The 72,089-nt window shown below is 36.3% G+C and overlaps 5 protein-coding genes across 7 annotated transcripts in view; 2 read left to right on the top strand and 3 right to left on the bottom strand.

The window, feature by feature from the left end:
- Positions 1-511: 511 nt before the first annotated feature.
- EX2 (UvrB/UvrC domain protein (DUF3506)) lies at positions 512-5,530 on the bottom strand. Its single transcript, XM_089628828.1, has 11 exons — positions 4,954-5,530; positions 4,584-4,700; positions 4,411-4,476; positions 4,008-4,114; positions 3,837-3,918; positions 2,827-3,477; positions 1,981-2,107; positions 1,708-1,874; positions 1,272-1,346; positions 1,074-1,166; positions 512-930 (listed from the first exon to the last, which is right to left on the bottom strand). The coding sequence occupies exons 1-11, from the start codon at positions 5,314-5,316 to the stop codon at positions 829-831; spliced, it is 1,950 nt and encodes a 649-aa protein (XP_089484954.1). The 5' UTR covers positions 5,317-5,530; the 3' UTR covers positions 512-828.
- A 4,423-nt stretch (positions 5,531-9,953) lies between these two features.
- On the bottom strand, positions 9,954-13,991 carry SIS3 (SUGAR-INSENSITIVE 3). 3 transcript variants are annotated; one of them, XM_089629536.1, is made up of 11 exons: positions 13,817-13,991; positions 13,638-13,721; positions 13,495-13,533; positions 13,255-13,321; positions 13,081-13,154; positions 12,389-12,527; positions 12,204-12,314; positions 11,939-12,004; positions 11,472-11,591; positions 10,952-11,065; positions 9,954-10,714 (listed from the first exon to the last, which is right to left on the bottom strand). In XM_089629536.1, exons 2-11 carry the CDS (start codon positions 13,664-13,666, stop codon positions 10,343-10,345), a joined length of 1,131 nt encoding a protein of 376 aa, XP_089485662.1. In that variant the 5' UTR covers positions 13,667-13,721; positions 13,817-13,991; the 3' UTR covers positions 9,954-10,342. The 3 variants fall into 3 exon arrangements, with proteins under 3 accessions (XP_089485662.1, XP_089485661.1, XP_089485663.1); XM_089629535.1 differs by having other exon boundaries at positions 13,638-13,991; XM_089629537.1 differs by having other exon boundaries at positions 9,956-10,714; positions 12,204-12,296; positions 13,638-13,988.
- Positions 13,992-15,698: 1,707 nt separating this feature from the next.
- Positions 15,699-17,983, bottom strand: LOC149383645 (Phosphoglycerate mutase family protein). The gene is made up of 5 exons (XM_089629040.1): positions 17,693-17,983; positions 17,016-17,261; positions 16,611-16,692; positions 16,305-16,519; positions 15,699-16,013 (listed from the first exon to the last, which is right to left on the bottom strand). Exons 1-5 carry the CDS (start codon positions 17,908-17,910, stop codon positions 15,887-15,889), a joined length of 888 nt encoding a protein of 295 aa, XP_089485166.1. The 5' UTR covers positions 17,911-17,983; the 3' UTR covers positions 15,699-15,886.
- Positions 17,984-28,361: 10,378 nt separating this feature from the next.
- Positions 28,362-28,883, top strand: LOC149383646 (uncharacterized). The gene has a single exon (XM_089627863.1). It carries the CDS (start codon positions 28,362-28,364, stop codon positions 28,881-28,883), a length of 522 nt encoding a protein of 173 aa, XP_089483989.1.
- Positions 28,884-70,995: 42,112 nt separating this feature from the next.
- The window catches only part of LOC149383647 (polygalacturonase non-catalytic subunit AroGP3-like), a 2,258-nt gene continuing 1,164 nt past the window's right edge, over positions 70,996-72,089 (top strand). Inside the window, exons 1-2 of the mRNA XM_089629618.1 lie at positions 70,996-71,105; positions 71,260-72,089. The exon at positions 71,260-72,089 is cut by the window's right edge and continues 1,164 nt beyond it. Coding sequence (XP_089485744.1) covers positions 71,058-71,105; positions 71,260-72,089 — 878 coding nt within the window. The 5' untranslated portion in view covers positions 70,996-71,057. The remainder of the gene's footprint in view (positions 71,106-71,259) is intronic.

A 72,089-nucleotide genomic window follows, 5' to 3' on the forward strand; every position in this document is an offset into this window, starting at 1 on the left:
ATTCCAATATTCTACATTCAACTACATGCTTAGTGTCCTGGCCAATATTGTCTTTAGCAAGGACCCACATTTTTATTTTTTATTTATAATTTATACTTGTAAAACGCTAGGCCCTTGATCAAGGCTTTAATTTAACACACACATTTAAAAAGTGAAACTACCCTTTAGCATTTTAATTCTCTACTAGTCTCACAAGTCTAGAACAGTATATACCAAAAGGAGCAAGAAAAGCATTTAAACATTTTAATCTTAATTATTTTATACATGTATGTTTCGTAATGACTTTTTAAGTTTTTAGCTTTAGACAAGTAGTCGACAACCTTGGTTTATTAATAAGGTTGATATCTTGAATTAAGTTAAGAATTATTCATCAAATAGTTGAAAGAAATAACATAGTTGCTATCATATTTTACATTTAACTTTTAGAATGCAAAATACCTTTCATATTTTCAAAATCAATAAACACTAAAGAAAGTTTATATTGTTATCATATCAAATCTTAAGAACGAAAAACAAAAAAAATTACATCGAGAGATGTTTCATTCATCACAAGATCACTAGAGACAGATACAAAATGCATATTTCTTTTTTACTCCTATGATAATAAATCTAATTGCAAACAAACCCAAATAAAAAAAATAACTCTATCAAGGTTTATTATTACTCGAGTATAGATCAATATGGTTGATAGGTCTTCTCAGTCAGCAAAACTCGTATGTCTAGATATGATCAAAATGGACAAACAAAACTGCCTTTTTGTTAAGTTCTTTTTTAGTTCTTATTTTACATGGATATGAGTCATTCTCTTTCTCATTCTCATTCTCAGTCTCACTGTGGCAGTTTCAAACGGTTGAAGAGAACAAGAAAGCTTTGCTCAGGGACAACATACAGGAATCCCAAATCAGCACCTTTCACATATGGTCCCATTCCCTGCACATTTATTCAAATTCCATCAACATTATATAATAATAATAATAATAATTAAAAATTTAATAAAAATATCAAAACACAATATATATATATATATATATATATATATATATATATATATTCAAACGCAATATCTTGAATACCTTGCCATTGAGCTGTAGAAGTTCTCCTTCTACCCATTTCGGGTTCTTAAACCCGAATTCGGCTATTCTTCCTTGACCCTTGTAACTTGCCGACTGTAGAAAATAATAATTAAGACATGGATTTTAGATTTGACAACCAATATAGCCCTTTTTCAGTGCTCTTTAAGCAATTACAGAAATGAGGACAATAATACTTACCACTCCTAATTCATCTGGGTACATCCCACGGTTGGAATCGCGATTCCCTCGCCCGATTTTAGCACGGAATGTCACCTGAGTACCCCCCGAGAGGATAGTCATATAAGAATACATATATATATAGCCTGATAAAAAATTTCTCCCAATAGGCTAAACCTCAAATCCTATTAACAACGCTTATTAATACTGATTCCAACCCTAAACAATTTACTAATTATTTCATTGCCTGAACTCCTACCAGTCTCTCATTTTACATATATTACACTATTCTACTACTGAGAAAAATTAAACAATAAACTTGACAACTCTTTTCCAAACCCTAATGACTTATTTACACTAAAATATAATTTAAATAAACAAAAACGAAATCAAATAAATCAACGACTAATTTATCCTTCCGGGTCTAACACACTAAATAGAATGGCTGTATGATTACCTTGCCCGCGGGAACATTGAGATCACCGGTTAGCTTCACAGCCTCGACGTATTCGAAAAACTCCACGTTTGAAGAATCGTCTTTGGCGTCCGAATTCCAGTGACCGAATTTACGCCTGAGCTGTACCACCTCAGTGCCATATGGGCCAAAAGCACCAACATAGAGACCTGTTTTTCAGTCGGCGGGAATTCCACGAAGGACATAAGGAAACATAAGTTATCGATGGGCTAAGAAAAAACGACGGGCTGAAGAACAGAGAATGGTGTGACTCACCTTCGAACGGATCTAGATCACCATTAGAAGTGGTGATCCGATTAAAATTGGTGTACTCTGATAGTCCATTCTTTTTGTGTGCTTGACTCACTGCAAGTTTGAGTATATCACGTACGTTTCTTGAAACCTGCAAAGTCAGATAATTTATCAAAACACACTGTAAGTATGTAGGCTTTTTAGCTTAAATGGTCACTGAACTATTTCCCAGGTGTATCTTGGTCCGCAAACTAATTTAAGAAACAAAATACCCTGAAACTATTATTATTATTATTATTATTATTATTATTATTATTATTATTATTATTATTATTTAAGCAGTTTTAGTTTTTTCATAACAAGATATTACATTTTAATGGAATCTATCAATTAAAAAAATATATATGACTTGCTCGCCTTATAGAAGAAACTGGTTGAATCATAACCTGGCCCTAATTTTTTTTTTTTTTTTTTGATAACCGTGGTGTCCGGGTGAGACCCGACTAATATCCACGAGGCCCTGGCATTATCGACCGGGAGACTACCCCAGTGGCCCCAATTGTTGCGTCCAGGGGGAATCCAACCGGGGATGTGCAAGATCCCAAGAATCGCCCTTACCACTAGACCAACCCCTTGGGGTTATAACCTGGCCCTAATATTACTAAATAAACAAAACTGACTTCGTCTCTAGGATGAGAAAAACAAGTTCTTCATCTTTAAGCTTTTAAATATTTGTTCAGTTGTTTGTAAAAAGGCTACAAAGTCGATGTTTTAAGGGTATTTTTCCTAAAACACTATTTAAAGGATGAAAATGCAACTCTGACAACAACTCAAGGGCTATTTGGACCCATCATATTTTAAAGCGCTCACCTTTGAAGAAACCTTGTCGGGTCTCCAAAACTCCTTGACCATGTAGGGGGGCATGAACTCAGAAGCAGCTTGCGCGGCCAATTCCGACACTTCGACGTTAGATATTTTGATATTTCTCGCCTCTTGATTGTCGTCGCTTATTCCAGGAATATACAATGCAAATGAGTCCTTGCTCATATCTTTGATTTCAGCCGGGTGACGAATATAGTCATCCTTGGAGGGCGGCGTTTCTTCGTTGTTATGTACGACTCCACCAAGAAAAAGCTTCATAGCCGATTCTTCCCCCAAAGCGACCTCGTTTTCCGGTTCGACCTCGTCAAAATCGCTGTCTTCGTCCTCGGTGCTCTCGTCGGAATCGTCGTTCTCTTGCATCAACTGCTTCAGGGCATCGGCGTCATCTATCACTCCTTCCTCGGAGATGTTCACGTTCGTGACTTTGACTTTAAGTCCCGGGAGTTTTTCCTTGAGGAAGTTTATCACGCTCTTTATGCCCTCCTCAGTTTCCTCTTCGATGATTGTTCCCTTATCATCGTTCTTTTCCGACTCGTCTTCGGTATCCTCAAGTTCAGAAGCTGGTTCGGTTTCTTCTGGTTTATACGGTGATTTTTTGTTGTTCTTCAGCTTTTTTTTGGGTCGTTCCAAGTAAACAACCTGTCAATAGAAATGAGTTTTGGTCAGAGATTTTTTCTTTTATGTTTTTTTTACCGTCGATCTTGGGACTTCTACAATCTAGATGATTGACTTGAAACTGCTTCTTATAAATTTCAGCAAATATTTCTAATATAGATCTATATCAGTGAATTTCAACAAGTTTGCCTATGCTTATCACATACTTAAAAGGTCGTAGCTTTTCTTCACTCTTTGGACAAACCTCAAAACAAAAGTATGTTTCTGTAAGAAAGAATTGCCCTGAATATACCAATCTTTTTACTATCACTATTATAACTATTATTATAAAGTTTAACAGTACACAAAATATAAAATCACCAATCAAAACGATGCTCACATACCTGCATAACATACGTTTCGTCGGGATTTTTCACCACAAAAATTTCAAAAAGCGGAGTTCCAGGAGAGGCAGTGACCAACTGTCTGCATAAACAATACCAAAGCAAACCGAATCAAACACTTCCCAGCAAGCTGTTGATATAATAAACACGACGAAGAAAATAATGACTCACTTTGGACTATAACTTTTACCAACGAATCGGCCCATGCTCGGAGTGATTTGAATAAACCGACCAAAAGGGTCTTTGGAGTCCTTCGAGTAGCCGACCCACCAGCCCACCTGTTGTTAGATAGTGTTGTTAAACCTCGGAAGGATAAATTAGAAATCGTTTAATTAATATATTTTAGTATTAAATAAATCATTAGGGTCACGAGAAGAGTTGTCAATTGATTATTTTGGTTTCCTTAGTGGCAGAGTAGCGTAATAGAAAAGTATTGGCAGTGAACCGAGTTTATCTATGAAATTGCTGTCTGTGTTTCTTAATTATCCTGGGTAGTATCAGCGAGACAAACACTAGCTTGAATTTATTTTTCTTCTTAAAACCAATTCATTAGAATTCCAAAATAAGGACTTACCAGTCCGCTTCCTGTGTGTTTGCACAACTTTGAAGCGTCGTGGTATTGCTCTTGTTCAATTGCGATCTGAGACGAAAATTACAATCCCAGTTAAATGATTTCGGGCAATCGAACAAAGTTTTTATGTACTTATTTACTACTCGGAATGTTCAAATATCAGCTTAACGACGAACCTTCAACTGATTCATGATCTCGGCAACAGTGTCCTTCGACGTGGCTTCTTCTATAGCCATTTTCAGCTTCACTGCTTCTTGAAAGTCTTCTTTCTCGATAGCGTCCTCGAGTTGAAACTGTCAAACCGTAAGAATAGATTCATTCATTCTTTACATTCCATGGTCAGACTCTAAGAAACTCCTATTTTTAGATGCTAAATTCAACTCCCTGAACATCTCATACTTTAACGCTCTTCTTGAGCTGAATTCAATCCATGTATCAATTCAATTCAACTCCAATCGAAAAACTGTGGGCATTAAACACGCTCCACCGAAACAACAGAGGCTGAGTTCTGAATCTTTTTTCGAGTGGGTACATATATATTAGTACCTTTAGAATAGACGCAAAGCTCTCAGCTTGTTCAATCTGAGAGAAATAGCGAGTCCACGTGTCCCAATTCCAATCCAAAGAAGAAGAAGTCGATAAAGAGGAAGTAGAACCATCGGTACTGCACTCGTTTCGGCTGCAACGGCAATGGCTCGAATTGTTGGAGCTTCTGCGATTAGAGCCGCTCAAACAAGACGAAGACGACGAAGAAGAATGAATTCGGGGCTTGGAAGAGCAATTGAAGCCCGGAAAGAGAGCGAGACGATTGTTGAAGTTGATTGACTTCTTTGGAGAGAGCGAGTCGGAGCAGCAAAACGGTCGGACCAGCATGGCTTGGCCTATTCCCCATGAATTTGTTACAGCCATTTCTCTCTCTCTCTCTCTCTCTCTCTCTCTCTCTCTCTCTCTAGAAAGAAGAAAAAGAAGAAGAAGAAGAAGAAGCGATTGTATTTATGTGCGGTTTTGGTGAGGAAGTTATGAGTGTGTGTGGTGGTTCTTGTGTGGAAAGCTTGGAAGAGTGAATGTGAATTGCGAAGGTGATAATGATAAAATGGGAGCGATGATGGCGATGCTCTTTCTACGGATAAATATTAATTAGATATTTTTATATTTCTTCTCCTTCTTTGGAAAATAATACGCATGATGTCTACGAAATGTTTTCTTCCCTGTTAAAATTAACCTAAAACATGCGCATTACTTTTTATATTTCACTCATATTTTCAAAATATACGATTAACAACCGTTTTTTAGACAAAAATACTCTCATGTTTCAAAAATTTAATCAACAATTATTGAAATTTGATCAACAATGATTGAAATCTGGTCAACAACTATTAAAATCATATTAACTGTTATTGAAATCTAGTTTATGAAAATTAGAAAGTTCAACAGCTAATATAAAAAAAAGTTACGAAAATAGTTATTTTCTACCATTTTCACATTTAAATACAAAATAATTAAATAAATGAACTACTTCATAAAACTAATAAAGTATGAAATATAATTACGTGAAAAAAAATCAGATAAATCTTGATCCTCATGAACAAAGCATAGGAGGATACTCGGATGATTTTCTTAAAACTTTTTATCGCCCTCTTACATGTGTCGGAATATTTGATCGAAAGTATCTCATAATACAATGATAACAAGACAGACGATACACCACAATGTACGACTCCGTCGAACTAGAACTAACGCTAAAAACTACCACCTAGACTACAAAGAAAACAATACCATAATTTATAAAGGAGATAAAATATTTTCGAAGTTGAACTTCATAATGTCCAAAATGAGAAATTTAGGTTCCTTCATATACACACAACTACCACAATTACAACTCGTAATCATCAATGTACGAGATGTGGCTCCTAGAGCACGAGAACCCGATGTTGACCCCAAAACAAATATGAAAGTTTGGAATCTGCTCAAAACAGGGGAAAGAGAGTGGGACGATGATGTTGTGTCGGCTCTTATTTGCGACTGAGATAAGGATATAATTATGGTTATTCCCCTACACAGCGAGGCCGAGAAGGACGGATGGTACTAGGAACTGGAGCTGAATGGTGTGTACTCTGTAAAAAGTGTGTATAAGCTCCTTTAAGTCTAGCATGATAGGTGGAATTGTGAATGCTTTTTTTCCCATTCTGGACGGGATTGTGGAGCCTAAATGTTCCCCTTAAGATGAAGAACTTAATGTGGCGAGTTGAATTCGAGTGTCTCCCAACATTATCGCAGCTTAGATCGAGGTATGTCAATGTGGATAACAGTTGTACAGTGTATGAGGTTGGGCCAGAGACCATCACTCATGCTCTTGTAGCTTGCACGATCGCTCAAGAGTGTTGGCAGAAAGAGGGACTGAGGGAGTGGGGACGGGGACTGAAAGCCTAGACTTTTGACCGAGTTGATGGTGTTTTCAACAACAAATGCGTGACTAGAAGAAAAATGATGACGACTATTTGTTAGGGATTATGGAAAGCGAAGAATGACTAAAAGAAAAAGGGGGACAGAAATACTATTCCCTTTAGATTAAATAAGTAAATGAATAATTACCACAAATCAATCACTTAATTAATAATAAATCCTCTTTATCACTAAATTTTCAACATATGTAACCAAAACAAAAATGTAAATATATTGTAACTATATATGTATATATAATGTTATTTTAATGTTAAATTTGTTTCTTGATGGTTGTATACCACAACATTTCTTTAAACTAATTGTGATATATTCGATAAAAAAAAATTAAAAAAAAAAACCTATTTCTCTTATATAATATTCATTAGTTTCCTTACTATTTAAGCATTTGAATTTCGATGAGGCCTCAAACTCATGCTTGCAAATTGGGTGCTTGACCACTAACCTGTAAGCCATTAGTAAATTTAGGAGAACATTCTGCACGTGAGTTATAAAAGATTAAATATATATATATATATATTGATTATTTTCGTAGTAATAAAAGCCGTAATAAAAAAAGAAAAAAAAAGCAACAAGTATCCTAACACGTAGTTCATAAGATTTTAAAGAGCCAAGTTATAAAATGTCTGATATATAAGAAGTCCTGATTGTATTATTTATTTATTTATTTTTCTGAACGAATCCAAATTGCATATAGTAATTGGAATATTTTGAAGGATGATTTTTTTTCGGTATACCCATTGATTTTACGGATATTGATTATAATTTTCTTTCTCAAAATACAAAGTTTTAAATTGAAATTGTAATAAATGAAATAGTAAAAAAATTAACAAAATTATTAATAGTAACAAAAATTTGTTACAATTAGTCATTCCATTAACTCCTTTCAATATCCTAACTAAAATTTCATTTCATCATAAAAATAGTCTATCATGCCCGTAATAAATTAATTAATTAAAAAGTAATTAATTTACTTTTTAATTAATTAATATGTTGTGGATTTGTTGAACTATTTTTTTTTTAATAAAATGAAATTTAGATTATTTTTAATTAAAAGAAAGATGAATTATTGTCCAAAAAAAGTCAAAGGTAAAGACTGTAAATATGAAAAATATGTCGAATAGAATTGGAACGTGAATATTAATTGTAAACAGTTGGTAGTTTATCATGAATCATAGGATTAATATATTTTTTTATATGTTTGAAAAATTGTTTGAAAAGTAATTACTGATGGGAATATCTTCAAAAAGAACTAATTTGGTACTGAATTTGTGTAAAGTTCCGAGGCCAAGTGTACGAAATTATAAAAATACTTGTGAAATAATTTGGGATTTATTTGTCAATTTCCCGATGCCAACTAATTAAATATTTTTCTTTGTGCGTCGGAAAATCATAAATGAGCTGTCATCTCTAGGATTATTGTGGTATTATATCGATAATACCCAATACGGTGTCTGTATATCTGGTACGGTTGATAGAGTAGTGCTCCGCTTTTATCACAAATCAGTCAAATAATTGGATTAGACCGGCTAAACAATTAAGACAAATTAAAAATAGGATTAGACCAATTATGTAAAGGGTTGTTCAAAACCGAACCGAAAATCGGATAAAACCGATATCCAAACCGAACAGAAACCGAAATTTAGAGCCACGTCAGCTAACCGAAATTCGGATTCGGATAACCGATCCGGTTTACAAAACTGGACCGGATATCGGATTTGATTTTGAGAAAATCTGGATATCGGTTATTTAACCGATTTTTTTAATTAAAAATAAATATATATTAAAACAAATTTATGTCATTATTATTAACACATGATGGTCAAGTTGTCATAGAAGAACAAACTTCTCATATATCAACTCCTACTGCTACTATAACTTGATTATGTGATCTATAAAGGTAACATACAAATTCAATTGTTGTATGGTTTATTATGATCATTAGGGTTGTAATTTTAATTTTATATTATGATATTTACATGTGCAGGTAGTTGGAAACAAGTGTCCTTTTGAATTTTATTTTTTTTACTCAATTTTAGATTATGTATTGTCATTTTGGAGCTTTATAAGAGTCGTTTGTACTCGTTTTTTGAATTTTTACAAACCGGATTTGGATTTTAGAAACTGGATATCCATTTTATAAAACTGGATATTAAACTGGATCTGAAATTTTACAAACTGGATAACCGAATTTTAAAAATTGGATACTGGACTGGATACTGGATTTAAGAAATCAGATAACCGAATATTCGGATAACCGAATTTCGGTTTTAGACTAAATTGGACCGGATACTGGACCGAGTTTTTAAAAACCGAAAATTGGGATTCGGATACTAAAAATGTCAAAAACCGAACCGAACCGATCCAGTTTCACCCCCAGTCCGGACAATATCAAAATGAATTTGGAAGGTGTGATCCAATTTGATCCTAGTATAAACTAATCTAATATATAAATGTCCTAAAAAATTATTAATGAAATTAAACTTAATTCTCTTCTACTTTATGGCATGCCATATAAAACTTGCATATACCTTTTTTCTAAAAGTAATCTAAAAACCTTTAGTCTACTATAAAACTTATTTTTATCGGATAACACCTTAGTACCACGAAGAGTTACTCGGTTCCATGACCCTTCAAAATAAATATAATTCCATTTTCATTTTGAAGAAATTTTCTTATTGTTTGATGATGATACTCTTTTCTCCACATCATTAGTAATGCTCTCATTTATTAATTTAGATACTTGGTATCCACTCTGAAACTTTTTCAATCCGTACATCGCATGCATTAAAGCCCACAAGGGGGAATATATTAGTACTAATCAAATCGGGAAAAACTTTCCCAAATCAGGTTCAGACAAATTAGTAACCTTTGAATCATCCAAAGTTTTTGAGCTCCAAATTGATCTTTGGAGATCCTCTCTGATTGACAATTCCATAAAATAAAATACTCTTATAATTAATTTGGAATTTTTTTTTAGGTAACCAAGAACCCAACATATATGATACAGATAATGGAAAAAAAAAAAAAAAAAAAAAAACAAACAAACAAACCCACCAATGTAAACCAAACTTGATAATCAGCTGTGCTTTTTATTTGGTGATTTGCAAATCTCATTAACTTTAACCACTCCTCAACACAATTATTTAATTTCAACAGAAAATTAGCTCAAGAAAAAATAAAATAAAAATAACAATGAAGTTATTGTACTCTCATTCTCATAAATCCTGCCAACTAGAGCATGCACTGAAGCAATTTCCTTCATTACAATTTACAAAAAAAAAAGAGTTATTTTTTCTTTTCTTTCCTTTTCTTTCTTTTGGAGTTCAATCGTATGCAGTGCCCACCAAGAAAGATAGCCACTTTACAACAACATTGGGCTTTTTTTTTTCCCCGGGTTTTCTCGGCCAAAAGGGGTTAGAAAATGTAGTTAAAAAATTCCATGGAAAAAAAAAAGAGTCCACGAAACACTATATTACCGCTGCGCCGGAGTGGGCTGTGTGCTTGAAACCACAAGCTCGACGGTCGAGATGTTGCCACGAGAAGCCCCGTTCTCCATAGTTCCCAAACTGACAGCGGACGGGTCTGAATTTTCCATACGGACGGGTCGGAGCAGACCCTGCAATCTCAAGAGGTAGCTTTGGCTCTGAGGCTGGTCTTGGACGTAGCGATCGGCCGTGAGGACATTCATCGACGAGCGTTCGGACTCGGGCCGTAGATTGGACAGAGCACTGAGGTCGAGATTTGGGAAGACCGAGCATCGGCACCGAGGGCATTTCACGTTCAGCCTCAGCCACTCGTCGATGCATTCCACGTGGAAGTTGTGGGCGCACGGGAGGCCTCGGACCTGAGGAGGATCATTGGATTTGAGTAAAATTTGGGATCCACCTTAAAAATTATTTTTTTTTCTTCGTTTCTTATTTGAAAAAAATAATAATTTATTTTGCATGTAAATTTTACTTTTTAGCTCCCCTAAGAATTGTTTTTCAATTAGATTTGCCCGAGAAAAAGGAAATAAATCCGAAATTAAAACTGATGACCAAAGGACGATCGAACGATTTGTATCTATGTGTATGAGCTGTACCTCGTTTCCGACACGGAATTCTTCTAAGCAGATAGGGCATTCGCTGCAATCAGTCGGAACTGCCTTCAGGCAAAACTTCGGTAGTTCCTGAATGAGCGCTTCCACTGCTTCTTTCTGAATTGAAATGAATATATAAAAATGAGGGATATTGCCAGGCGTGGGCCCGGAATTATAAGGGTCGTTGCAGTTAGGCCCCTAAACTCTAATTGTGGTCAATTTAAGTCCCTCTTGTAAGCAATTCATAATTTTCGGACAACAATAGACATGTGATTAAGGACATGAACTGTACTTTAAATGATACTAACTGTGGGCTTGTAAACAATACATATATATTTTTTTACGGCAATTAACATGTGATTAGAGACCTGAAATGTGCTTATCTCGTGTTACTTTTCGCTGAAAGATTAAAATTTCCAGCGAAAAATTAATTTGTAGAAATGTTTGAAAGCCAAAAAGGGAATAGAATTTACGTAAGAACAGCTTAAATATTTTCACTGCTCTAGGGTGATTAATAATTTACCTGAGCAGGAGTCAAGTAGAGACCGGGCTGGTAGGCGGCAGCGTCTTGGCCCATGCCTCGTGTTTCTTGTCCGGCCGCTTCGAAGGCCCAATCAGGGACACGGATCATATCAACTAAGACCTGCGACACCAAAGCATTTCATGTAAAAAACGAACACTATATATTCAATTTTTGAAGACTACGGATCCCAGAAAAGAGCTACATATAAACATCTCAGGGCGTCAACAGATGAACTTAAATATGAAATGGAATGGAATCCTTTTTCTTGAATGGAGACATGCTTTGGATAAAAGTATTCCAAGACATATCTTAGCTGATCATACCAAAAAAAAAATATATATATATATTAAGAGTAAAACTCTTCATTTTCATATTTTGGGATCCAAAGCTCAGGCATATCCAACGACCAAAAAGAAAAAACACCCTGTACATCTGTAGTTCTCAGGTGACAAAGATATCGCACTCACCCCATATTCTGATACTGGAATGCCCTGTTGTGCCCGAATCAAGTGAGCCTTTCTTCGCGCCAGCCACTAAGAGGTATACAGTACAAAAGTGAAGGATAAGAAGACTGTTACTGCTTATTGAAAAAGGAAAGTACATGACGGAAGTATTGGAACCCGAGGCCTAAATAATAATGGAATGGTAAGTGCAAAACAAAAACAAAGAAAAAACGAAAACGATTGCAAAATGAACTCAGAGAAGTGATGATCACGAGAGCAAACAGCTAACCTTACTGAAGGACATAAAGGCAATACAGAGAAGTGCACAGTAGCTAAAAAGTAACCAAATCAGAAATCCCCATTTCTGGCCTTGTTCGGGTAACTGTGACGAGCGAACAAACTATAAGGAAGAAATAAAGACGAGATTCACGGGAAATGGTAAGAACTCGAAATACAAAGACCACAATAACTTACACATTCTCTTGAGTTTTTGAACCACAGGGTACCAATTACTGTCCAGGCCCAGAGAAAAGGATAGAGAAGCAGAGAGAGAATTGAAAGTACCACTAGTCTTCCACAAAAACGGGCATACCTCTGTTGCCAACCAAAATCCCTATAAGAGTAGAGGAAAGGAAACAGAATTAAGTGTGTTTAAAAGCACCAATTTAATGCCCGGGACCTTGAAGGAAAAGAAAAGCACAGAGCTATTAATAACCATAGAAAAAACAGTTCAATGTGGTGAGAAGAAAAATGAAGCCAAGAGAATCATGTATTCAAGTGCCATGTAACATACGAACTATACTAAATGCTAATGAATGGGAAACTTGTTTCCGGGTTTCTCTAAATTCATAAGCATAACATGTTTTTCTTCTCAATTCTCGTCTTCCGGACTTCAACCAAAGCTAATCACCATTATCACATCATTGAGCAGCCTCAAGCCCTACTCTATTTTTTTCACATCCGATATCATATCTATTCATAGCAAATTTCACATGGCTATTAGGTTCCCCTATTTAATCCCAACAGACATGTTGTTAAAGGTAACATCCCGTGCATAACTTTTTCTAAAGTATCTTAGCAATCAAAATAGGGTAACCTTCGTGGCACTCGCACAGCTTAAACAAGATTGTATATCACCTCAAAAGCTCAAAGAAAGATGATCTTACAAACCCATTCCTGAAGCGAGTCCATTGTCGACGAACATGAAGAGGCGAAAAGCAAACACTACGGTATAATCAACCTGAAGAAACGAAGATGCAAGCCCAAATCACAAACTCGGGAGCTTGGAAAAGGAAAACATAAATAACACACATAAAAAATAATGAAAAATGAAAACTCACCACAATCCATATGTTCAGTGGGTGTGTACATTTGTCATAACGATTCCAATTAATAGCGACAATAACTCTACAATTGAAAGAAACTGTTAAGGAGAAACACAACCAAAAAAAGTTCATAAGCAAGAATCTGTGTAGAAACTAGATTTTAGAATGTTCAAAGTAATCATCATAAACTGATAAGTGAAGCCAAATCCTTGAATTTGATACTAATTAAAAATAACAATAAATTCGAAAGGATACACACTTGTTGCGAGCATAGACAAGAAAAACCCATCGTACCTGAAGAAGAAAAAAAATCACAAAAACAAAATTTGACATCAAAATAAAAGTATTTGCTCAATTGCTTATAAACATAATTACGTATCTGTAATACGAATACGAACCACTTGAAATCGACACCTCTAATGGCCATGAAAGAACGATTTGCGAAGGAACTCTTAGGAAGAAGAAGCGAAAGGTTCGATTATCTACATCAATGGTTGAAACTGGTGATACATATATCTATGTAAGCACGGAGAGAGAGAGAGAGAATAATCGCGAATCTAGTTCCACGGGAAAATACTTTCTTATCTGGTCGAATCCATTTTCATTTCTCAACTGTGTTTTTAGAGAGAGAAGTGAAAGCGCAGTACTGAGAGAATGAGAGAGCGAGAGAGAGAAGAGAAGAGTCCTGTGCAAGACGGACCGATGACGGTGTTACTATTAACACTTCCGTTACTTCACGGCGTGATAAGAGAGAGAGAGAGAGAGAGAGGTTTTATTTATTGCTCATTTTTTTTTCCAGTTTTATTGCTCAGTTTTAGAAGTGATGAAATATATCTTCAAATTCAAAATTCAGAAGAACGTTTACCTACAAATATATTTAAATTATTTAAAAAAAATAAATTAATTGGTTAATTTTAGGTGACCTAAATTGAAATTATTTTGCCTAAAACTAAATATATTTAAATTATATTGTTCCAAAGCTGAAAAGTTCTATTTACCTCAAGTAATTAGCGAACTTCAGTCTATACGAAATGTAAATAAAATAATAATTATTTATAATTTATGCTTACATGTCTAATGTTAATTGGATATTTATTAATATGTAACGTGAATCGAACAAATTATAAAAAAAAAATGCTTAAAAATAAGTAAGACTAAGATGTAAAAACTAGAGAGGGCAAAATCATAGCAACATGATATAACAAGCCAAATAAAACTAAAATGTGGGGCTTTATATATTTGAAAACTCATTTTGGTGAAGAGACGGCAAATCGTGAATTAAAGTCATCACCACTAAAGTGTACCTAAAAATGGTCCAACCACCACAAACTTTTTAAGTGCTAGAGAAGAAACATAATTTTGTATGAACGTATTATAAAAATGTAAGCATTGTGAAGAAGACATCGAAAGGCCATTACAAAGTGTACTATTTTCTTAAGATATGACGGTTTGTTTTCTATCATTTTCTTTGTAATAGTTCATATTTTTTAGAATTTTTATGTGCGAAAAGATCTAAACATACGCTAGTGAAATAAATAAATAAATAAAATCAAGGATATGACGATCTAGTGTTAGGTATATTACTTTGTGATAGGACCACTATATTTTTGTTTGGAAATAGCATACAAATAAATATATTTCCAAAAAAGCATGCTTACATAATGGTATTTGTATGAGGTAACAAGGAATCTATTTAGCACAACTGCAAATTACCGTTTAGGTTATATGGATGAGAGAAAAGGATATACCCTCTTATTGTCGTTTATACCTAAAACTTATCACATTTTAATTTGCAGTTGTTTCCTATTTTTACTTTTATTTTTTTTAGCATACTCCTTTGTATAACAAGTAACAACTACATTTACTTATGAAAGTGATATGCCAAATTATTATTATTATTTTTTTTAAATTAAAAGGAAACACATGGTAAGTGACAAAAGAATAAAAACCAAAATGGGATAGATTCCACTAATTTGAGATGTTGGTTCTAGTCAAAACTCGCATAAAATCCCCTTCTAAAATTATAATGAAGAAAATGACTGTTCTATTTTACTTTCTAGATATGAAACAAAGTCGTTAATGGTATTGCTATGTTCCTTTACCATTGATGTTTAGTTTCACGTATGACATAAACAAATGCGTGCTTATTCTTGGAAATTTCAAATAAAATACAATTTTTTTTTCACCTGTGTTAAAATTAGGCAAAATTGTTAATGAATTTATAGTGTAGTATGAAATCAATTATGAAATACTCGTAACTTAAGAAATTGAATAGTATAAAAAGTAAGAATCGACAAAATGAAAAAAAAATATATATATATATACATATATATATATACATATATATATATATATATATATATGTGTGTGGCTTGTATGAATTTCAAAAATACATGTCGGTTATAGGTAGTTTCTCTATCGTTTGTTTGAAAGACAAGGTAAAAATAAAAAGTTAGCTCTGCATCTCCATGACCATGAACCATGCAAGCTAATCATATTTCTAATTTCAATTTTCACAAAGCGAAACCAAACTTATATTTTTTTTTATATACATATACACATCCACTAGATCTCATGTCTTACAAGCTTGACAATATACACTAAAATCAACAACGAGAGCCTCAACCGAACCACGTCTATTTCAAAATCAATTTTCGGTACAACTTGGTGGATTTAAACACTTATACACAGCGGAACGTGGTTGCTTGTAAGTTGGAACGCTCTTTGCGTCCACGAATCGGACTTCTCCGGGAGCAAAAGAAAGATCTCTGTGCCTAAAAAGAAAAGAGAAAATGCTTTGAATAGTCCCTGGTAAGAGAATTAGCAATAGAAAGATTAACTAGACCAAAAGAGATATTTGAGATTCAAAAAAGACCCATCTTTGAGACCCGATCAGGCCATAAGTCTGGTTGTTCAAAAAAGGGTCGAGCCGAGACTGACCCATCTTTTACAGTTATTAAAAAACATATATAGTGTATAAGAAAATTATGAAACGAGGCAGGTCAAAATTGGGTCATTTTTCACTAAAACAGGATTACCTAAAAAAAAGGATCAAAATGTTTTACCTTCGTAAATCAAGGCCAATTATACCGGCTTGTAGGACGGTCAAGTTATCGGAATCCGGCGATACAATGATCACAGTTTCGCCGGAGTATTGAGTCTCGAGGACTGACATGAGCTGCGTGACCCTGACAAACACATCGGCCACGCTCTCGTTGGGCGTCCCGTCGTCGATCGGAGGCGGTTTCGTTCTTGGAGATATACCGTCCGATTCATATATCTGTGTCACACGTTTAATATTCAATTTAAATTTAGTGTTCACATCCACATGTCACACATTCAAGCGTGAAAGAGAGAGAGAGAGCGTTTACTTCCGAGACATATTCGAGGCTCTTTCCTTCGTAAGAGCCTAATCCCCGGGCATCGAGAAAGCTATACTCGGGCACGATATAGCTACAACAACGAAGAAACACGATTAAGTTAGTAGGTCTTTACTTTGATTTGATCTAATAAGAAGTAATTAACCGCATGTTTTATTCAACAATTAGCCCTAAGTTCAAGGATCCAAAGAAAGCAAAATACTTGCAAGACAAAACACTATACAAGAACTGAACACAAGAGAAGCAAAACACCCCAAAAAAAAAAACAAACAAACAAACAAACATATCGTCCGAATCTAGTTTAGAGCCCTTGTTTGATTTGTAAAGTATTAAAAGGGTAATAAGCCAAAAAAAAAAAAAAGAATACTAGCAACAAGAACATGTTAGTCAATAGACCTTCGAGTGACCCCATTAATGGCAGCGATGATCTCGGCGGTCTGATAAGCTCTCTGAGTGATGGAAGGCCAAATCCAACAGCCGTTATCACAAGCGCCCATTTCCTTGAGATCGAAAGCCGCTCTCAAGCTCTGCCTTTTTCCTTTCTCGGATAGCCCATTGTCTATCGAGGTCTTTGCCACCGGATTCGTGTTTATTATCCCGATTCTCTCGTATTCGGATTCCCCGGCTCTCACCAGAAAGTACCTTTCAAAATGGACCTAAAATCATTCGCCAAAAATTACAAAGCCAGCATTCATGTTCAATTACAAGCTAGACCAACATATTCTCTTGTTGATCATGTTCAACATCCAGTGAAAGAAAATCATGACTGTAAATAGAAACAAAATAATTATGACTTGTGACTTCAAGCATTTTCTTTACTGTACTTCGAACAGTTTTGGTATCACTAAAAGCAAAGCTTTAAAAAAAAAAAATTAAAGCTTTTACAGTGAAGTGATCAACAGCTGTTAAGTATAAAAAAGACAAGGCAAGAATGTTGATTTCAGATTAAAAAAAAAATTAAAAAAAAAATCCCAAAGATAAAGCTTATGACTCCCAGCAGCTTTGCCATCATTTCCAAAAACAAAAATTAAATTGCTGTGGGTTTGGGTGGCGGTGAGTTAGGGTAATGTTACCGGTTGGTGAGCCTAGCGGGAGGCATCTGAAAGAGGCCGCGAGCGGAAGCGGACAAGGGAGCCAAATTCAGGGCGGTGGCTGCCGAGAGAGCGGCGAGGAGGTCGCGGCGGTGGAGATTGACGGCCAAGATTGGAGCTTGGAGGGTCGCCATGGACGGTGGCGATGGGTTCTGTTGGACGACATGAGGAGATTGAGAGGTGCACAAGATTGCTGGCATGTTACACAAGATTGGAATTGGATTGTGACTCCTAGACTTTAGACTCTGTCTTGAGTGTCTTGAATGAATTTGATAACCGTTTTTTTTTTTTTTTTTTTTTTTTATTAAACGCGGACGGTATTACGAGAAGAATATTAAAATCTTCACTTAAACGGGGGTAAATGTCATTTTCGATGCCGTTTCGAGCATTCTGATTTACGGAAAATCGACACGTCGACGAAAAACCGAACGAAAATATGGAAAATAAAAAGTGAAATGCTGTTTTCAAATACTATTTTTGATGGAAAATCGACAAGGAGAAAAATGTCGTTTTCGTTATCGTTTCGAACCTCTTGATTTACGGAAAATCGTCATGCCGATGGAAAATCGAACAGAAAAAATGTGGAAAAGGGCAAATGAAATGCCGTTTTCGATGGAAAATCGATGTGCCGACGGAAAACCGAACAGAAATAATGTGGCGAAACAAAAGAATACATATATATATATATATATATATATATATATTTGTAAATATAGTCCAAAATTAAAGCACTTCAAATCATACATATCTAACAATTTCAACTCAAACTCTAACGATCTCATTTCAATTCAATATGTCAACAAAATTCTACTTCAACATGTCAATAAATTCCAACAATTTCATATCAACATTTTAATTAATTTCATACAATCACAACTCCAACATTTCTATATCAATATTTCAATTCATTTCACACAAAAACAGAAACTAACTTGAAAAAACAGAAAACACAAAAAAAAAAAAAAAAAAAAAAATGTCGCCGGAAAAAATGGTGTTTCGTCGGAAAATATGTGGCTCGCCGGAAGTTTCAGTGGTTCACTAGAAGTGTCATAAAATTTTGAAAAAAATATATATCGTAGATCACAACATTTCAAACAACTTTAATGAAAGACATTATATTAAAAAAAATCAATTTGTACACCAAATTTACGTTTTACTAAAAAATAAATATATATTATGAAAGTCCCGATTTTTGTTTTTTTTGCCGTTTTCTTCGATTCTCTGTAAATTTCGTGGATAATATGACGAGTTTGGTCTGTAAGCACAACGAAAATGACCGATCATTTTATGTCGAAATGACGCGTCGTTTTCGGCGAATTTCGAACGACAAAAAGAGGAAAACGGCTTTACCGGCGAATGTCGGAGAATTTCGCCGGCATTTAAAACCATGATTAAAATGCCATTTTTGATGCCGTTTTGAGCATTTTGATTTACGTAAAATCGACACGTCGACGAAAAACCGAACGAAAAATACGGAAAATAGAAAGTGAAGTGTTGTTTTCAAATACTGTTTTCGATGGAAAACCGACGTGCCGATGAAAAACCGAACGAAAATAATGTTGCATAATATATATTTAAAATATATACATATATGTTGATGTTGGACTTTGTCCTCAAGATAACAAGACATGGATCCAGCCCAACACAAGGAAGTTGGGCCCAAGCCCATGAATTTGTGATAGCAGGTCCAGAAAAAAAACGCCAGTCCGATGGAAGATTCAAATATCAGTTCGAGGTAACCGTTCCCCGAAGACTCGCAGGAACAGAGCCAGTCAGCCCGAACAATCCGCAATCGCTCCCCATACAAATTAATCTTTGAACGACAGATGTCCCAGAACAAAGTAGTGAACTCCAACCGACACACGACATGTCACCAGTCAACTCGGAGCTTGCAACCTCAACTCTAGCATTATAAATATAAGACAATATAGTCTATGAGAGACACGTTACTTTTGATTCTCCTCTCCTCAACTCCGTGATCCCCGAATTCAAATCGTTGTATTATTTTCAATGATCATAAACAGCCCCGAGCTCACTTTGCGTTTAGTTCTTTCTTTTAGTTAATTTCTACCATACATAACATTCGCCCGATTTTTCTATGTGGTCTTGCGATGGAGATTTGAGACCCAGTTCTAAATCTAAATCAACACGTTTATTTGTTCAAGTTGTCGTGACTGCTTTGGTATGATTTCTCACATCAATCGTTTGGCGTCGTCTGTGGGAACATCATCTCTCCTTACACTTCAAGCTCAAATTCTTACAACACCACTTTTCTCATCTTTCTAATCTCATAGTATCATCGTCTCCAACAACCACCGCGTCCGGCTTGGAACTGATCCCGAAACTGAAGTCAATGTTGTAGGCTCTAATCGAGAGGACCGCAGTACAGGAACAATCATACCAGACCGTAATGCGAGAAGTTTCCACGGTGTCTTCTAGGCATCAAGCGTTGGAATCCCGCTGCGACACATTAGGTCTATCGTCGGCGGGATCCAACCCGAACGCTGTCGGATCTAGCAAGCCGAGAAAGAATTTGCCACTTGGATTTCAGTTGGATTTCTCGAGAATCGAAATGACTCCTAACCCTAACCAGGGGGAACTCCAATGAACTTCCACCACCGTCTCGAGAAATCCCGCCGCACGTGAGAACCTATGAACGCTTTATGAGTCGACCCAACTCACCTATGAACGCGGGTTGCCAAATCCCGTCTAATCGAGTCAAGGCAGTTCGAAACCCGTTTTGGCCTGACCAGGCAGACGTCTAGCCTTTCAGAGCTCACAAACCAACCCCGCTCAAGACCCGGTACGATCGTGACAAAATTGCTTTGTTACGTCGGACCTTGGCCGAAACTAACGCAGGGCTGCGGGCCGTGAGAACACGAGTTCACAACGCCACAAGTGTCGTGTTGTCAATGGTGTCCACAAGAAGAGTAATAGTCTTTCTTTATTTATGTACATTTAATGTAATAAAGTCTCACAAAGACTCTTGCTTGTAACTGCTGAATCATTAATAAAGGTAGAAACGTTCATTCATTCTTCCTTGTCTGTTTGAAGCTTTATGATAAACTATTGTCTTTAGTCCTTAAACAAACCTAACAACAAATAAAGAGTCAAATATAGATTTGCATGAACAAACTTCATGGTTCTCTTAAAACTATATATTTGCAATCTAAGGGGCTATTGATCCCAATATGATTGTTAGGAAAATCTATGATGTCTGGTTATGGGACATTGAGAGTTGGAGACTCTATATTTCTTCTAGGTATCTTCCGAAGGTACTGAATTGACCAGTGCACTTCTAGAGACAGAATAAGAACACACCATTTAACATCTTATGTCTCGAAGTCACTACTTATGAATTGCATCATGCTTACCTCAATTCTGAAATGAGACATGTCATTTCATAGCTTATGTATTCTCATTTGAGAAAGTCAGAGTTCTAGATTCACTATTTGATATAGACAGGACCTATTGGTGAAGTACTAAGTTATGAAGATGTCATGAGTAACTTTGTGAAGATCTCATAGATATGGAATTCATGTACAAGATTGCTGAAATGCAATGTATATCACATCATGCTTTGTTCCTTGGAATGTGAATAAATGAACTGGTCAATGTCCAAATTGAGTCATGACTCTTTTTGATGAATCAATGTGACTTATAAGCTCCTCGTCAATACATTGTTTCTAATTTATTCACAAGCGCCAAAGGAGTTGAGGAAATAACAGCTAGAAGGGTAAAATGGTAATTTTGTAAATCTCATCTAGTTGATGATATTCATGAAGGGTAAACATAGATAATATTCAGTGGATCTACTCATCACAATTAAGTTGGATTCTTGAGTAGAAAATAAGTTCATTTGAACCGAGAGATTCTCAGTGTCAACTCTTTAGTGGAGTCAGTTGACATTAAGCTAAACTTGGAAAAGGTTTGTGAACTTTTGAGTCCAAGTATGTTAGCTCAAGCTTTGTTCATTTAAATCCATGAGGTTACTGTCACAAGTCATTTCGAGTAGGATTAGTTAAACTAGAAGCTAAGTCAAAACAAGAACTAGACAAGTTTTACGAAAATTGTCTAAAGGGTATTTTTGTCTTTTTGGACATAGGATGGAATGAATGTATAACACACTTATATATCTACATTATCTTTATAACAATTATTTTATTTATTAATTTATTATTATTAATTAATAGGCAGAGAGTATGTAATTATGTGTGTGAACAAATCTTTTTTTTTTTTCTGATGCTTGTCCCTCGTATTGCACAAATCTGACGCGTGAAGACTTTTTTTTTACAATATAATTTGTCAAAATTCGGTGATGATCAGCGTGATATACGGTTGCTTGTGTATATACTATATATGTGCAAACCATCCAAATTTTTCAAGACACACTCACTACACAAAAAGAAAAAAAAATACCAATCAGTGGTTTTTGTTCTTTTGCTCTTAGTGCTCTTTTAGGTGAAATACTATCATCACTTATCTATTTAATATTTTGTTTTTCGTTTGATTACGTACATATTTATACACTATCAGTTAGTGATCATATATAGGATTATCAAGTTTATTCTTATACATATAATGAGTTTGTTTTATTATTTACGTATAACACACACACATATATATATATATATATATTCTACCTTAAACTTAGTGCCATACACTTTACGTACTATTAATTTATATTATACTTCATATAAGTAATAATTTGTTTCTTCTTCTAAGTACTAACATTAAACATTAAGATTCTTTAATAATAGTAGTAGTAATAATGATAATAGAAAAAAAGGGGGAACTTTTATCTAAGATCATACTTATACGGTACTATATTGAATTTAATATTCTCAAGTATATTTCACTACTAATATCATACACACATACATATATTTATAAACTTATTTGTTTGTACCATTAATTTTATAATTACCACTACTGACTTTATTATTTAAACTTCTACCTTACTGAAGAGATCATAACAGCCTAGATTACAGTTTAATATATACATATACAGTTTAAATATATATACATATCATAGATCAAGTATATATGCATCACCTTAATATTCGTGTTACAGGAATAACCATAAAGTCTTTTGGAAACCTCCTCGTAACCATAATTATACGTTTCATATTATTAATCTTTACTTTAACAAATACAGTAAAATTATCGGAGGCAACTTCGTCGTGAACGGTCGAGTTTCAATTCTCTTAGTCTTAGACATCTTTTTGAGTTTTTCAGGTAAGTAAACCTTACTTACTTGCATTAGTTAATAGGTTTAATTTATGTATGATTATGTGTTTGTGTGAATTATCTATTATATGCTTGATTGATTGATATATGTCATGATAGAATATTACATATGAAACTTAGGTCTCAAGCATAGCATATCATGATAAAGTGTTCAAAACTCATGAATCCAAAGTTTTTAAAGAGTAAAGGAATAAAACACTCATAATGATATGAAAATGATTTTTTGTAAAAGGTGTGTGTTTATGTCTGGAGGGCGCAATGGCAAGGGGCGCGGAGGACCGGCGTACCTACCGACTGAAAATGTTTTTAATGAAATGAATGACTATGCTAGGGAAGGTCCCTTATTTTCCTATTCATGATGGGGACGATGAGCCCGTTTCGGCGGGAGTATTGAGTGGTGTACGATTCCATGGTTTAATTCGTACTCTTCTCCCTCTAGCATAGAATAATGGATCCGATAAAGGTTTAACAGGTTCTTTAACCACGGTCCATTGGTACCAAAAGCGTAGGCACACACCGAGTGCTCGAATCAAAGAGAAAGATTTAAATAAACGAAATACAAAATAATTTAGAGATATAAGTTTCATCATCATCATTCACGTGCATGAGGTTTACTTACTGAGCTTTATAGCTCACCCTTTTTTCCCAAACTCTTTTTCAGGAGACGAATAGTTGGTTACCGAACGAAGACGATGAGACGACTTGCGACGTGGCTAGTGGCAAATATATAATTAGTTATCTATTTTAGTACTAATTATGACCTTCTAATCTAAGTCTATGTTTTAAATTTCCGCACTCACTCTACTATGTTTGAGGATGTATAATTATTGTCCTTTTATTTTGTAGACTTCTAATAGTTGAATATTGGCATTTTGAAATAAAAAGAAAGTATTATTTTTTTATATAAAAAAAATTATGATTTTGAATTTTAAACGGTATTTTAAGTTTTATTAAACTATTAAATAAAAGTACGCACTACAGTTTTTGGTATCAGAGCTCAATGTTTTTAAATTTGGTTATGTAGACTTATTTGCCCACTACGTCACATCGCGGAGAAGTCAAATCGGAATCGTTCGGTAAGATAGAATATAAATAATGCTAATTTTAGTTACTATGACTATGATAGTTCAAGTTATATTTTATAGATAATTGAAACTATTATTTTTATTGTATTATGTAAAGAATGGTTGTGACTCGAGGCAACAGAACTGGAGAAAATCACTGTGGAAGTCAGAATGGCCGTCAAGGTGAACCCCTTACAATGGAGGCCTTCTTGCAAGCAATGACCGCTCTAGGCCAAGCTCAAGCTCGTGAAGCTCCTCGTCGTGATGCACCGCCACACAACACCATCTTCGAATTCAAGAAGTTGTCTCCTCCTGCTCTTGGTGGAACCACTGACCCATTAGAAGCTGAAAAATGGTTGACTGAGATTGAGAAGACCTTTATGGTGTTGCCTTGCACTGAAGAGGAAAAAGTGTCGCGTGCTGCGTACATGCTTCAAGGAAGTGCTCATGATTAGTGGCTTATGGTGCAACGTCAACATGAAGATGATGGTCTCCTCACTTGGAATGGATTTCGGGATGCATTTTACGACAAGTATTTCCCCGCAAGTGTCCGTAGACAGAAGGAGGACGAGTTTATAAAGCTGCAACAGCGTAGCAAGACGGTAAACGAATATGAAGCTGACTTTACTCGGCTGTCAAAGTTTGCTCCTTCTTTGGTGGCCACAGATCTGAGTAGAGCTCGTCGGTTTGAAAGCGGATTAAGGCCTCGTATCAAGGAGGCTATTATTCCTTTTGAGCTAACTGAGTATAGCAAAGTGGTGAGCAAAGCACTTTTGATTGAGAGAACCCAGATGACAACTCATGAAGAGATCAAGACTCAGCATGGCCAGTGACGGAGCCAGTATAGGCCCAGCAGGGGCTTAAGCCCCCCCTAAAAAAAAATTTTGCACTTTTTGCCCATTTTAAAAAAAATTACATTTTTTTCCCTTGAAAATTTATACTTTTGGCCCAATTTTTATAAATTTTTTACAATCAAGCCCCCCCTGAATTTTTTTTTTCAAATTAGCCCCCCTGATGGGCTTTTCTGGCTCCGTCACTGAGCATGACAGTTCCAGTGGAGGTGGATCAAAAGGGAAGTCATGGGGGAATCAAGGAAATAATCAAAAGAGGAAGTTTGAGGGCAACAACAACCGAGGTGGAAACCCACAGGATAAGCAACAACGATCAACTTGTCCAAAGTGTGGCAAAGAGCATCGTGGGGAATGCCTTTATGGAACCAACACCTGCTTTAGGTGTGGGAAGCCAGGGCATATTGCTCCACATTGCAAAACAAACAGTGGGTCATTCAACAAGAACGATAATGGCCAGAATAAAACGCATGCAAGAGTGTTCACCTTGACAGAGAAAGAAGAAGAAGAATCACCATCTGTTATTACAGGTATACTCCAAGTGCCTTTTCACTAGTTTATGGCATGCTTTAATTTTTTTCGTTTGATTTGTTAGGTGTTATAGATATTTACGGTCTAGCTTGTAGAGTTCTCATAGATTCAGGAGCAAGCCATTCCTTTATTAGTGTATTGTTTGCTGACAAGATCGGCAAAACGCCTTCGTCCACTACCTCATTTTTTAGCGTGTCCACTCCATCTGGAGAAGTGATGGAGTCAAGGAGTAGTCTGGATAAATGCCCTATAAAGATTGGATATCATGTTTTAGCCGCTAACCTTGTCATCCTCAATATTCATGATTTTGATGTTATTCTTGGGATGGATTGGCTACACAAATATCATGCCACCATTGATTGTCACAAGAAGGTGGTGACTTTTAAACCCCCAAATGTGCCAGAGTTTAACTTCTCTGGGGCTAAGCCCAAGTTACATATTCCTATCATCTCTGCAATAAAAGCTAAAAAGATGTGGCTCAAGGAATGTGTTTTCTACTTGGCGTCAATCCTAGCTGATGCAAACGAGGGGTCGTCAGTAAAGGAGGTACGAGTAGCATGCGAGTACCTTGATGTCTTTCCTGATGAATGGCCAGGGTTGCCTCCAGATCGAGAGATTAAATTCTCGATTGACCTTCTCCCTAGCACGGCTCCAATTTCTAAGGCCCCATATCGAATGGCACCTGCTGAGTTGAAGGAATTGAAAGAGCAGTTGCAGGAGCTACTCGACAAGGGTTTTATCCAACCTAGTTTTTCGCCTTTGGGAGCTCCAGTTTTGTTTGTTAAGAAGAAAGATGGGTCTATGATGTTGTGCATTGATTATCGTGAATTGAATAAGGTCACGATTAAGAACAAGTACCCACGACCTCGTATCGAAGACTTGTTTGATCCATTACAAGGTGCTAGCCATTTCTCAAAGATTGATCTACGGTCAGGATACCATCAATTGAAGATAAACGAGGATGATGTGTCAAAGAGTGCATTTCGAACAAGGTATGGGAATTATGAATTCTTGGTAATGCCTTTTGGTTTGACTAATGTACCCGCCGCATTTATGGACTTGATGAATCGGGTATTCAAGGAATACTTGGATCAATTCGTCATCATTTTCATCGATGACATACTAGTGTATCCGCGGTCTGAGGATGAGCATGAAAGACGTCTACGAATAGTGTTAGACACGCTTCGAGACAAGCAATTGTGCGCTAAGTTCTCAAAATGTGAGTTCTGGCTAGATCGCGTTCCTTTTCTTGGCCATGTTGTCTCTAAAGATGGTGTAGCCGTGGATCCAAGCAAAGTGGAGGCCATTAAAAATTGGCCTACGCCAAAGAACGCAAAGGAGGTGCGAAGCTTTCTTGGTTTGGCCGGCTATTATCGACGCTTTGTAGATGGATTTTCTCGAATCGCATCGTCGATGACCCAATTGACAAGGAAGAATGTCAAGTTTTTGTGGACCCCAAAGTGTGAAGAGAGCTTTCAAGAGTTGAAGAAGCGATTGACGTCAGCACCTGTCCTAGCGATTCCAGCAGGAACTGGGGGGGTTTGTGATATATAGTGATGCTTCTAAAAATGGACTCGGGTGCGTGTTAATGCAACATGGGAAAGTAATAGCTTATGCTTCTCGACAGTTAAAGGATTACGAGAAGAATTATCCTACCCATGATCTCGAGTTGGCTGCGATTGTTTTTGCTTTGAAGATTTGGAGGCATTACTTGTATGGAGTTAAATGTGAGATTTTTACGGACCACAAAAGTCTCAAGTATATCTTCACACAGAAGGATCTGAATATGCGGCAACGTAGATGGCTTGAATTGGTGAAGGACTATGATTGCAACATTAGCTACCACCCAGGGAAGGCAAATGTAGTTGCAGATGCTTTGAGTAGAAAGAATCATGGAAGACTCTCAATATTGCAATTCATACCATATCATTTGAGGCATGAGATCTATGATTTTGAATTGGAAATGGTACCTCGAGAAGATCCAAGTTATCTTGCCATGTTATCAGTGCAACTCACTCTACTCGAAAGGATTAAGTCTGCCCCAGTTAAGAGACCCATTAGTTGCTCAGTACAAAGCTCGTGTAGAAGCTGGAAAATTTCACGAGTTCTGCATAATGGGTGATGGAGTTCTGAGATGTAGAAATCGCTTGTTTGTTCCCAAAATCGAAGAGCTGAAGAAAGAGATTCTAAATGAAGCTCATTTTACTCCGTATTCGGTACACCCCGATGTACCAAGATGTTCCGGGATTTGAGTCATCACTACTGGTGGGTTGGTATGCGAAAAGACATTGCTGAGTTCATCGAGCATTGTTTGACTTGCCAACAAGTGAAAGCTGAACATCAACGCCCTTCTGGTCTCTTGCAGCCACTTATGATACCAGAATGGAAATGGGAGCACGTTGGAATGGATTTTGTAGTCGGACTACCAAAGGCACAAAAAGGTTACAATTCGATTTGGGTGATTGTTGATCGTCTTACCAAGTCGGCTCACTTTCTCCCAATCAAGAAGACATACAATATGGATCAGTATGCTGAGTTGTACGTGGCGGAGATTCTGCGACTACATGGAGTACCCTTGTCAATAGTATCAGATCGGGAACCAAAGTTTACTTCTACCTTCTGGAGAAGCTTGCACAAAGCTATGGGGACACAACTGAGATTTAATACTGCTTTTCATCCCCAGACTGATGGTCAATCAGAGAGAATGATTCAAACCTTAGAGGATATGTTGAGAGCTTGTGTGATCGATTTTCCAGGTTCATGGGATAAGTTTTTACCTCTGGTCGAGTTTTCGTACAATAACAGTTATCAAGCAACAATCGGCATGGCACTTTATGAAGCTCTTTATGGGAGGAAATGTAGGTCACCAATTCACTGGGATGAAGTTGGAGAGAGAAAGTTTTTGGGTCCCGACATGATCAAACAAACAGCGGAGACTGTTGATAAGATTCAACTCGAATGCGTACAGCTCAAAGCAGACAAAAGAGTTATGCTAATAAGAGAAGAAAGCTGTTAGAGTTTGAAGTTGGTAACATGGTATTCTTGAAGATCTCTCCAATGAAAGGAGTGATGAGATTTGGTGTTAAAGGGAAGCTTAGCCCTCGTTTCATTGGACCTTTTGAGATTTTGAAACGCGTTGGAACCTTGGCTTATGAGTTGGCTTTACCGCCAGCGTTGACGGGTGTTCACAACGTTTTCCACGTTTCAATGTTGAAGAGATACGTGTCTGATCCGTCTCACGTATTGAATTACGAACCACTAGCTCTTCGAAGTGATTTGTCCTACGAGGAAGTTCCAGTACGTATTCTAGATCGTGAAGTGAGAGAGCTAAGGTCAAAGGCTATCTCTCTAGTCAAAGTCATTTGGAGAAATCATGCCGTGGAAGAAGCAACATGGGAGCGAGAGGAAGAGATGCGTGCAAAATACCTCCATCTTTTTGGTACGTTTAATTTCGAGGACGAAATTTATTTTAAGGGTTAGAAAATTATAACACACTTAGATATCTACATTATCTTTATAACAATATTTTATTTATTAATTTATTATTATTAATTAATAGGCAGAGAGTATGTAATTATGTGTGTGAACAAATCTTTTTTTTTTCTTGCTGATGCTTGTCCCTCGTATTGCACAAATCTGACGCGTGAAGACTTTTTTTTTTTACAATATAATTTGTCAAAATTCGGTGATGATCAGTGTGATATACAGTTGCTTGTGTATATACTATATATATATGTGCAAACCATCCAAATTTTTCAAGACACATTCACTACACAAAAAGAAAAAAAAATACCAATCGGTGGTTTTTGTTCTTTTGCTCTTACTGCTCTTTTAGGTAAAATACTACCATCACTTATCTATTTAATATTTTGTTTTTCGTTTGATTACGTACATATTTATACACTATCAGTTAGTGATCATATATAGGATTATCAAGTTTATTCTTATACATATAATGAGTTTGTTTTATTATTTACGTATAACACACACATATATATATTTTCTACCTTAAACTTAGTGCCATACACTTTACGTACTATTAATTTATATTATACTTCATATAAGTAATAATTTGTTTCTTCTTCTAAGTACTAACATTAAACATTAAGATTCTTTAATAATAGTAGTAGTAATAATGATAATAGAAAAAAAAAAGGGGGAACTTTTATCTAAGATCATACTTATACGGTACTATATTGAATTTAATATTCTCAAGTATATTTCACTACTAATATCATACACACATACATATATATACATACATATATTTATAAACTTATTTGTTTGTACCATTAATTTTATAATTACCGCTACTGACTTTATTATTTAAACTTCTACCTTACTGAAGAGATCATAACAGCCTAGATTACTGTTAAATATATACATATATAGTTTAAATATATATACATATCATAGATCAAGTATATATGCATCACCTTAATATTCGTGTTACAGGAATAACCTTAAAGTCTTTTGGAAACCTCCTCGTAACCATAATTATACGTTTCATATTATTAATCTTTACTTTAACAAATACAGTAAAATTATAGGAGGCAACTTCGTCGTGAACGGTCGAGTTTCAATTCTCTTAGTCTTAGACATCTTTTTGAGTTTTTCAGGTAAGTAAACCTTACTTACTTGCATTAGTTAATAGGTTTAATTTATGTATGATTATGTGTTTGTGTGAGTTATCTATTATATGCTTGATTGATTGATATATGTCATGATAGAATATTACATATGAAACTTAGGTCTCAAGCATAGCATATCATGATAAAGTGTTCAAAACTCATGAATCCAAAGTTTTTAAAGAGTAAAGGAATAAAACACTCATAATGATATGAAAATGATTTTTTGTAAAAGGTGTGTGTTTATGTCTGGAGGGCGCAATGGCAAGGGGCGCGAGGACCGGCGTACCTACCGACTGAAAATGTTTTTAATGAAATGAATGACTATGCTAGGGAAGGTCCCTTATTTTCCTATTCATGATGGGGACGATAAGCCCGTTTCGACGGGAGTATTGAGTGGTGTACGATTCCATGGTTTAATTCGTACTCTTCTCCCTCTAGCATAGAATAATGGATCCAATAAAGGTTTAACAGGTTCTTTCACCACGGTCCATTGGTACCAAAAGCGTAGGCACGCACTGAGCGCTCGAATCAAAGAGAAAGATTTAAATAAACGAAATACAAAATAATTTAGAGATATAAGTTTCATCATCATCATTCACGTGCATGAGGTTTACTTACTGAGTTTTATAGCTCACCCTTTTTTCCCAAACTCTTTTTCAGGAGACGAATAGTTGGTTACCGAACGAAGACGATGAGACGCGACGTGGCTAGTGGCAAATATATAATTAGTTATCTATTTTAGTACTAATTATGACCTTCTAATCTAAGTCTATGTTTTAAATTTCCGCACTCACTCTACTATGTTTGAGGATGTATAATTATTGTCCTTTTATTTTGTAGACTTCTAATAGTTGAATATTAGCATTTTGAAATAAAAAGAAAGTATTATGTTTTTTATAAAAAAAAAAAAAAAAAATTATGATTTTGAATTTTAAACGGTATTTTAAGTTTTATTAAACTATTAAATAAAAGTACGCGCTACAGAATGTCAATAAATAGATTTTTCTGACATTGTCATATGATGACAATAGATTATTCCACACGGCCATATTAGAGTAATTAGGCCTTGAGGATTAATTTCATTTCATGGAATTTTATTTGAAAATTCTTAATGGGCTTTTCTTATGTTGTCATGAACAAATGAAGAAACATCTAGAAGCTCCTTCTAGAAGGTCATTTCGTCCATACCATAGAGAGAAAGAGGAATTATTTTGTGCATTGATGTATGAAGATACTTGCCAAAAGAAAAAGATGAAACAAATTTCCTCTGGAAGGAAAATGATATGGGCGGCACACAAGGCAAGAGAGAGGCAATCAAAAGAGGAAACAAATTTGCTTCTAGAAGCACAAGAGTTGGACGTCCATGAGGTAGGAAAAGAGGAAATAACATTTGCTCATGAATATGTGATATTCTATAGAAAAGAGGAAACTACATTTTGAAGGTAATCTTCCTCCTATAAATACCTCACCTCATTCACAACTCACAACGCACAATTTTAGAGATTGAGAGCTTCTCTCTCTTCATTGTGGCCGCCCCCTCTCTCTAGAATTCCTTTTTCGTTTTTGTTTTTGGCACCTAGGTCCACATTTGACCTAACGTTTTATTTTAGCTCTTCGACTCTAAGACTTGTTCTTGAGTCGTCGTGTTTAAAAGTGCCCACACACTAAATCCTTCTTACATCGAGTGATTCATGTGATAGAAACTTTCATGGTTACTCGAATGTTGGAATTGATCTAGGGTTAAGAAAAAGTTTAACGCTTCTGGTAAGCGGCGGAATTTAAAATTTTTCTTTAAAACGAGTAAAACGGTTTTACTAACCTAGACAAAGAGCAAGTACATGTAAATAAAAACTATTACGAGCATTAAATAATTTACTAACCTTTGAGAAGCTTGAACGTTGATGAGCCTTCGGAAGGTTGAAACGTTCGTCTCCCCTCGCAGCACGTCTCTCTTCTTTCCTCGGCAACTCGAGCAACCACGACAGTTTCTATCACTAAAATCACCCGAGAGAAAAGGAATTAGTGAGTGGGCACTTTTAAACACGACGACTCGAGAACAAGTCTCAAAGTGGAAGAACTAAAAACGCTAGGTCAAATGAGGACCTAGGTGCCAAAACAAAAACGAAAAGAACTTAGAGAGAGAGAGAGGAGTGGCGGCCAAGCTAGAGAGAGAAGCTCTCAATCTCTAAAACTTGGGGATGAATGAAATGAGAAGAATGAGGGCTCTATTTATAGGAGATGTTTCACCTTCAATAAGGTAGTTTTCTCTTCTATAGAATATCACATATTTATGAGCAAATATTCCCTCTTTCCTTTTCTCATTTGGGTGGCCAAATAAGGCTTCTAGAAGCCTTGGATTTGTTTCCTCTTTTGCTTCCCCTTTAGCCTTGGCCGAAATTCCCTTTCCTCTTGGAGGAAATTTGTTTCCTCTTTTTCTTTTGGAAAGTATCTTCATACATTAATGCACAAAATAAACTCTCTTTCAGACTATGGGCTGCACGAATTTTGTCTCCCATTCCCTTGGGTTGGACGGCCAAAAGGCTTCTAGAAAGGCTTTCTAGATTTTTCTTTACTTGTTCATGACAACATAAGACAAGCCCATTAAGAATTTTCAAGTAAAATTCTATGAAATGAAATTAATTCACAAGGCTCAATGAACACATCATGGCCGAGTGATTTAAGTCATCATATGACCATGTCAAAAAATTTATTGACATTCATTTCATGCTATGTCCATAAAGACAAAATTACCCTTTAGACAATTTTCGTAAAACTTGTCTCGTTCTTGTTTTGACTTAGCTTCTAGTTTAGCTATTCCTACTCGATATGATTTGTGACAGTGACCTCATGGATCCAAATGAACAAAGCTTGAGCTAAATACTTGGACTCAAAAGCTCACAAACTTTTTCCAAGTTTAGCTTAATGTCAACTGACTCCACTAAAGAGTTGACACTGAAAATCTATCGGTTCAAATGAATTTATTTTCTACTCAATAATTCAACCTAATTGTAATGAGTGGATCCACTGAATATTATCTATGTTTACCCTTCATGACTATCATCAGCTAGTCGGGATTTACAAAATTACCATTTTACCATTCTAGGTGTTATTTCCTCAACTCCTTTGTCGCTTGTGAATAAGTTAGAAACAATGTATTGACGAGGAGCTAACAACTCACATTGTTTCATCCAAAAGAGTCAATACTCAATTTGGATATTGGCCAGTTCATTTATTCACATTCCAAGGAACAAAGCATGAGGTGATATACATTGCATTTCAGCAATCTTGTACATGAATTCCATATCTATGAGAACTTCACAAAGTTACTCATGACATCTTCACAACTTAGTACTTCACCAATAGGTCATGTTCTGAATCACATAGTGAGTCCGAACTCTGACTTTCTCAAATGAGAATACATAAGCTGTGAAATGGCATGTCTCATTTCAGGATTAAGGTAAGCATGATGCAATTCATACGTAGTGACTTCGAGACATAAGAGGTTAAATGATTTATTCTTATATTGTCTCTAGAAGTGCACTCGTCAATTCAGTACCTTCGGAAGATGTCTAGAAGAACTATAGAGTCTCCAACTCTCAATGCCCCATAACCAAACATCATAGATTCTCCTAACAATCGTACTGAGGTCAATAGTCCTTTGACCCTTAGATTGCGAATATATCGTTTTAAGCAAACTACGAAGAGTTTGTTCGTGCAAATCTACATTTGTCTCTTCGTAAGTTGTTAAGTTTGTTTATAGACTAAAGACAAAGGTTTTAACATAAAGCTTCAAACAGACAAGGAAGAATGAATGAACGTTTCAACTTTTATTAATAAATAAGCAATTATAAACAAGAGTCTTCGTGAGACTATATTACATCAAATGTACGTAAATAGACACTACTACTCTTCTTGTGGGCACCATTGACAACATTGAATTCCCGAAGAACGAAGAAAGACGAGCTGCATAGGGAGACTAGCGATTCAACCTCCACAAGCTTCTCAACGATCAAGCTACATAAATGTTAGTAAACGAGTAATTACTCTTAGATAGTTTTAATTTAAAATAACATCTGCTTGCTCTTTGTCTAGGTTAGTAAAAATCGTTTTTACTTGTTTAAAGAAATTTTTAAATTCCGCCGCTTGAAGAAGCGTTAAACTTTTCTTAATCCTAGATCTATTCCAACATGTCGCCCCCAAAATCGATCGCCCGATCGAAGAAACTCGACGTATCACGTTCATCAAAAGGATTACGAGCGTCCGGAGCAGGGATGCGCTAAAACTCAAGCTTCGATTTTACGAGGGAAAGACTGACCCAAAAGCACATATGACCGCGTTCAGAATCGCCGCTGGACAGGCTTATCTAAACGATGATGAAAGGGACGCCGGTCAGTGCCGCCTCTTTGCAAAGCTTCTTTCCGGGCCCGCCCTGGAATGGTTCTCAAAGTTGGAAGAATGATACATTGACAATTTTGACCAATTGTCGATGGCCTTCTTGAAACATAATTCCATGTACGCAAAAGCCTCTTCAGATGCCGACTTATGGTCGCTTCAGCAAGGGGTCAAGAGCCGCCGAGGACCTTCATGACTAGATTTAAAGGCGTCATGTCAAAAATCAATGGTGTCAGTGGCGCAGGAGTGATTGCAGCGCCGAAGAACGTGCTTTAGCACGAATCGCAGTTCCGCAATGTACTAATCAAATATTTAAGATTATTTTCGATGATTTTCTACGATTTAAGATGATTTCCGATGATTTCATATGAATTTAAGATGATTTTTTGATGAAATTCAAAGATTTCAGATGATTCAAGATGAAAAAAAAAACCATATTTGATAATTATGTCATGATAATAATTTAGGATAATTATTTCATGATAATAATTTAGGATATATCCTAATTAAGCCATTCTACTTATTAATTAGTATATTATAAGTTCGTCTAAACAACTTTAGCAAAAAAAAACATTGTTAACAATATCTTGATCACGTGCATAGATGAAACTATATTTATAATTTTTTATATATAAAATTAACATGCTTATATAGAGGTCAAAATATATGAATGTGGAACGAACACATATACATATACATACATATACATATACATATATGCACTAAGAAATACTAATTTTTAACTTTAAGTAACAATAACAAAGAAAACCTAATTTCCCGCAGCAACATATGGGTCTTCTAACTCATTCTAAGTTTCGTTGAGAGGTGGATTACGCTAATCTTACATGTTGGTGAGCCTAAAAAATGCAATAATAAATTGTAAGATTTATGTAAAATAAAACAACCAAAACACACACTCCTCCGAAACACACAAACTCGTTTCCAAAAAAATTCTCTGCAAATGGAAGAGCTACATTAGAAGAGATGATGATCGAAGAGGAAGAGGTGAGGTTGGAAGAACTGAGATTGTTGAGATTGAAATTCAGACCTGTTGTTGAGGAACTTAATCTCAAGAGAAGGTTGCTCACGGAGGAAGACATGACGTTTCAGAACTTGTGATATGTCATTGCCATCTCAAACATAACGAGCACGGTGCTCAAATTTTAGCTCCGATCCGTAACAATGATCCGATGATCACAATATAACTCTTACTTTACTTTTCTATACTTAAATATCTGTGTCATATGCGACATTACTTTGATCATTATCATTTATATTTTTTCGATTAGTTGATGTTTGGGAGAGGATTAACCAGGTCAAAAACAAGCTCTCTCTCACAGCTTCGACGCTAGCCGCTCTACTTCAAATCGATGAGGTAAATCTTTTTTTTCTTCGTCTTCTTAGCTTTGCTACACAATAGTGTGTTTTTTCAGGCCCAACTTCTAGTTAAATGAAATTGCATAAGCATTAGCTTGTTATTTATAACATCTTTCCCTTCTAAATATCTCCTACATTTTCCGTGTGGGACTTTTATTTTGCATAATTTTTACCAAATCACAACCAATTTCACTCTTCTTTTTTTCCTCCTACTATGCACGTGAGATGCTCACGTTTTTTATATTATCATGTACATATATATTGCACATTCAGGTGCTTTGGTTGATTGTTTGCACCCATACACGCATAATTGATTACACTTTTGCTGTATGATTTGTTTAATTATTTTTTTAGAAAAATCTTTATTATATATTCTTTATTTATTTTTTATTCTTTTTTATTGTTATTATCAGCTTTCAACACTAAAAAAAAATTATTAAATGACAAATATAATTATTGTAAACTCTTCAATTTATCATTTATTTAATTAACAATATGTAAATATAATATGGATTAATGAAGGTTATAGCCTTATAAGTATGGATAAATGGTGTACTATTTTAATATGTACTTTTGTATTACTATAAAAAAACTGATGTAGTTTTATATTCGATTATAAAATATATATATATATATATATATATATATATTTACTTTGTAATTGGTATTTTCGTATGTATTATTTTCTGTTAGTCATTATATATATGTATAAGTCTGATATTTGCCCTCATTGGATACTCCGGTAAATCAAGGGCATCCCTCGGTAACCCAGCAAAATTTGAGTGCCGGTACGATACCGATAATGGTATTAGTATCCTTGTACCAAACACAAGGTAACAGAAAATGAGTAAAAAGAAACACTTTCTTTTTCCCTTGTATTTTGCTATACGTAATGTAGTTTCTGATACATTAAAAGCATAGCTCATAGAACGTCTAAACTAATTATAAAGATGGCCATACACCCAGCCAGACTCAAAATGGATCAACACATATGTTTTAACATTGGTATAAGAAAATAAAATATGACCCCAACAAAACATTTAAAAAAAAAAAGAAAAAAGAAAGGGATGGAAGCTATTTACTGATGAAATTCCCGGGCCATAAGATCAACTCAAGAGGTTATAAACAGAATACCCATCTTCCTTTTTCGATTATAAAAAATACCCATCTTCAGCATCAAATTAACTGCACCTTAGGCCGTCTTGGTTTTAAACTAAGACCAATATCTATAATCAAACAACAGACATTTTATAAAGGGTTATTAAGTTATATAGCCACACGGATATAGTGGATTGAGATATAGCCCACCTTTGGTTAATTTCTTGTAAATAGCCAAATAAACTTATTAACAAATTAATAAAAGCCTTATTTAACACGACCAAACATATATTTTAGGTAGTTAATTGGCTGCCACGTATGCAAGTTGGTTATTTACAAATTATTTACCAAAGGTTGGCTAATTTACAATTCTTATAGTTTAGGTAGCTTACGTAGCCAATTTTTTGTTTTATAAATAGATAAAAAAAAAATAGTAGAGCAAATATTTGAAAAGGAGATTAGGAAAATTAAGTAGATAGGAGTGTTGGAAGTGGAGTTGGGACGGGAAGACGCGGGAGCAAGAACATGGAAGGAATGTAAATGTTAACCGGAATGTTGTAAGGATCAAGGGAAATGATGTCATCATCGTTGTCACCGGCCTCGGAAGAAGCAGTTATTTTGGGATTAAACTCACGGAGCTTCCCAGTGGCCAAGTTGTGGCGGAAACAACGACCCGTGACCAAGCAAAAGGAGAACATCACGTCGCCGTTACTTGGATGGAAGGCGCAAGCTAAGTAAAAACGAACTTGACTTATGAGGCGGCGAAGATTACTATCTTCCGTGGCTCTGAAATCGTGCACTTCACTCCTATCTTGCACCAAACACCATCTAAACTTGGCTGCCGCGTCGTCATCATCGATTATTAGTTCCCAAATTTTCAAAAAATCATGGGGTGGACCCCAGTCACACATGATCAGCCGCGGCCGGCCCTGAAACGTCAACATGGAAACATAAGCCCGCCGGAAAACGGTCATCTCTGGAGGGGGGTCGATGAAACGCCACCCGTGCCTAGTAATTGGATCCGCAAATGGGTTCAATGCGACGATGCCGTATTCACCTTCTAGCTCAACCCAGTAAACTATTCCATTGGAATCCACCTTTGTGAAGGGAAATTGATCGAAATTAAGGGCACTCGTCAACGGCCAAGGACACGTGGCCGACGATTCGCTCCACTCTCCGCTCTCCGTCGAGAACACCGATGCAGTTATCAGACAGATTTCCTTGCAATAGTAGATAATCACAACCCGGTACTTATAACCCTCCTCCGCTTCCGACTTCCGAGCCGACAGTGCATACCTAAAGCACAAGCGAATGAAATATCAATAATAGCCAGTGACCTTGTAAAGTTTGGTAATACTAATAACTTACCTTACTGGGTAGGGATGGCAATTTGACCTGTTACCCGCGTTCCGGCCCGTTACCCGATTTATTCGGGTCGGGTAATACCCGTTCTTTTTGGGTAAACGGATAAACGGGTAATACCCGTTAAGGTTTTAACGGGTCCGGGTACGGGTAACGGAATAGCCATCCCATACCCGGTTACCCGGGACCCGACCCGTTAACTTTTAAATATTTAAAAATATAATAAATCATATGTTTACATAATTAGATGATATATTTTAAACATTGTTTTTAAAAAATATAATAAATCATATGTTTACCTAAAGATGATATATTATTTTTAAACTTTATATTGTTGATAGATTTTTATTTTATAAACGGGTAAGCGGGTCTACCCGACCCGCTACCCTTTTTTTAAACCAGGTAAACGGGTAACGGGTCCAACATTTTTAACCCGTTTATCCGGCGGGTATCCCCGTTACCCGGCCCGTCTCAAAATCCGGGTAAACGGGTCCGGGTAACGGGTAAAAAATTATAACGGGTACGGGTAACGGAATAGGTGTACCCGGCCATACCCGTACCCATTGCCATCCCTATTACTGGGAACTTGTTCCCATCATCAATAGGTGGGGCCTCGGGAAGAAGAATCCACTGCTTTGTCGTGGGATTGCATAAGTAGAAAGTTGTTGCGCCGCGAGAGACGAGCAATATGTCGTTGAATGACGAGCAAATGATGGTTAGACAGTCTGGTTCATCATTGACCGGAAGAAAATCCAGATATTTGAGTGCGTAGGTTTTATATATTCTGTCACGGGTACACGGTTTTGTGCAGCTGAAAATCATATTGCCATAATTAGAACCCTCTTGAATCACTAGCGAGTATGGCTTCGACTCCATGATTCAGCTAGCCCTATGGATTAAGAATAACAAGAACAAAGTATATACTCAATATTACGCTCTATAATACTCAATATTACTTCGACGGTTCAGATATCGATCGAGTACCTGGCTTAGATGTCTCGGCCGAGGGGCTCACCGGCGACGGCGTGGGTCTGGGGCTCAGAGAGGGAGAGAGGGAGAGATCTGGGTTATTGATTGAAACATGAGCAATTTAATTCGGGTGATAAATCTCTTTTACAATATATATTAGAAGAAATTATACCAACTAAATTAGGAACGTGTTTAGAATATATATAATATATAGTAGGAACGTGTTTAGAATATATCTATATATATATAATTATATATATATATAATTATATATATATGTATAATAGTCCAAAATACCAACAAAAATCCCAACCTAAAGCTCAAATTAAATTTTTTTTTTTTTTTTTCAGTAAAAGAGATAGCGTGATTTCTTTATTTAATAGGCACTTAATTATTCCCCAAATCTCATCTATTTTCCTTGCATTACTCTTCTTCTTAATAACAATTTTCCTTGAATTAGTCTGTCAGCCAACTTTTTGAATTTGTGAAATCAATTTCACCGTAGGACATAAATAGTGAAAGAAATCTTAACTGCCCCATTTTCATTTGCGATACAAAGTCAACTACATGGCATTTTAAAATTAAGGTCATTAAATAAAGGGTGATTTTGTTAAATAGCCATTTCAAAAAATGAATTTATAAAACAGTTAAAATTTGCTTAAAAATAGTGAAATAGCTAATATATGTAATGATATTCAGATTTTAAAAAAAATTAATCTTATGATTAATTTTTTTTAAGTAATAAATTGCTTATAATAATCGTTAAATTTTTTATTTTTCTGTCAAAAAATAAATTAACAACGTAGTTTTGGCTACTTTGTTGAAAATTTACAACTTTAGCTATTTTATTAAACAATTAGTTTCAAATGACTATTTGTTATAATTTTTTCTTAAATAAACATAAAAATAGTCAATACTCAAAATAAAAAAAAAGTAGTCCGTAGATTTGGTACACACGTATGCAAATATTGTAGGGAGTTTTCCAAAACTAGGAGTAAAAAATGACCAAATGACTTTTTTGGACGTTTTTTTTTAAAGGTCAGCAATAGGACCTCTCATTTATTTCTATTTATTTAATTACCATTATACCCTTATTTATTTTCTATTTATTTTTTTGTAAAGAATCTCAAAAACTAAACCCTACTATAATCTCTCCTTCTTTCTTTTCTTGTCTTTCAGTTATTATCGGTTTCATCTCCTCCATTGTCTCCGTCGCATCTCCTCCATTGGCGTCGTGTCTCATTGTCGTCCGGGTGTCTGGATCTCAGCCGGCGTCCGGCGTCCGCGTCGTGTCTCATTGTCCCTCCTCTCTCTCTAACTTGACGGCCATCCCTCGTCTCTCTCTTAGTTCGTGTCGTCCGTCGTCTTCCAAGGCCACCCACCTTCGCCGCCGTCTCTCTCTGCCCGTTGCAACGCAGAAGCTCCCACATTGACACTCTTTTCGCTCTTTATTCCGGTAAGCTCCCTCATACATAGTCATTTTGTTACAGTGTTTGTGACCAACGTTGTAACGAAAGCTTCAGCATGACTCCATATTCCGTGGCAATACAGTCACAAAACGAAATTATTTCATGACAATATTGTCACGACACTAAATTATTTTGTGACACCCATAGTCACAAAAGCTTCAGCATGACTCGATATGTCGTGACAATATAGTCACAAAACAATATTATTTCGTGATAATATTGTCACGAAACTAAATTATTTTGTGACACCATAGTCACGAAACTAAAGTCTGCAATGACAACGTAGTCACGAAACTAAATTATGAAGTGACACCGTAGTCACGAAACTAAAGTCTGCAGTGACAACATAGTCACGAAACTAAATTATGCATCCTATATTTTTGCTTATATAAAATTTTTATGACTCTTTGTCAATTTTGCTTATATAATATGGATTCAAGAGCTTACTATATATCTGCGCATATAATAAATTTTTATGAGAAAATAATTTAATGTGACTTTATCTCCACTATTTGCAGTTATGAAAGACATTCATACCTTCGTCAAGCATAGCGGTAGATGGGTGAAACATGAACGATACAACGCTGACCCTGGGTGTGCAGTGGGAATCTTAATACCGGCAAAAGTAACGTACGAGGAGTTTATGCAGTTACTGTATGCCACGCTCAATCGCTCACCTAAAAATCAAGTCCTCCGTGTTTGTTATGAGACAGAAGGGTCGGTACCCCCAGTAAGTATTGACTCCGACCTAAGTTTGAATGTTACTTGCATCTTCAGAAGGAGAAACCAGACAGATCCAAACTTAGTTTGGTAGTAGATATGGAGCCATTGAAGCAAGAGCCGTTGGTTTCGGACTCAGGCGTTGGTTCAACTCCGAACACCGGTCAACCAGCACAAGCGGACATGTCCGTCTCCTAAGTCGGAGGCTAGTTCTCCCGAGATCCCCGACCCGAATCAGAGTCATTCAGGCACACCATGGCAGACCCCTCCGCGCTCAGGCACTCCAAAACAGTTTAGTACGCCTTGCTCTAGAACGAGGAGGACGAGTCAATGCGCTACGCCTTCCACGTATAACCAAAATATGCATCCTGACCTTGATGTGTCGGATATTCACTCTCCGCTGAGACTAGTCAAAGGAGGATTGTATGCTAACAAAGCAACTCTGAAGAAACATTTATGCATGTTCGCAACCACCAAACATTTTACGTTCAAGACGAAGACTTCTAACAAACGGTATATCCATGTTGTTTGTCGAGATGACTCATGCGCGTGGTCTGTTCGTGGAGTAAAAAAGACTACATCCGAGATCTTTGAAGTGAGGAGGTAACTTATTACTTATTTCTACATTGATATTATCGTGGTCACCCGAAATTAACATTGCTCATACATTCTTGCAGGTATGATTCTGAGCACACGTGTGCTACACAATTCAGACAAGGAGAACATCTTCAGGATACGTCCACATTTGTAGGCGAGACTATGAAACACGAGTACATCGATCCCTCATGTTCACCATGCAAACCCAAAGACATCATGTCCTACATGCAACAAGATTTTGGAGTGGACATGCCCTACAAAAAAGCATGGAGGTCAAGACAGGCGGCACTATCATCATTGTTTGGCACCGATGATGCATCGTTAGATCTCTGCCTAAATTCATGTACATGTGGTCGCCTAACAATCCATGTTCGTCATTCGACCTTGTCACAACTCCTCGATCCCACCGTTTCAAATACTTCTTCATGTCGCTTAGTGCTTGGAAAAGGGGGTGGAAGTATCTGCGGCCCGTAGTTATCATCGACGGCACTTTTTTGAAGAGTTACTATAAAGCACACTGTTTTCAGCATGTGGTATGGATGCGAATGAACAAGTTTACCCCCTCGCATTCGGCGCTGTTGATTCAGAATCTACTGAATCGTGGTTTACTTCTTGACAAGGTTAAAGGAAGCAATCGGGGAGAGGTCACATCAGGTCATAGTGTCTGACAGGAACGCGGGAATCATTAACAGTGTGAAAAAGGTTTTCACTAACTCAGACCATGGTTATTGCATGTTTCATCTTTTGAAGAACGTGAAGAACCAAATCAAAGGTCTATCAAAAGAGGTGAATTGGACGTTCGATGTTGCAGCAAAGGCATACACGTATGCAGAGTTTGAAAAGTATATGTTTATGATAGATGAGGAAGATCCAAGAGTCCGAGCGTATCTTTAGAACGACGTAGGCCACGAAAAATGGGCTCGTAGTTTCTACACGGAGAAGAGGTACTCAATAATGACATCAAACAATGCCGAGTCGCTGAATGCAATGAATGTCAAACCGAGAGAGTTCCCTATTGCCAAGCTATTTGATTTTCTCCGGGAGAGAATGAGTAAATGGTTTTACGAACGTAGAGAAAAAGCGTTGGGAACGTTGACGATTCTTTGCGTTGACACGAATAAAAAACTTGTAGAATACCACGCTAAATCTACTGGAATGGGGGTACGTGATAGGCATTCAATTTTAAATTTGTTTATAATATGTTGTCTAATATGTCCAGTTTTTCGTGACAACGTTGTATGTACTGAACAGGATTTCGTGGTTACCTTTTTTGGTCACGAAAACTTGTTATCGAAGTATTTCCCAGAAATTATTATTATTATAACTCGTAAACAAAATGCTATTGGGTGTGGAACAGGTGCATCCATCATCGGTGTACGAGTTTGAAGTCGTTGATAGAGAGGGGAAAAAGTGGGCTGTAAATTTGAGAGAGAAGACATGTAGTTGCCGTGTCTTTCAAACTGACAACTTTATCTGTCCCCACGGCATTGCGGCTTGCGGTTTTCGAAACTTTGCAGTTGAGAAGTACATATCAAATTACTACACCACCGAATATTGGAGAAGTTGTTATGCAGGTGTAATTCATCCAATTGGCAGCGAGGAGTCGTGGAATTTTCCAGAGGAAGTCACGCAAAAAATAGTAAATCCACCTCATGTTGCGGCTCGTGTCGCCGGAAGATCGAAAAAGAAAAAAAATACCCTCTCAATGGGAAGGGGATGAGGATAGAAGGAATAAATGCAGTCGCTGTGGTGGAGTATGACATAATCGAGCCACATGTCGCAACGCGATCCCGACCCACCATAGCCGACCCCGAACATGAGTTCGATTGTTCCTTTTTTTTAGACTTTTTATTTGATGTACCAATTTGGAGTTGTACTTTACTTTATTTCTTATTTAGTTTGTTATGTTTGTTATCGATTTTTATATTTCTCATTCGTGACGTTTTAGTCCCATTAAACAATCCGTGTAGAAGTCACGAAATCCCATATTTACGTGACGTAAACGTCACGGAATCTATTGTTTTAGTGACAGAGAAGTCACGAAATCATCATTTTTCTTGACATAGAAGTCACGACATCCAATTTTTTCGTGACAGAAACGTCACGAATTCCCGAAAGTTTGTGACATAGAAGTCACGAAGTCCGCGCCATTTTCGTGAAACATGATATCTTTCGCTGTTTTAACCGAGTTGGTAATTGGGATATGGATATTTAATAGCATCTACTGCGAAAAATAGCATAGCAATAAATGGCATTAATAGCAATTAAATTTATGAACAACCAACTTTGGAAGTTAGGTAAGAATATTTATTTTAGCATTTACTCACTACAAAAGTTAGGTAAGGAATCCTCATATTTATCCGACCTTTGATATTTACCTCATATCAAACTCATAATATTGTTCCAAAGAGTCTAACGGTGAAATGGACGCTAAAGATCCAACGACGAAGGGAAGCGATTCGAGTAAAAAGGTGTCGACGGTGAATGAGACGTCGGAGATGCCTTCAGGAAGTGCAAACTCGACCGCGAGATATTACTTGATTCCATGTTCGCGCCCTCCCAGGAAATTTAAGAATCATCATTACATGAGCGACGCTGAATTCAACGAGTATGTAGAGATGCATGCAGGTGAGGATTACAATACTCCGTTTTTGATGGCTAACTCCGTTCTTCTCGAAATATTCGGCGAGAATTGGGAGGAATTTTTGAAATTAAAGAGAGCGAATGTCGAAGGCCATAAAGATTTGCCGGCTTGCCAAAGGGGGTGGACGGAAAGAAATAAAATGTAGTTCGAGATGAGGTACTCAATATTTACAATGCTTTCCATGTTTTAATATTTTAATGTTTTAATGTTTAGACGATATCACACGTTTTAAAACTATTTGTATAATTCTCCTCCTATGTTCATATGTTTAAGACTTTTTATTGATGTACTTATATTTGGTATGGATTTTTTTTTTCCAATTTCGTGACTTGTATGTCACGAAAAAGTACCGTTTCGTGACTTGAAGACTTCTGTTTCGTGACATGAACGTCACGAAATCCTCATTTTTCGTGACAGGAACGTCACGAAATCCACATTTTTCGTGACATGAACGTCACGAAATCCTCATTTTTCGTGACAGGAACGTCATGAAATCCTCATTTTTCGTGACAGGAACGTCACGAAATCCCCATTTTTCGTGACAGAGAAGTTACGAAATGCGTACCAATTAACCAAACACATGATCTATTTCGCTCATTTGATCTCGTTTGGTCCTCATAAATTTCCTTCTAGACTCTTAAATGAGTGGTCTTGGGAGGACTAACAACGCTATTTATCAATAAATTCCAACATTAAGGAGAAATTAGAGTTGAAAACGACATGTCGGGCGGCATGACGTTCAACCTCATTCACCTATGTTCATATGTTTAGAGTACTTTAAATTATGTCACTTTGAGATGATGAAATGGGACAAATGAATGTATAACAACACTTCACAATACAAAACACATTAGTTCGTCAAGATGTTCTAGGTAAGTAGAACTCACTTACCATTTATTCTTCTCATATTTTCTTGATATTCTAGGTAAGTAGAACGCGCTGACCATTTATTTTTCAAATTTTATCATTTTAATATTCATAACAATCACTAGTATGTCACGAAAAAGTACCGTTTCGTGACTTGAAGACTTCTGTTTTGTGACATGAACGTCACGAAATCCACATTTTTCGTGACATGAACGTCACGAAATCTTCATGTTTCGTGACAGGAACGTCACGAAATCCTCATTTTTCGTGACAGGTTCGTCACGAAATGCCCATTTTTCGTGACAGATAAGTCACGAAATGCGTACCAATTAAGTGACATCAAGAATCTATTTGGCGTTGTTCTGAAATCATATGAATTGTATTTAATATAATCACATCCAAAAGAGTATATAGTTACATATTTAATAATTTACTGGCTCATATACGTACGTATAAAACATAGACCATGTCTTCGTGATGACCTTGTCACACAAATTCTAAAAAGGAGAATTAAAAGTCACACCGCCATCACAAAGAAATTCCAAAATAATACACTTCACCCTATTTATAAGATTTAAATCACTAATCACTTCTCCTACTTTCAATTTTCTTCGTCTGACTCAACATTGTTTGCGATCTTTAATGCCCCGTGCTTGTACAACTCGGTTGCCATCTTCTTTCTATACATGGACATATTGTCTTGATGCAAACTAGTGACCAGAATCCCATGGATCATAAATTCGGCGGTCTTTACGCAAAACATGCCACAGTCTCCCATGTTCATGGTTGCTTACTAGTATTAAATATACATCAAAATAGAACATGATAAACAATTATGAGAAGAGATCTTACCCATTGCTTTGTTGTGGCATAGGCGCAATTACTATTTTAAATGGCTCCGGGTTGCCATCTGCAAGACCAACGACGCCCAACACTACCGGGATAAAATCCGCCATCATCCGAATGCTATCACGAACATTGCATGCATACTTGGAGTTCCTAGAGTCGTATATTGTTAGCGATCTACGACTTAGGGAAATTACGACAAGGAGCCAGTGGTCCGGCACATGGACATGGACATAGATAGTGTTAACATCTGCCCATGGAGTGTTTGCAAAACCTATTTTTTTCGGCAGTTATGTAGTCAAGCACAACTAAATGGTCCGTCCAATCAAACACGTCCTTGTTCTTCGCTTTGGACCAAGCATCATGACATCGGGTGAGCATTGGTAGAAAGTACGAGTTGGTTGTCGTAAACGGCTTTCGGACATTTCCATACTTCCCCTTCTTTCTCAAGTAGTAGAAAATGACGTCCATATGCTGCAAAATAAAAAATTCACAGAAATCAGTGACATATATGTGTTCACTTCGTGATAATATTGTCACCAGATTCTTATCTTCATATCGTGACAACAACACAGTTTCTAGTGACAATGTTGTCACGTAGTAAATATTAACAACAAACAAATGTAGTTGACTATTGAGTATGTAGAATAACAAGCGAAATCCAAGTGAATTCATTCAGAAATCCAGGTTCAGAAATTCATTGTCACGACATATAGAATTTATTACATGAAGTTCAAAAAACCAAATAAAACACACGTCACAACAAAGCTAGAAAAACCATGGTTTTATCTATTTACATTCACACAAACAAAAAACAATCCGAAGTGCAGTGGTGTTTGTCATCCTTGGCTCTAAAAAACCTGGTTGAGCGGACGTACCTCTCCCGTAAGCCACTCAACCGGGGTCCACAAAGAGTAAAACAAAGTCTTCGATGTAATATCAACCACCGTAAAATGGAACGAGGAAGATAAATCTTCTTCTGGTGACTTGTACTTCGGACTACTGAAAAATCACAAGTATTAGATCTCATTTTTATTTAAAATTAACAGATATCAGCTTGCGTCTGGTTCCCGTCTACTTCTTTTGGCCCTTCATCTTCAGGACCTCTCCCACCGTTTTCGTCGTCTTCACCATCATCTTTTTTCTTCTGAAGATCATCTTCTTTGCATTTGCCTCCATCAGATGGTTGATCTTCATCATTTTTCTCGGTTTCTTCGTCGTTGTTCAAATCTTCCTTGTCCTTATCATCTTTCTTTTTCTCTTTTCTTCTTCTTCTTTTCCTTGTTTCTCTTCGACATCGCCGTCCTTCATGGGAACATCTTTCCCATTGTTCTCGTGCTCTTCTTCTTCGTTCATATTATCTTCCTCCTTCACCTCCTCTTCATATTTCTGGAGGTTGACAAAATCATCTTCCTAAGAGACTTGTACTAGTAGCTTGTCCACAACCTCTTTCAAGGTTGCTGAAATGGCACACATTTCCGTGGACAACTGTTTCTTCCACTCCACAAACTCAAATCTGAAATCTTTCAGATCTTTTTCCAAGGTAGATAAGCGAATCTACGATGTACACAAATAACTTTGTATTAGTGAGAATAGATTCACAAAATAAAGTTTTTTCGTGACAGTAAAGTCACGAAATCAAGTAATTTTGTGACATCAATGTCACGAAATCAAGTATATTCGTGAGAATAAAGTCACGAAATCAAATATTTTCGTGACATTGATGTCACGAAATCAAGTATGTTCGTGAGAATAAAGTCACGAAACCAAATAATTTCGTGACATTCATGTCACAAAATCAAGAATGTTTGTGAGATTAATGTCATGAAATCAAGTATATTCGTGAGATGAAAGTCACGAAATCAAATACTTGAATTCATGACTTTCATGTCACGACTATACTTGATTTCGTGACATTAGTCTCACGAATATACTTGATTTCGTGACTTTAGTCTCACGAATATACTGTCACGAATCTATTTTATTTCGTGAGTTAAATGTCACGACAACATTACCTCGGTTGCTGATGTGGGGCATCCATACACTTTTTTCTTCTTCCCTTTCTTCTCAGAGGGGCTCACATCAGTCATCGCTGACTCGATTTCACCACCAATCGGCTTGAATTCAATCTGGAAAACAGATTAATGTGAATAAGTAAAAAAAAAATAGAAGTTAGTTAAATGTGCATGTTCTTATCAATCATATTCATACCTCTTGAAATTGAATTTTTTGGAGTTGAGGCTCCAAGACCTTCCCTGATTTAGTAGCCCATCGCCTCATCAACGGCCTTGCATGGGCATCGAGTATCGTGGCAAAGTCCAGGGCCACGAATCGTGGTATGCACTCGTAGCTCCAAATTTGGAGTGGGAGCACAAAACCCGATAAGTGGAGTTTTGGGTTCTTACCATCCTTGATGGTCTTGGCCTTGCTCACAAAGCCCTTGACAGAATCTAGAAAGAAGTCCCACGTGACGTTTCCCCATGGGTAGTTGTTGAAAACCACCGGGTCCTCCACTATTTTTATGTAGCTATCGCATGGGAGGTTGACGGTCTTCTCCGCCGCCAAGAGTACGTTGTAAAGAAAGTGGAGGAGAAGTAGGCTCACTCTCCTCTCATCTGACCACTTCTTGCTGGTCTCAAGGACTACAGCAATGTTGGCCCTTTTTCGGCCAAGCGCACCATTGCAGAAGGTGTCTTGGTATAGCCCTCCCTCAACCACATTGACGTATCATGGCTGCTCTCCGTAGTCGTCGCTGAATCTTAATCATGTGATTAAAGAAAAGTGCTCTTTGGTGAACTACCGGGGTTTCCCACCAATCTCCATGACCAGAGATTCGTTTGATGGACAGGCCTCGTCATTAAATCCCGATCTCAACACTAAGTGACTGATTATTTTGGATGATTTTTTGATACAGGGCATGTCCAGGAACTGCCCAAAACACGTTTTCTTGAATAGCTCTTTTTGGTTCGAGGTCATGCCCGTCTCCCTCTCGAACGCGTCCAAGTTTCCATGGAAGTTGAATGAATACCCTTCTTCTATGTCCTCTTCTTTTATCTTGCGTATGAAACCCTAGAAATTAGAAAATATAAAAGTTAGAACATTAAACAAAATATATACACTCAATTTCGTGATAACACAGTCACGAAACCCATGAATTTGGTGACATTTATGTCACGAAACTTCGTGGTTTCGTGACACAATTGTCACGAACTTCATGGGTATCGTGACTTGACTTGACTGTCACTTTATAACTATCAATAATTTCGTGACATAGGTGTCACAAAACCCTGAAATTTCGTGACACAATTGTCACGAAACCCAGAAATTTCATGACACAATTATCACGATACCCAGAAATGTTTGACACAAAACAATTCACAGAACCTACATCTAATATGAGCAAGCCTAGAAAAATCTAATTTTATTACAAAATACACATAGAATCCCCAATAACATAAAAAAATGAACACTTTTGTCAAACTAACAGGAGACAATAAACATGTAAACCATGAATCAACACAAAATCAAAGTTCAAACACACAATAAACATGCAAACCATGAATCAACACAAAATCCACACGGAATCAACACAAAATCCACACAGAATCCCTAATAACATCAAACTAACAGTTTCATCAACACAAAATTAACATGCAAACCCAAAAGTTTTCATTTTTGTCACGAAATAAAAAAATTAAGGAACCAAAAAATTGAAATCACGAATTGCAAGTACAAAAAATCTCACCTTGTGAGGTCTCTCGGATGTAGAAGGGACACGGGACTCAGCATTTGAAGGCGACTCAACAACCACCTTCCTCTTCTTCTTCGGCGACGCAAGAACCTTCTTCCATTTCTTCTCCGGGGAGTTTTCCGTTGGTGGCTCCGGGGCAAAAGCACGCGCGGACTCCGACGCGGGGATGCATGGGTCACAGGAGGTGGAGTTTCAACCGACGATTGAGGAAGACTCATCTTTTTAGGGTTAGGTTTTGGAAATTTTGGGGGGCGTTTTGCTCGGCGAACTATTCTTTGTCTTCATTTCTTCGGCGAAGAATGGACGAGAGTGACAAAATGAGTGAGATAATGGAGTTTGAAAAACAAATCAAGACGGTTTTTGGAGTGTTGGTTAAGGGAAGTTGGACGGTTTCTCTCTCTCTCTCTCTCTCTCTCTCTCTCTCTTTGCTCGGCGAACTATTCTTTGTCTTCATTTCTTCGGCGAAGAATGGACGAGAGTGACAAAATGAGTGAGATAATAGAGTTTGAAAAACAAATCAAGACGGTTTTTGGAGTGTTGGTTAAGGGAAGTTGGACGGTTTCTCTCTCTCTCTCTCTCTCTCTCTCTCTCTCTTCTGGTTAAACTATCTCGGTCAATGAAGAAATGAAGAGGAGGGTGACGTGGAGGCAAGGTAAGTGAGAAATTGAATTGGGCGGGCTTAATAAGTGGGCCCATTTTTCAGCAAAAAATCCGGCTTTGGCTTGTGATTTCTTATTTAAATTTTAATGTTCATGGGGGTAAAAGGGTAATTACATAAATCCAAATTAATTACGAAGTCCTATTTGTGACCTTTTTGAAAGAAAAAAAAGTCCAAAAAAGTAAAAACCTTTTTTTTACTCCTATTTAGAGCAATTTCTCAATATTGTATATAATATCGTATCCATTTTAATTTTTTATAATAAATTCTAAGTTCTAACTCGTTAAGTACATTCAACGGAATATATATATATATATATATATATATATATATGTATATATATATGTATATATATATATATGTATATATATATATGTATGTAGATATATATATGTATGTAGATTTAAGCAAGAAACCAATCTGGAAAGAGGAATTTGATCAAATTCTCTAAATGATGTATGCATTGTATTAGAAAAATCGCTATACAGGACTTACTTTTTTTTTTTTTACGATTTCTTTCAACCAATTAATAAATTATTTAATTATTTATTAGAATATATACTATATACTTTTAAAATAAGGAAAATATCATGTCTTTTTTGTGTTTAATCGAAATATTGCATGTACTCTCACAATTTTTAAAACTATCATAAGTGTCCCTTATTATTCCTATGAATATAAATTGTATACCTTAAAACGTGTTTACATATCAAAATCCTCCCATTTTTGTACGATTTTGTTGATTTTTTAAAAGTAAAATTTGAACGGATCATTTTACCCTTAATGAATTCCCTCTTTTTATACCTTGAATTGTTTTTATAATAAAAAATAAAATAAAAAAGAACAAAATTCTTGTTTGGCTCATACGATTGGTCTTCCATTTCTTCTTTGTTAAGGACTTAGCATATGAGCGCAAGTTTTAGGGTTTCGAGCGAGAAAAAAATCACATATAGAACTTATGATATTTTTAAAACTGCGAGAATAAACGTAACATTTCAATTAAACACATGAGAAACATATGATATTTTTTTTCTCTAAAATAACCTTATTTTAAAAAAAAAATGATCAAGACTAAGAGAGTTTTTGAATTTTTCCAAATTCCCAAAAATGAGATTTGTTTCTTTTTTTATTGGTAATTTCACAGTGGTGTTTTTTATTGGTAATTTCACAGTGGTGTTTTTTATTGGTAATTTCACTTAGTTAGACCCACTAATTCAATATTATCCGAAATTGGACTTTTAGACACATTTCAGACAAAAATACCCCTAAAATTCAAATCACCCTCTTCATCTCTCATTCCCTCTCATCTCTTTCAAAACCTCTTCATCTCTTTCTCTCTCAAACCCCCAATCCAACCCAATCCGACTCCCTCCCTCAAAATCCGATCATTTCCGACGACTCCAAGTGATTTCGACGAGCTTCCACTGGCGTTCAAGGTTGTCCAAGCTTCCACGATCGTCTCCAAGTCTTTGAAGATTCCATAGATCAAAATGACAAAAAAAAAAGTTAGATTTTTGTCTTTATTTCATATCTTTATTGGTGTAGGATAGTATATATACATGATTGGAGTGATTATTGGATGAAAATAGTCGGATTTGGATCTTTAGTTCGGGTTAGGTTTTTTTTAAACAAAACTGGAAAAATCCGATGAATCTCATCAGAGTTCGTCAGAGATCATCGGATGCCGATGAACTCCAAAGAACTCTGATGGTCTCCGATGAAAATCATTGGATTTCTCTGATGAAATTGAACAAAAAATCCGATGAAATCCGCCAAACTCCGATGACCTCCGATGGCTCCGATGAATCCGATGAAATCCACCAAAATCCGTTGGTTTTTGGTCAAGATCCGATGAAGGTCCAAATCCGATGAGTTAATTGAATTTTTTTTATTTTTTGAATAAATATACTAATAAATGGTTGTTTTTCATGATAAATTGACTAATAAATTCTTGTTTTTTTTAATACTTATTTAACAATATACTTATAAATTGTAGTTTTTTATGATTAATTTACTAAGAAATTGTTGATTTGTTTTTATATTTTAGTAACAATATTGTTGTTATATTATTGTTATGTTTTTATATTTTAGAAAATATAGACTTGGGAAAATATGAGATTAAGTTGGTTTTTTTTGTTTAGCACAATATTGTTGGTTTTTTTATATGTTATTCCTGTTTTAGGACAAATTGATATGCGAGCACTAGTTTGCAGGTCGAATCACATATGGTGATTCGGGTTACTTAAAGATGGTGAAGGAATAATTCACCGTTCATGGTGTACTTGATCGGACCGTGGAGACTCCATTCGTCCAATTCTTCGAGAAGACAACGCTCAACTTTTTCCCGGTACTCCTACACTCGCTTATTCTCTAAAAGATTGACCAAACGAAACGGGGAGAGATTCATTTTGGCTTGGGAAATAAGCGCGTGAGATTTGGAAGGCTCGAATACGCGTTGATAACCGAATTCACTATGGAAGATGGTCCGACGGCGACAGAGCAGGACGAGCGAACGAGCGATAGGCTCATAGCGGATTACTTGAACGGCATGTGAAATGCCAAGTTCGACGTCTTGATAAATGCGTTCAATAGTTGTCAAGATCCGAACGATGCGTACAAGCTTGGTTTGTGTGTGCTTGTCATGGGGTATCTCCTCGGACTAGTACAAAACAAAACCATCAACGACAAATACCTATACATGGTTGAAGGCTTGCCATTCTTATATTCTCTGCCATGGAGGAGCATCACGTGGACCGAGATTTTGTCGTCCCTATCGGTGAATTTGTCGCGCTACTACGACCAATTTAAGGATAAATTCGCGAAAGAGAATGTTGTCCAGAATGAGGCGAAGTATTCCTTGTCGGGAAATTATCAAGCCGTGCAATACTGGGCGTACAAGGCTATCCCAGAGATTGGTCAGTAGTGTCGCAAAAATGTCAGTGTCCGATTACTGAGAATGCATTCTTGGTGCAGGACCCGGGTTGTCACCCCCAAGGACGTTGATAAGATTTTAGTAAAAAAATGATAATTACTTTGAGTTTAAATACCTTAACGTCTCTAACTTTTAAATATTTTTAACTGTTTGTTGTCTTGTAGGTTTGCGTTCTTCATATGTTGAGACCACGGACCAGAGAGCACCAGTTTTTCGAGCTACTAGAGACGCAACTCAGTCAATCATACTATTCGAAAGAAGGTGAAGACGTGATTGAGCCACGTAATATCGAGGAAGAGATTGACTTATTAGAGTCAACAGCGAAAGAAGTTGGCGTACTCAGACAAGCCGAAGAGGATGACTTGTGGGCTAAGGAAGACGATGATGAACAACATGTTTCGGATACTCAGCGAGTACCTCATCATGTAAATTCTATTTTATTAATTAAATATGAGTTTAGTTTCTACTGAATTAGTAGTTTATTTATTAATTAGTTATTAGTTTATTCATCATTCATTTCGGTCTGAACGTCTTGAGCGTGCTCATGCTCGTCTTGAGTGTGCTCATGCTCGTCCGGAAGCTCCCGTTCATCCCGATCATCCCGCTGCGTGGGCTTTGACAGAGGATATGTGGAATCAAATGGTACATTCTCAGCCGACCGTCTTGAGAGCTCTGAGTACGAACGGGCGCAAGTTAGAGAGAATGAGGCGAGACCAGGTTAGTTTTTATAAATTAAGTTCTAAATCAGTCGTTTTTTTAATGTTTAGTTTCTTATTAAATATTTGGTGTCATCAACTTACAACCTACCATGTTGGAGAAGATAAACCTCATGTTCGAGGATGTGACAGGTTTACCTTCGGAGCCGTTACCAACTACACAAGTTGGTGTATGTCGTCCACATCGATCGCGTAGTCCTCCTGCTCCTAATCCTCCTCCTCCTCATTCACAGCCGTCCTCTTTGACAAAACCACCCTATTCGATAAATCCGCCCTCTTTGATGAAGCCACCATCTTCGACGAAGCCGTCATCTTCTCTGAGTAGGAAACGTTCCCGGCGGCTTGATGTATCGGAGAAGTTGCTCCCGCTTTCAACCCTAGCCCAGAAAAGACTCGGTACGGACAACATCTCAAAAGCGTCAAAGAAAATATACATTCCCTTCCAATTTCACGGACCCGACGCGGCCGAAGTTTACTCCTTAGAAGTGCGTGTAACACCATTCAGGGCTTTGAAAGAACCAATAACTACTTTCAATGGTTTCGTCAAGTGGACCCGTACTTCGAAACATGAGGGGAAATTGATAGAGATAGTTTATGTTAAAATCGCTGAGGTGTCTACCGAGTTCTTCAAGATCCTATTGGAGAACGAAAAATGGCTAATCAATACGGTACGTTGAATTACATTACTTTTAATAAGTATTTAAATAAAAAAATTAATTTATATGTTTGTTAATTCATACATAGGTAATGATGTGGGTAAGATATCTAAGGTTAAGGTCTGGCTGGCAAAGCAATTCGATATGAAAGATCTAGGAGAAGTCGCGTACATTCTGGAGATCCAAATCTTTCGAGATAGGAAGAACCGGACTCTGTCGCTCTCTCAAGCATCTTATATTGATAAGGTGATGGATCGCTTCTCGATGCAAGACTCCAAGAAGGGCCAAACACCCTTTAAGCATGGAGTTTCACTCTCTAAGGACCAGTCTCCTAAGATTGCACAAGAGATTGAAGACATGAGAAGAAACTCCTTACGCCTCAGCCGTAGGAAGTCTCATGTATGCTATGCTTTGCACTAGATCTGATATCTGCTTCGCAGTTGATGTAGTTAGCCGTTTTCAATCCAACTCTGGGCCCGAGCACTGGATTGCTGTTAAGCATGTTCTCAAGTATCTTCGAAGAACTAGGAACTTGATGCTTACATATCCAGGTACTGACCTAACTATGATTGGATATACTGACTCTGATTTTCAAGCGGATAAAGATTCCAAGAAATCCACTTCGGGATATGTGTTCATCCTTAATGGTGGAGCTGTTGTGTGGAGGAGTATTAAGCAATTTTGCATTGCCGAATCCACAATGGAAGCGGAATATGTGGCTGCTTGTGAATCATCCAAGGAGGCTGTATGGCTTAGAAAATTCCTTAAGTATTTGGAAGTCATTCCAAACGTCGACGAGCCCATTACCCTTTATTGTATAATAGTGGGGCTGTCGCTAACTCAAAGGAACCTCGAAGCCATAAGCGCTCTAAACATATTGAGAGGAAATACCATTTGATTCGAGAGATCGTGCAGCGCAGAGACGTGGAGGTGAAGAAGATTTCAATGGTGGACAACCTGGTAGAACCATTCACCAAGGCCCTAGCGAACAAGGTCTTCGACCAAAATCGAGAGGGATTAGGCATGAAGGACTACACACATCTTCTTTGAATCAAGTGGGAGTTTGTTGTCAATGGTGCCCACAAGAAGAGTAGCAATCTCTATTTATGCACATTTGATGTAATATAGTCTTACGAAGACTCTTGCTTGTAATTGCTTATTTATTAATAAAAGTTGAAACGTTCATTCATCCTTCCTTGTCTGAAGCTTTATGACAAAACCTTAGTCTTTAGTCCATAAACAAACCTGACAACATATGAAGAGACAAATGTAGATTTGCATGAAAAAACTCTTCATGGTTTTCTTAAAACAATATATTCGCAATCTAAGGATCAAAGAACTATTGATCTCAGTACGATTGTTAGGAGAATCTATGATGTCTGGTTATGGGACATTGAGAGTTGGAGACTCTATATTTCTTCTAGGTATCTTCCGAAGGTACTGAATTGACCAGTGCACTTCTAGAGACAAGATAAGAACAAACCATTTAACCTCTTATGTCTTGAAGTCACTACGTATGAATTGCATCATGCTGACCTCAATCCTGAAATGAGATATGTCATTTCATAGCTTACGTACTCTTATTTGAGAAAGTCAGAGTTCAGATTCACTATGTGATTCTTAACAGGACCTATTGGTGAAGTACTAAGTTATGAAGATTTCATGAGTAACGTCTTTGTGAAGATCTCATAGATATGGAATTCATGTACAAGATTGTTGAAATGCAATGTATATCACTTCATGCTTTGTTCCTTGGAATGTGAATAAATGAACTGGCCAGTGTCCAAATTGAGTCATGACTCTTTTGGATGAAACAATGTAACTTGTTAGCTCTTCGTCAATACGTTGTTTCTAACTTATTCAGAAGCGACAAAGGAGTTGAGGAAATAACAGCTAGAAGGGTAAAATGGTAATTTTGTAAATCCCGAATAGCTGATGATATTCATGAAGGGTAAACATAGATAATATTCAGTGGATCCACTCATCACAATTTAGTTGAATTCTTGAGTAGAAAATAAATTCATTTGAATCGAGAGATTCTCAGTGTCAACTCTTTAATTAGTGGACTCGTTTGTCATTAATCTAAACTTGGAAAAGGTTTGTGAACTTTTGAGTCCAAGTATTTTAGCTCAAGCTTTGTTCATTTGGATCCATGAGGTCACTGTTACAAATCATATCGAGTAGGATAGTTAAACTAGAAGCTAAGTCAAAACAAGAACGAGACAAGTTTTACGAAAATTGTCTAAAGGGTATTTTTGTCTTTTTGGACATAGAATGAAATGAATGTCAATAAATTTCTTGACATTATCATATGATGACATATTATCACTCGGCCATAACAAGTTAATTGGGCCTTGAGGATTAATTTCATTTCATAGAATTTTACTTGAAAATTCTTAATGGGCTTTTCTTATGTTGTCATGAACAAGTGAAGAAAAATCTAGAAACACCTTCTAGAAGACCTTCTTGGCCGCCCAACCCAAAGAAAAAAGAGTGATTATTTTGTGCATTGATGTATCAAGATACTTGCCAAAAGAAAAAGAGGAAACAATTTTCCTCTATGAGGAAGGTAAGGAATTCGGCCAAACAAGCAAGGAGAGAGCAAAGAATAAAAGAGGAAAGAAATCCAAAGAGTCATGAAGGCCCTTGTTGGTGGTGTGACTTGGATAGAAAAAGGGAAATATTTGCTCGTGAATATGTGATATTCTATAGAAGAGGAAACTACCTTGTTGAAGGTAATCCCTCTCCTATAAATAGAGCCTTCATTCCTCTCATTTTATTCATTCCAAAGTTTTAGAGATTGAGAGTTTCTCTCTCTAGCTTGGCCGCCCATCTCCTCTCTCTCTCTCTCTCTCTCTCTCTCTCTCTCTCTCTTTAAGTTTTCTTTCGTTTTTGTTTTGGCACCTACGTCCATATTTGACCTAGTGTTTTAGCTCTTCGACTTTGAGATTTGTTCTTGAGTCGTCGTGTTTAAAAGTGCCCACACACTAATTCCTTTCTTTTTCGAGTGATTATTGTGATAGAAACTTTCGTGGTTGCTCGAGCTCCCGAGGAAAGAAGAGAGACGTGCTGCGAGAGGGGACGAACGTTTCAACCTTCCTAAGGCTTCTCAACATTCAAGTTTCTCAAAGGTTAGTAAATATTTAATGCTCATTGATAGTTTTAATTTATATGTATTTGCTCTTTGTCTAGGTTAGTAAAAACGTTTTACTTGTTTTAAAGAAAATTTTTAAATTCCGCCGCTTGCTCGAAGCGTTAAATCTTTTCTTAAGCCTAGATCAATTCCAACAGTGTGGCCAGGTATGCAAATTGTATAATTAATAGTTTAGCGTTTTTTTGTGTATAACGTTTTGTGTTTTTGTCTTTCAATGGTGATTGCGGGATGTTCGTTACCAAGTATGTGGAGCACATCCTTGTCGATGCGGGGTTTGATACACTTCAAAGCGACAACATATGAACGCTCATGAAGAAATAGTCGACTGACTTATTTTTTTCATACGGAACTGCGATGATATGTTTTAATTTTTTATTTTGTTGTTTTGAAAATGTTTGGGATATGTGGAACGTTTTTTTTTATATGCCAATAAATTTTTGGATATGTTATGCCATTAAACTTGTTGTTATGTTATGTCATTAAATTTTTGGATATGTTATGTCAGTAGACTTTTTATATGTTTCACTAAATTTTTTAAAAATATGTTATGTCATAAACATAAACATAAACATAAAAATAAACTTCAAATGTTCAACATTTAAAACCACAAGTTGTAAACATAAAAATACAAACGTCTTAATTTCATAACAAAATCAAAGATAAAAGTTTTCAATCCCTCCAAGTGCATGTCTTCATGTTATGGTCCATACCACCACATTTGCCACATTTGGAGTGAATAACAACTTTTTCGCCTTGAGAGGGGTTTCGATTAACCCTTCACTTTCCTTGTTTACTTTTCTTCGGTCAATCGGCTTGTTTCTTTTCAACTGGTTCCGCAACCTTCTTGTTTTTTATGTCATCTGGAACGTTCCACTGATCTTCATTCCCAACAAGATATGGATTCTTTGTACAGCTCAATTCATGTGTCCTTCAAATAGAAAGGACCGCACAAAGAATAAATGTCGACACTCCGGTGTTGTGCAGATGCGATGGTATGCTCACACAGGATTCCAAGTAGTTGTGGTAGTCCGTAAGTGCATGTCTTTTCCAAAAAATCTACATCAAAGTCACCTCTCGTGTCTATAAATAATAAACTTTTGATCTCTCGACTTGTAAATTCACGTCTAATATACGAGCTTCTGTTTGTTACAATTATATTATTGAGAAAATTATGGTCATATAAGTTTATCGAATTAATTTAGAATATCTTAAGGTAATTGAAAATATCGAAATAAATAAAGGATTTATCGAGTTCGTCTCGAATAATAAATTATTTTCCGAGGAAATATTTTGGAATTTAATTTAATAAATAAATTCTCAAGACCTTGAATTATTTCCGAGAAACCTTAAATATATTTGAATTAATCGAGAACGAACGAGAAAATTCTCGGTTTATTGATATAATTAAAATCCGTTCAGTCACGGATTTAATTAAATAATAATGTGATGAATGATATAAATGTAACAACATTCAGGATTCATTTGAAATGAATTTTGAAATGGTGGTCGGTTTAAAGTTGAGAGAGAAGAGAAGGATTTAATGAATAAATATGGGAAATTTATTCATATAAATAAGAGTTTATTTTTTATTACTTCCTTATCTCATTCTTCCTCCTCTTTGCGTTTATCTTCTTCTCCTCTTCTCCTCTCCCGTGCGTTTTCCTGCAAGACAAACTGAATAAAAGAGAAAAAATAAAAAATAAAAAAAATAATTCAGCAACAACAATCAATAGTCAATCCGGCCATCATCACCATCCTAACCTTCTTCATCTCCTTCTTATTTCTTCTCCTTCCTCGCTCTTCTTGCTCGCGCGCCATCATCTCCCTGGACCGAGCGCCGTCGTGCACGACCGCCGTGAGCCACCAAACACTCCGACCGAGATGAGGCGCCGGAGAACAAGAGGGAGAGCGCCAAAGGAATTGATTTCACGGATCAAGGCCAGGAAACCTTTCTTCCCGAATGGATTTTTGGAAATTAGGGTTCTTAATTTGGATTTGGGGCTTTTGATTTCTGAGCTTGATTCGTGGAATTGAAGTGATGTTAGACTCGTCTTGGTGCTCATTTAGGTTGAGAATTGGATTGGTTGTGATAAGTTCTTGAGTTTGGTCGGAATTTTGAAAAAAATAATTGTTATGGACAGCCTCTGTAATTCGACGTGGGCAGGTAAATACAAGTTAAGTTTGGATTTGTTGATATCTTTCCTGGATAATAGATGTTATGAGGTTTCTAAAACATCCAAGAACGTGTAATTCCGTTAAGAATTGAGTGAGATATGAATTTACAAAAACAGGGTTTCAAAGCTGGGAAAAACTGGGAATACCGAATTGTAAACTGATATTTGTGGGATACTTTTAAGTTAGATTCCTGTGTCCAAAATTGGCTTGTAGTATCTTATTTGAAAGGTGTGGATGTTAATTTTTTTTATGAAACTGGAATCGTTGGATTTCGAGTTGTGTAGCCAAAGTTATGGTACGTTCTTTGCCGAGTGTCGAATCTGAGAATATCGTTCATGTTCGTTAGTTGGTTTACTTGATTTGAGAATTGGCTTGTTAGTTCGGTTTGGTTTCGGAAATGTTTTGGTATGGGTTGTTATGGTTAGGTGATTTGAGGAATGAAGGTTTGAATTTGGATTAAGGGTTAGTCATGTCGGTTTTGGTTGGCTAAGAAGGTTTATTGACATGTTTAGTGATTTTGTGACATGTTATGTTTTGGATTTGAGAGTTGTTCTGTTTGGTTGTTCGATTTCGGTTGTGAAATTTTTTTATTTGATTTGAGTTACACCTTGATGATTTGGATTGATATTAAATAATTGTTAATTATTTAACTAAAAGACGTTCGAGAATCTAGTTTCAGTGTATTATTTTGGAATTTCTCAGTTGTATGGTTTCGAATTATTTATTAAATTTATTAAGACTCGTTAAATAATTATTTTATTTTGTTTTGTATGATTTCTTCGGTACGAACACGTATGAGTCTTAAATAAGTTTAGTTTCCGAAAAGCCGGGAAATAAATAAATTAAATTCTCGAACCCCCGAACCGACTCACAGCGAATCCCGACAACGAACCTTAAATTTTTCAACATCTTCCGAATCAAATAAATAATGAAGTTTCAACTTCGGATTCTAGTTATTCTCTCAACGTTTCAGGACGTGCTGAGTCTCGGGAAGCGTGAAAAGCGAAGAATTTCTGGAAGTCAATAAGTTTTTCCGACGATCTATTCCGGGTAAGCGCGGAGACATAAGTCACCTACTTACCAAGGGAATAATATTGTGGTGTGCATTTACGTGTTACTAAAAAGAGTAAGTAAAACCTTAACAGAAATAAACACCAAAGATTAAGTCTTCGGCCACTTTTTATCGAAACCTTAGTTCGGGTTTTACCCGTAGGTTCAAACGCTAACTTGAACCAGCCACGTTGCTACTTTGTTGTACCATCTGTTAACCATAGAGTTTGGCTAGATCTGAGGTGGCAGGAGAGCATGTTGGACTCTCGAATTCGAGCCGAGGGTAGAAGTACCGGGAGTCACGTCTCAAGTCTTCAAACTAAATACTTAACGAGCATGAAAGGGGAACCAAAATTCTTTCGAGATTTATCCCGAGACGCTCTCCTGTTTATAATTAGTTGTGTACTCTATATGCTAGAGTACCCAAATAATAAATAACGTTGTCGGTGGTACCCACGAGTTACGACTTGTGTTGAGGACTAAGATGGTCCTAATGGCACTGAGTACTCCACGGGAGCTGCCAAGAGCACCCCGTTCTCGCAATGGGAAAGGTCGCCACGGCAAGCCCATTTGATGTGTCATGATGGCACGTAGCGCTGGCGCCCAAACGAATATGGTACCACTAGTGGATCCTAGACAATCTTAAAACACTTAAGCCACTGATGACTACTGTCGAAGTCTGAGGTTGGCTTCTTGTCATTCCAAGGGTTGTAATAGGGGATGTTATATAACCTTGTGGAATGGCAAGTGATAGCGTAGAGCGAGGCCCCGCGTTAGGCATGCTCTAGGAACATATGTTTGTTTTCATCCCTATGTGTTTGTTTTCACGTCACATGGCATTAGTCGTTTTTCTTTTCCTAAGTTAGACTCCCACTTACTGAGTCAATCGACTCATAGCTTTATGACCCTTGGTAAATGTAGATAAGGGTAAGGCGGCGATGTGAGCAACGGAAACGAAAATCGAAACTGGGCGTATACCTCTTGACCTATGGGCTACTGGAAACTCACCCGGAATCAAATTACTATATATTAGTATTTTGTCAAACTCTGTCCAAACTATGCTCCCCAAAATATCTCATGTATATATACTTAAAGTCGGGAGCTTGTGTATAAATAAGAGTCGCTATAAGACTATAAGTCCTAATCTTAAAACGCGAAAAATTACCCGAGGTTTTTGTATAACCACTGGATTGTTATATACTTAATTATCATATGTTTAATATTTTCGCACTTTAAATTATGTAATATATTTACTTATTGTATATTAAAGTTTTTGCTTTGTCTATATTTATATTTGCGGAGTTAGCCTTTTTGGCTCGTGAGCGAGTTGATGACGCTCGCGAGTCGTTTCATTATTCGGATTATTTGATCGCGGCTCGTGGGCGAGCTGATGACGCTCGCGGGTCGTGATAGTGTCTTTGACATGACATTCATACAGACCGAGTCCGTACGCTGTGACGTACTGTGCCTTTTCGTTTAGATGGGCGAGATTTTCTTGAAACTTCATGGACAGTTTTGTATCGTATTTCCTAGCCATTTCTTCTCAATCGAAAAACCACATTTGAAGTGTAAATCAAATGAACTCAAGCAACGTGGTAATGAGAAACGTTCTAGCATTCCTCGTCTTATTGTTGAAGTTTTCTATATTATTGCTTCTCATTATATCGTACCTAGTACATACAAAAAAATAACATATTAACAATGTTATAAAATTATTTAACAAAAAATTAGAAGAATAGCCAACTTAAACGTTGAAAATTGCTAAATAGCCAAGGTTTTGTAAATATTAGGTAAATAACCATAAATGATGATGTGGTTTAATATGGCAGTGGCTATTTACTTGATATTTACGTTTGTAAATATATAAATATGGCTATTTATCTAATATTTACCAAACTTTTGCTATTTACCAATTTTCAACGTTTAAGTTGGCTATTTTGCTAAATTACCCATTATTTAAACATTTGTAATGACAAAAGGAAGAGTTTTAGTTTTACCGTTTCCCAGGGAAAAATGCTCTGACCCACCAATCAAAACCGATTTCCTCGAGATACTTTGTCATCTCGACATCTTTTTGTCTCAATTACCGAAAATGAGCTTCGAAAGTTGTCTTATTGAATGCATAAGCGGCGGTATTCAGTTCAATGCCACAATGATTGGTCTTGAATTTATGTTGGATATTTAGTTTTAGATGATGGTAGCATGCTCCGTGAAGGATACCGGGGAACACCACTTCGACACCATGTGTAATGCTAACATGTTGATCGGATATGAACACCAACTCTTGTACGTCTTCACTGATAACTTCTCTCAACTTTCTCAAAAACCGATCCACGAAGCATGACACTCGCTCTCTACGACCCTGAATGCAAGTGGATATAACTGCGAATTCGTATCCATCGCAATTGCGCATAGCAATTGTCCATGATATTTTGTCTTAAAAAATGAACCGTCCAATGATATGACCGGTCGACATGACTTGAACCCTCTACGACACGTCCCAATAGAAAAGAACACGTACTTGAATTTGTCACCATCTTTCACAAACTCAGTCAAAGTCCAGGATTCTTCTACTCCAACATGTATAGCCAAGATGGTAACTTCTAATAAGATTCTTCTGACATACCCTTTACGTATGAAATTGTTTTCTCCCTGGTTCTCCAAGCTTTTAAGTACGAGATGCCAACACCCCATCTTGTCTTGACTTCATCTCTTACGTTGTGCGCCGAATACTCAGCCATAGAGTTAATAGTATGCTTATCTTTAAAGACGTGTCCAATAACCCAAGGTGCATATCCTCTATGACCTTCTATTCGAACCACATGCGAGCACGAATGTCTACTCTCATAAGACGTCTCTGCCACATATCAGACCACTGCACAGCACCCTTCAGCTTCCAAGTGCACAAATCATCTTTGCATATGATATACCATCTCCTTTTCGAAGAAGATTTTACTCTAAATTCGAAATTAATTTTAGAACAAAAATGTGAATCCCTTGCTTCATTTGTTTCATGGACTCAAACTCCTTCCCAAGATACATATCTTATGTGCTACCTATTGCATTCAACAGTTATAATAAATATAACGTAACATTTTTCATTTAAGAATATAAGTACATCTCATTTATGTTACCTGTGGAAGAAGTTGGATACCGACTTGGACCTTCACTACGTTCTTTCTTGACAACATCATCGGCTGTCAAATCGGGGGCTTTCCATGAGTAAGGCACTGTTGGTGATACTACTTTACGAGGCTCACGTGACGGTTCACATTGTCCCGATGGTACTATAAAATATTCAACAAAATATTCATATTCTTCAGGGTTCTCGAATTCTTCAAATTCTTCACCTTTGTCACTGTTGTGTCCATCATCCCCGTCACAGTTGTCTTCATCACCTCTGTCACTGTTTAGTTCATCATCTCGGTCGTTGTTGTGGTAATCATCCATGTCACGCATGTATAATTCATCATCTCGATCATCTGCTCGACTGTTGAACACATGAACATCTTCTCGGTTGTTGATGATAGGAGCGTTGTGTCGATCGTTGATAATCAGATTATTTCGTCTCTTGTTGAGTTCAACGCGAGGTAATTCTTCATTCATCATATTATTTCGTCTCTTGTACTTAATGTTATGATTTATTTCGATACCAAGCTTACACAAAGTGGAAAACTTCTACGACTTTTGTACTTCGTATAATACATAACATCAAGATTGTCCTTCCACAAAGCAAGCTCAATCGGCATCGTACCCGCTGCATAAGAAACTTCAAATTTTAAGTCATACTTGAATCTGTCTATATCGACTCTCTTGTACACCTTTTCGACTAACTCTATGTAGGTCATCTCTTTCGAAACTTCGATCGGAAATGTTCTCGCATTCTTGAACACTCATAAGTGTTCATTTCTCTCCCACGTGTCGTTAACCATAAATAAAACTGCAAGAAATATCACAAAATACATTAAATTACATTAAAATAAAACCAATTGGAGACCATCGGATTTTTACAAAAGTCATCGGAAATTGTCGGACTCCATCGGATTTGGTCGGAGATTGTCGGATTCTGTCGGAAGTTGTCGGCATCTGTCGTAGTTCAAGAAGTTGTCGGATTTTGTCGGATCCTATAGGATTCTATCGGACTTTCACCTATTGTAACCTTGAATTTTATCGGAAAAACTAATTGAATTTCATCCGAATCTATCGGATTTCATCGGAAATAACGTAAAATTCCGGAAAGTTTGACCTAAATCTACCTACTTTTTTATTTTCCTCAAATTATATCACTAAGTCTATAAAAAGATTAATAAAGAAGCAAATTTACCCATTTTTAACAGAATTCAACCAATTGGATACTCGAAATGATGAGAAAATGAGATAGAATGAGAGATTTGAGAAGAGAATGAGAATGAATTTTTTGTATAGGGGTTATATGGACTTTCAGATGTATTTTTATCCGAAATGTGTCCAAAAATCCAATTCGGATATTATTGAATTAGTGAATCTAACTAAGATATTTTGATGATTTTGGGGTCTACAAAATGAAATTTCTCTTTATTTTTTGGGGTGATTTGTGAAGTGCTACGACAACGTATGTGATTCTTAGTGCCACACCACCGAGAAGATCGAGACGTGGAAGAACAGTGTGCCGCGGGATTCCGAGATTGAGTTTAAGAAAGAAACGAACCACTCTTATTTTGTGTGTTCCTCATGGCATTGCCATTTTTTGGGATTAGGAAAAACACTATAGACACAAGAAAACTGGTACAACGTTGACTCCCTGAAGATCTAAGTTTCAATACCATTTTTGGGCTTAAGAAAAAACTATAGACATAAGTATTAAGATTTGTTAGATGTTGACATGCATGTGCATGTCAACCAATCCAAGATTTGTTGATTTGTATCATAAAAAATATTGAATTTGTGGGATGGTATGTCAACAAATATTAGATATGTTGACATGTACAGATTTGTTTAGATGTGTATCGATAAATTTAAATTTAGGATTTGTGGAATGGTATGTAAACAAAAGTTTGAGTAGTTGACATGTTAATAAATTTTGGATCTGGGCTTGAATACGTTATTTATTGAATAAAATTAATTTTGGATTAAGGTTTGGAATACGTTATTTATTGAGTCAACAAATTTAATGTGCCAAACAAGTATTTTTAGGAACGAACATTTAAGGAGTAAAAAATATCACCTTTCAAACTTACAAAAGAAGATTTCAGACAATAAAAAATAAAAAATAAATAAAAAATCTAAGCTGAAAGAACGTCCATAACTAATGAATGTCAAATTTAATATAATACCCTGGGAAAGTGAAGCCCGGATCAACAATATCACCTTCACAAAATCAAGCAACCAAGTTGAGCACAGTTTAGACCAAATGTTAGTACAAGAGCATTTAAAAATACACAACGGTTGGCCAATAGTAAGCTGGCTATATCAACGTTATTGCAACAAGGTTATCGCTGTGCTATATCCGATGAGTCTCGTCGTTGCAACAAGGTTATCGCTGTGCTATATCCGACGAGTCTCGTCGAAAAGAAGGCCGGGAAAATTGGTATTTCTCGAGTATCTCTGGGGGATGTTCCAAAGTCGTGAACCTACAAAACACACAATTTGATGAGTAAAAAAAAAACTCCGAGAATACTTCATATTCACATATTTTGATCTTCTTCCTTGAGAAAATTATGAATTATTGCTTCATTGTCACACGAAAATTTGATAAAAATTATACTAGTCCTCGTGAAAGAAAATTATTATTTCATCCCTGAATATGAGTAACTCATAACTTTATAAAAAAAATTAATACTAACAACATACTTTAGTGGGAGGTTTTTCCCATTATCATTTGGCGGGCATCGCCACATTATTGCATAAGAAGAAAGTTGTTGGGCCGCAAGAGACGAGCAAAATCTAAGCTCAATCTTAAGCTCTATATTGCTCTTCCTTATCAATTCTAACTGCAAAATCTGGAAAGATACCTTCTAATTGTTAAACACAAAATCAATTCCAAAAGCCAATGAAACAAGAAGCAATTCACACATGTATTAGTAAAATAGTCCAAACTCCAAAGTACCTACACACAAAATGGCAAAATTAAAAGGGTTTTTTTTTTTTTTTGGGCAGTGACAAGGATATGCTAGATACTTATCTGTGACATAAATTGCTCGATCTGATTTATTTTCCTTACGTTACTCCACTAGTCAACTTTTGGCATTTATGAAATCAATTTCAATGCAGGTTAAAAAAAAGGGGAAAAATTTAATCCCAATGCAGGATAAAAAATACGTTCCCGTAGAAGGCCCTTAAATGTTGTTACTCATCTATATAATGAGAAGAAGTGGACAAGTGGATCTCAGATCGTTTTATAAGGAAAACGAAGTACCTCCGATGATTGTCTAACATAATTCCATCTAAAAATCGCGGTTTACAAGCTTGTTTGTTTGGTTTAGATCATTTTAAATTTATACTTTTTTACATTAACTAGAAAAATAGTTTTAAGAAAAAAAAAAGCCAACAATTTGCATATTCAACTCAAACTAATAAGTTTTTATAGCATGTTAACAATTAGCATATTCATCTTAACTTACTTGGCGTGTACAATTTACCTCCTATCTACTTCAAAGATAATTCATGTTAATTTGTGTTTGAATCTTCAATACGTTGTATTTAAGAATATTACTATTTATCAGCACGATGCGTCAACCCACTCACATGTCCTATGTGGATCCCACCTGATATAAATATATTAGAGTTGTCAATATGCTCATATATATTATTTTTTTAAATAGATAAAAAAAATATTTAATATATTTATATAATTATTACTTAACGATATAAATGTAATGACTAATGCAATATTGTTGTTACTCTAAAACAACATTTAAGATGAAACCAAAAAGACGTCACCCAAAGAGCACATTAATTGTTTAGAAGACGTGTATATCTATGCTTCAAATAAATATGCATATTTGTTACCCAAAAAAACAATGCATATAATATCTAGTACACTTCTGAGTTTTGTCAAGTTCTCATTAACATAATCTCTGTAATTAAGGTCCGTATTCTTGGATTATTATCGTATCATTGATCAACTTTCAGATATACATATGACGATTTTGAGGCACTTTTGTGCCAAACAACTTTATAATTGAGAAATTTCTTTTTTTTGGCCTCAAAAGTAGATAAATATCAAGGTTATACTCACTAGTTGGAAAATATCCAAAATTGGATTTTTTATCCAAATTCGGACAAAAATACATTTTCATCTCATGTTTTCATCTTTCACTTTCTCTCCCATTTTCACTCAAAATGATATTCTCTTTCTTTCGGATTTAGCATTCCGACGCTCAAATTGACAAAAAAAAAAGTAAGATTTTGATCTTTATTTCGTGTTTGAATTGTTGTATGATAATTTTAATAGTGATTATTAGATGATTTGGATCTATTCCGTAAAAGTTAGGATTTCGAATTTGAAATTTAAATTCATAACTGTTTACAATGAATTTTAAATATTTAAGATGGTTTTAAGTTTTTTTTCGATGAAATACGATGAAATTTGAATATCTAAGATGATTTCAGATTATTTCCGATGAATTCAGATGAAATTTAATCATTTAAGATGGAAAAATAGGCTAAAAGAGTATTTTTTTTTATCTGGATTTTGGTCAAAAGTCGAATTTTGGATATTTTTCAACTAATGAGTCTAGTCTTGATATTTCTTCATTTTTTAAACTAAAAAATAAATTATTTGTACTATATTTACTTGGATTCTCTTTGATTCCTCCAAACTAGAAAATGACAATAAAAAAAATATTATTTGTTTAAATTACAAGTAAATAAGAGGCTCTCTAGAGCTAAACAATAGGCATTTTCAGACAGTCAATTTATTTCCTAGATAGCTGGGACGGTCTTGCAAGTTGTGATCATAAAAACTAAAATAAATTGCACGCCACACTAGTTTAGTTGGCTACTAAATTCAAAAAGGAAGCATTTTAATTATACCATATGATAAAAATAAAAATGGAAATCAGGGATTCATAAATACCAGGGATTGCCATTTAAAGCTTCTCATTTTATTTATATTAATAAGTCTTGATACATGTGCCCGAATTCGAATATGTTCTGATTTTAACTCTTGACTCTTGTTTTTATTATGCTCCTACTTCTAGTCTTGTTCACTGAAGAGTGAAGATCATGAGCCCACTTTTTAAATCTCTATTACTTTACCATAACGATGCTCATTTATATTTAAAAAAAAAAGTATTTTATTTTATTTACCAAAATTAAGTGAAGATTTTCATTTCAAATTATATTTTTTGACAATTTTATAGAATATTACACAGTTTTCAAATTAACTTCGAAAAAAAGAGAATTGTAATTAACTAAGCCACTTTAAATATGTGATTTTGGATCTAGCTTACATTTGACAATTTTTAGAGATATAGCCAAATAGCTTATATGTTAATAATTAAGATCTGATTTGCCCTTATTTATTAACAAATTCGTCACTTTCTCTCTCCTATTTTTTTTAAATAATTTTTTTTGCATCAAAACTTCAAAAATTTGTATCTTTCTCATACGAACTCGAAATGAAGTGATTTCAAATCCTACAAATTCGTGGCGTCGAGATCTTCAAAAATAGACCCATTGTGTTTGATGAAAAATTATGTTTAATGCATCATATTTACGTTACCATTTATTTTTTTATAATTTCAAAAAATTTCAGTTATTTCGATATTTAAAGTAGTAACGTGATTTTTCTACATCTATGGTATTAAAAATGATTTTTCATCAAATACAATGAATCTATTATTGAAGATCTCGGCGTCACGAATCCGTAGGATTTGGAATCACTCAATTTCGAGTTCATATGAGATAGATATGATTTTTTGAAGTTTTATGTCAAAAAAATTGTATGAAAAAAATAGGAGAGAGAAAATGACGAATTTGTTAATAAATAAGGGCAAATCATACCTTAATTATTTACACATAAACATGTTGGCTATTTCCTTAAAAATTGAGAAACGTAGGTTAAAAACAAATTTCATTGTTTCATTTTGACTATTTTCTTATAACCATTTAATCATAATTACTAACTTTTAGAACTAATCTTCCCTTTTAGTTCTCTAGGTAATAAGTGGTACCTAGGATAACCTAGTGGTAATTCCACACCATCTCATGTGTGGAGGTCGTGGGTTTAATCCTCATTGCAACTAAGCTGCCCTCAAAAAAAAAAAAAAAAAAATTCACTAGGTAATAAGAACACTTCTGCGCATCTGACATCTCATTATTGAAATTATTAGTGAGTACAGCACACATTTTTTATTTTATTTTTTGCTTTGGACGCTTTTACAAAAGCAAAATCCTTGCGTAAAGTGTAGACAACACAAGAACATTTATTGATTCTTTTTCCAGACATCATATTAAATTCATACATCAAAAATACAATTATTTTATATTATTATTTTCACTCACTTCCCAGTTCCCACCAATATATAGTAGTTCAACACAGACACACACAAGTGACACAACAAAACACTCTCTAGTCTTTATATGTTTCTAAACATAAACACAATAATATGAACTTTCTCACTCTCTTGTTCTTATCATCCATTTTCTCACACTATGTAAGAGACCATGTATAACATTTCAAAATGTATATATATATATATATATATATATATATATTATATATATTAGGGGTATATATATATCCACATTTCTTGTCTTCGTAGTTCATGTTGATATTTATTTATTTATTGATTTTATTTTACTTTTCAGGTGGTGGTTATTCAAAGTGAAAGTAATGAAGCGGTTATTTTAAACGGTAAATCGAATCCGCTCACGGCAAAAGCGTCGTTGATTCGTCACTGGAACAGAAAGATCTCCAATGACCTTCCAAAACCGGCCTTCCTTCTTTCCAAGGCCTCTCCGGTGGGTCCCACCGAGTCGGCTACCCTCTCCAGACTCGCCAACTCGCTCCCGACTCACCTAGACTCGTTCTGCTCACTCGCCGGGCTGTTCTGCTCCTTCGACGACACCGATTCCACGACGGCGACGCCGCTCTCTCACCGTCCCCCCGGCGACGCGAACGGTAGCTTCGCAGAGTACTCCGACCGGAGATTCGCGAACTACGGTGGCTCCGGCCACGGCGGCGGCGACTCGTTCCGCAACTACTCGACCGATCTGAACTCGCCGCGCGACTCGTTCCGCACCTACGGCGGCGCGTCGGACTCACGCGCGGAGCGGTTCTCGGGCTACGCAGCGGACTCGAACGTGGCGGCCACGAACTTCACTTCCTACGGCTCCGCCGCGACCGGAGGCTCCGGCGAGTTCCGGTCCTACCACGGTCGGGTCAACGTCCCGGACCTCCGATTCTCGTCTTACGGGTCGGGTTCGGGCCGGCACAGGCTCGATTTCGGGAGCTATGGCTCGGAGACGAACTCGGGCTCCGAGACTTTCGTCAGCTATTCAAAGCACGCGAAAGGCTCGCCGGTCGGGTTCGAGAGCTACGCCGACGGAGCAAACACATTCGGGTCGGGGTTCGTCGGGTACGGAGAGCTCGGAAACTCCGCGAACGAGAGCTTCAAAAGTTACGGGCTCTCGGGGAA

The sequence above is a fragment of the Urtica dioica genome, chromosome 10 (assembly GCF_054948205.1).
Source record: "Urtica dioica subsp. dioica isolate 48M chromosome 10, U.dioica_male_clone48M_v1_H2, whole genome shotgun sequence".
Classification (NCBI taxonomy): Eukaryota; Viridiplantae; Streptophyta; class Magnoliopsida; order Rosales; family Urticaceae; genus Urtica; species Urtica dioica.

Coding starts and splice junctions, on each gene's coding strand:
- EX2 (XM_089628828.1), bottom strand. CDS start 5,316: ATGGCTGTAACAAATTCATGGGGAATAGGCCAAGCCATGCTGGTCCGA. Junction 4,115..4,410: donor AACACACAGGAAGCGGACTG/GTAAGTCCTTAT, acceptor ATCTAACAACAG/GTGGGCTGGTGGGTCGGCTA. Junction 931..1,073: donor TTCTACAGCTCAATGGCAAG/GTATTCAAGATA, acceptor ATAAATGTGCAG/GGAATGGGACCATATGTGAA.
- SIS3 (XM_089629536.1), bottom strand. CDS start 13,666: ATGGCCATTAGAGGTGTCGATTTCAAGTG. Junction 13,155..13,254: donor CACTGAACATATGGATTGTG/GTGAGTTTTCAT, acceptor TCGTTTCTTCAG/GTTGATTATACCGTAGTGTT. Junction 11,066..11,471: donor TCTACTTGACTCCTGCTCAG/GTAAATTATTAA, acceptor ATTTCAATTCAG/AAAGAAGCAGTGGAAGCGCT.
- LOC149383645 (XM_089629040.1), bottom strand. CDS start 17,910: ATGCCAGCAATCTTGTGCACCTCTCAATCTCCTCATGTCGTCCAACAG. Junction 17,262..17,692: donor CCCGCTAGGCTCACCAACCG/GTAACATTACCC, acceptor CCATTTTGAAAG/GTACTTTCTGGTGAGAGCCG. Junction 16,520..16,610: donor GCCTCGAATATGTCTCGGAA/GTAAACGCTCTC, acceptor CGTGTGACACAG/ATATATGAATCGGACGGTAT.
- LOC149383646 (XM_089627863.1), top strand. CDS start 28,362: ATGCGTACAGCTCAAAGCAGACAAAAGAGTTATGCTAATAAGAGAAGA.